Source organism: Aulonocara sp. 'chitande type north' Nkhata Bay, linkage group LG12, assembly GCF_057382095.1.
Source record: "Aulonocara sp. 'chitande type north' Nkhata Bay isolate Kocher_YH1m ecotype deep benthic linkage group LG12, A_spYH_male_GT1.1, whole genome shotgun sequence".
Lineage (NCBI taxonomy): Eukaryota > Metazoa > Chordata > Actinopteri > Cichliformes > Cichlidae > Aulonocara > Aulonocara sp. 'chitande type north' Nkhata Bay.
The window spans coordinates 28574998-28647086 of record NC_141355.1 but is presented as its reverse complement, the minus strand read 5'-3'; the positions used below and the strand labels follow the sequence as shown (position 1 = coordinate 28647086).

General features: G+C 38.3%; 3 protein-coding genes across 7 annotated transcripts in view; 2 read left to right on the top strand and 1 right to left on the bottom strand.

Moving 5' to 3' along the window:
• The window catches only part of LOC147317651 (ras-specific guanine nucleotide-releasing factor 2), a 45005-nt gene extending 24064 nt beyond the window's left edge, over positions 1 to 20941 (top strand). For 3 of the 5 annotated variants that reach the window (XM_086314842.1, XM_086314845.1, XM_086314846.1), the window contains 22 exons: positions 1885 to 2078; positions 2197 to 2306; positions 2389 to 2507; positions 3977 to 4137; positions 4265 to 4331; positions 4806 to 4942; positions 5431 to 5513; positions 5838 to 6086; positions 7706 to 7804; positions 9689 to 10173; positions 11825 to 11947; positions 12665 to 12754; positions 13203 to 13309; positions 14809 to 14921; positions 15099 to 15159; positions 16231 to 16334; positions 16613 to 16697; positions 16810 to 17007; positions 17370 to 17449; positions 17868 to 17985; positions 18078 to 18146; positions 18745 to 20941. In XM_086314842.1, coding sequence (XP_086170968.1) covers positions 1885 to 2078; positions 2197 to 2306; positions 2389 to 2507; positions 3977 to 4137; positions 4265 to 4331; positions 4806 to 4942; positions 5431 to 5513; positions 5838 to 6086; positions 7706 to 7804; positions 9689 to 10173; positions 11825 to 11947; positions 12665 to 12754; positions 13203 to 13309; positions 14809 to 14921; positions 15099 to 15159; positions 16231 to 16334; positions 16613 to 16697; positions 16810 to 17007; positions 17370 to 17449; positions 17868 to 17985; positions 18078 to 18146; positions 18745 to 18837 — 2945 coding nt within the window. In that variant the 3' untranslated portion in view covers positions 18838 to 20941. The remainder of the gene's footprint in view (positions 1 to 1884; positions 2079 to 2196; positions 2307 to 2388; positions 2508 to 3976; positions 4138 to 4264; positions 4332 to 4805; positions 4943 to 5430; positions 5514 to 5837; positions 6087 to 7705; positions 7805 to 9688; positions 10174 to 11824; positions 11948 to 12664; positions 12755 to 13202; positions 13310 to 14808; positions 14922 to 15098; positions 15160 to 16230; positions 16335 to 16612; positions 16698 to 16809; positions 17008 to 17369; positions 17450 to 17867; positions 17986 to 18077; positions 18147 to 18744) is intronic. The other 2 variants (XM_086314843.1, XM_086314844.1) reach the window with 2 other exon arrangements.
• Positions 20942 to 28003: 7062 nt separating this feature from the next.
• On the top strand, positions 28004 to 46816 carry LOC147317650 (creatine kinase U-type, mitochondrial-like). Its single transcript, XM_086314841.1, has 10 exons — positions 28004 to 28141; positions 41808 to 41970; positions 42275 to 42473; positions 42563 to 42658; positions 42763 to 42984; positions 43097 to 43182; positions 44714 to 44837; positions 45089 to 45223; positions 45343 to 45468; positions 46549 to 46816. The coding sequence occupies exons 2-10, from the start codon at positions 41831 to 41833 to the stop codon at positions 46663 to 46665; spliced, it is 1245 nt and encodes a 414-aa protein (XP_086170967.1). The 5' UTR covers positions 28004 to 28141; positions 41808 to 41830; the 3' UTR covers positions 46666 to 46816.
• A 9769-nt stretch (positions 46817 to 56585) lies between these two features.
• LOC147317649 (corticotropin-releasing hormone-binding protein-like) lies at positions 56586 to 63936 on the bottom strand. Its single transcript, XM_086314840.1, has 7 exons — positions 63824 to 63936; positions 63581 to 63668; positions 62646 to 62803; positions 61143 to 61353; positions 59811 to 59965; positions 57391 to 57511; positions 56586 to 57099 (listed from the first exon to the last, which is right to left on the bottom strand). The coding sequence occupies exons 1-7, from the start codon at positions 63902 to 63904 to the stop codon at positions 56945 to 56947; spliced, it is 969 nt and encodes a 322-aa protein (XP_086170966.1). The 5' UTR covers positions 63905 to 63936; the 3' UTR covers positions 56586 to 56944.
• Positions 63937 to 72089: the final 8153 nt, after the last annotated feature.

Here is a 72089-nt window from a genome sequence, read left to right as displayed (position 1 = left end):
GCGCAAAAATCGCACAAACCCACTCTCTCTGCAACTATTCAGTTACATCAAGGTCAGGCTTTCAGTGGTTCCCTGCAACCAGTTTGTCTCATTCGGACGTCATACTTGACGTCTTACTGCTCTGTTCACTCATGCATACGCACGTTTCCCTATCTCAGTAGGCAACAAGGGCAGTTATTGTCTTGACAGACAATGACCACCCAGAAGGCATCCCATCATTTCACCTCCTAAAACAACCCCTCCCCATCAGATAAGCATCACCTAGGAGACGGACTGCTGAAAGATGTGGCAGCAAATTACTTGTGACAAATTCAAAAAGAACAGGGTCTGCTGATTAAACACACAGGCCTTATCTCGCCCTTTCCTGCTGACTGATTCAGTGCAGTCCTTTGAGCTATAATATGTTTTATATCAACAAATTCTGCAGTATTTTCGATCAGTATTTATGATTCTTCAGTTTTCTATGAATACTATTCAAATGCTTACGATTCCAACTGAAAAATGTGTGTTTAACCTACATAGGTTCTGCAGAGACAGCTATAGAAATACATTTCTTTCTGTTTGATTTGGCAGTTTATTTTCATCCGAAGTCAGGATTTTGCTTTTTCTTTATTCTTTCTTTTTCTTTCACTATTTGGTGGGCATTTTGAGGGCGGCCAACATCTTTGCCGTTTTGAGATTCTCCCATAAATTTCTTTGTAAAGATTCATGTCTCTATCCTCTGTACAGTCATCAACAATTAGAGCAAATTTAATTTTGAAAAACATATGCCTCAGCATGACATTGTGAAAACTGATGCCAGGAGTGTGCTGAAGCAACAGGTGGTGATATAAACATAACTCAGCAGAAATATTGGCCAATTTGAAGCTTTCAAAGGATAACTCAATACGCGGTCTGAAAAAAAAGGACCTTTCCAAGACTTTATTTTCCTCTTGTCTGCATGAAAACCCAGAAACAGTACTTCTGAAACTCTTCACTGTGGAAGTATGTTTTGAAAAGTTCAATTGTCAGTGACCTAAAATGACATTTACGTGTGGATAAAAGGCCACAACACACACACACACACACACACACACACACACACACACACACACACACACACACACACACACACACACACACACACACACACACACACACACACAAACTATGTTTACCTGTAAACATGTGGACAGGTGCCTAATCTGTGCCTAAAAGATTTAAATTAGGAAAAATAAAATAACTTTAATTCCAGACAAAAAGAGTAACATTGGCAAGATCATTCAACCGGAGGAAAAAAAAAAACTCAAGAGACTCACTGAATGTGGACTGGAAATAAATTAGGTTGGTAAATAAAAACAGAGGACAGATGAGCTGACAAAAGGCAAGACAGGACTGTATATACACATAGGGTTGATTGAACAGTGAAGCACAGATGGGAGCAGTAAATTACAAAGAGGGAAGACAAAGGCAGGAAATAAAAGAACAAGATATACACAAGGAAAAGCAAGTGTCAAAATTAAATTGTAAGGGAAAAGCAGAGAGAGAACTAATACAAAGACAAAAGAGAAGGAGACATAAACAGTGGAGAAAAATACAAGCATATGAAGTACTATCCATAAAAATCTAAGAGACCAAAACAAGAATATATTAAAAACCTGTACACACAAAGTACAGATAAAGGAATAACAATCCTTAAAATCACAGTTAGGAGCAACTCTGCTAATTTTTCAAAATCACAAATAATCATGAAAAACCTCAAGCTAATACTCCAACTGCAGTGGAGATGGGAGATACTTGTGAACATCAGCTACTGTTACTGTACTGCTGTTAGCACTACAAATGATAATTTAATAACTACTTTGCCTTCATGTGGCTTACGTACTGTGTGTGTTCTTGTTCTAGCTGACCTATTTGACATCCTGCTGCCGATGCTAAACATCTACCAGGAGTTTGTGCGTAACCATCAGTACAGCCTGCAGGTTTTGGCCAACTGTAAGCAGAACAGAGACTTTGACAAGCTTCTAAAGCAGTACGAGTCCAATGCTGCCTGTGAGGGGAGGATGCTCGAGACCTTTCTCACATACCCCATGTTCCAGGTAGATAACGACCATCAGCATCCTCTTGTATTCACAAACAAACCGTAACATGACTCCAACATGTGTGTTTTTCTCAATTCTTGTCTCCATGTGCTATTGTGCTCTTTCCTTCAACAAGATTCCTCGTTACATCATCACCTTGCATGAATTACTGGCTCACACCCCTCACGAGCATGTGGAGCGCAAGAGTCTTGAATTTGCCAAGTCCAAATTAGAGGAATTGTCCAGGTATGTGTCAGAGTCGTCTACTTCTATTAAAATTCTTGTTGTTGAATCCTGAACAAACTTGTGTGTTTGTGTGTGTGGCCAGAGTAATGCACGATGAGGTGAGCGACACAGAAAACATCCGTAAGAACCTGGCTATAGAACGGATGATAGTGGAAGGTTGTGACATCCTGCTGGACACCAGCCAGACGTTCGTCAGACAGGGTGAGTCTTCATCAGTGCAGAGCAAACCTCAACGACAGCAAATCTTTGAAGGTTTCCTGGATAGTAAGAAATTCCTTTTCTGTCAACTTGTTATCAGTAACTCGGTGAAGTTGGAAATCTTTCATTGTCTCATGGCCTTGGCTATGTGGCAAGGTTTGTCTCTCTGTCAGCTTTTCCAGTTAAAATGTAGATGTGGTACTGAATGGTACATATTTTTCTGAGCATTAGAAAGTAACGAGACTGTCTGGACCAAGGGTGGGAAATTAATTTTCCCAAGGGGCTAAGCAAGAACAGACTGTGACTGGTTGGACGGCTGCGCCAAGAAGGCTCCTTGGGATAATAATTGGCCACCCCTGGTCTAGACTGTTTGACTGCTAAAGAAGCCTTAATGGATTATTAACTAAGTATTATACTGTGTATGATTCCTTTAAGTCACATCTCACCTACATGATGCACTTAGACCATGACCACGGTTTTCCCCACTGCGCAGACAAATAGATTGGTCAATATCACCTGTGTAGGCTACAGTCATGAGAAAAAGAAAGGTTTCACAGGACTCTATGTACAGTCCTGTGAAAAATGTAGTACACCTTTTCTGCTTCAGTGGGAATTAAGAGGGTAAATAACAGCCAAACTTGCAAATTTGCTGGTCTGGAGCATTCAGGTTTATATTTCCACAGTCTTCCCAGGAGTGGACCTCCCTGCAAATTCGTCCCAAGGTCAGACTGTGCAATTCTCAGAGTAGTTGCAGAAAACCAAACACAGCATATCAGCACCAAGACCTCATACCAACCATCACCATTGTGGTGAGGGGGTGATGATTTGGGTTTGTTTTGCAGCCACGGGACCTGGGTGTTTTACAGTCATTAAGGGGTCCATTAACTCTTCTGTATACCAAAGTATTCTAGAGCAAGAAATAAGAGTTTAATAGAAACCTTAATACTGTTGAAGTGACATATCTGCATTCATCTATGGATATAAGAACTATTACTGTGACTTAATATGTAATCTTGCTTCTGTTACAGTTAAATCCTTTTAATCAAAATTATGCAGTTTTGTGCGGATGCAATTTTCCACTTAAAGTGTGCATTTTTGCGTCATAATACCTGCTAGTACAGGAGGTGGAAGACAAATGTCAAGTTTCCTTACAAATGAGCTGTAGAGAAGACAGAGATTTTTCTCCTGCAGCTGAATCACACATCACAAAACGAAGTCCTGATGCCAGTTTTGACAGTGCACTTTACTGATCCATGGTTCCTGTCTGCTTTTAATCCACAGGGACTAACTTTTGCCTCTAAACCTGCCTGTTTCAAAGATCAACTCCTTTTTTTAATCTCATTCACTGTCATGTTGAGACACTTAACATCACTTTTTCATGTCTGTGTTTGTGGCATTGTAAATGCTACACATCCCTCAGCTTACTGCCGGTTTCATCAAATGTAACATCCTGCGTGTCTCCCGCTCCACAGGGTCTCTGATCCAGCTGCCATCGGTAGAGCGAGGGAAACTAAGCAAAGTCCGCCTGGGGTCCCTCTCTCTGAAGAAGGAAGGGGAAAGGCAGTGCTTTCTCTTTACCAAACACTTCCTTGTTTGCACACGCAGCTCTGGGGGAAAACTTCACCTTCTCAAGGTGAGAACAGGGTTAACCTTACAGTGTATCTATACCTCAGCAAAGACATTTCTTTTGTAAATCAACATTCATTTTCATCCAAATTACCAATAAATAGTTGTGCATATTTTCTCTTAAACTATTGCAGCAAGGTGGAGTTTTGTCCCTTATTGACTGCACACTTATTGAGGAACCAGACGCTAATGATGAAGAGTGTAAGTATATCGCATTAATCAAGTACTATGTCCATCCTATCAATACATGCACAGCTCATGGCTCATTTAGTTCCCTTACCACTCACTGAGGTTAATTAGGTGTCAGGTGATAAGTGCCTGTGACTTCCCTTTAATTATCAAACGCTCACCCCTTTAAATGTCAGGTTTAGCTCTTTTAACATTACAGATCCATTAGTTTTTTTGTTTTGCTTTTTCCATTTTGCAATTAGGGAGTCTGATGAAACATCTACACACAAAAAGTGTTGAGACAAACACATACATGTGTACACTTCATTTTTACACCTAAGCCTCAGAGGGGTGTAGAGGGAATATAGCAGGTTAACCCTAATTAACCCGCTGTGTGTATGTGTGTGTAAAATATGACTGTGCATGTGCAAGCATTTTATTTTTACAGTAATTATGAATTATTGATCGTTGTAGTTTAAAAAGCTCATTGTTTTTCATCTATCACAGCAAAAGCTGGTGGTCAGGTGTTTGGTCAGCTGGACTTTAAGCTTGTCGTAGAGCCGTCAGACTCGTCTTCTTTTACTGTGGTGTTGCTGGCGCCGTCACGACAGGAGAAAGCTGCCTGGACTAGTGATATTAGCCAGGTACTACATAAATCATGCAAATATACACCCAGACAAAGACAAAAAACAAGGACCTTCAAATAACGAGGGCATGTCTCCGTTGGGCATTGAGATGGCTTAGTAAACACAGACTGTGGTGCAGTTCCCCAGGGCCGAGTTCAGCTCAGTGCCTCAGTACTTCATAAACAGGGTAACACCAAACAAGCATGTCACTCTGCATTAATTCTAGTCAGGCACAAAAAAAAAAATACACTTACAGTTTTAAATAACTTTCTTTTTTTAGTGCCTTCAACGAGACTTGTGAAACAGTGTCAAAGAGTGTGCTGTATTTACTGTTAATAAAAAGGAAGAAAACAGATGTTCAGTACGAGATTATTTTAGAATAGATCTGGAACACTTATCTGCTTTAAATGCTGTAGCTTAAAAAATACATGATAATAATTATATATGTAATTCTCTTTCTTTTTTCATTTGCTCATCTCGCTACTCTCGTCTCTCCGTCTCTGCAGTGCATAGATAATATTCGCTGTAATGGCTTGATGACCAGTGTGTTTGAGGAAAACTCAAAAGTCACAGTGCCTTATATGATCAAGTAAGTATTTTTGTGTGTGTGAAGAGAAAGCTATCTCTTCATGCCACGCACGTGTCGCAGAACATAAGCTGTGATGGCACATCTGGTTAAAAATATGTTTTTTTATGCTTGTTTCCTTTTAATTTATGCTGTTGCTGAAATCTGCTTGACGGTATTCCCTTATTTGCGTCCTTTCTTTGAAATATGTGGGTTTTATATTAATTTTTTATCTTCCTTGGCTGTTTTTGCTCAGTTACTTTCACAACCTTTGCCTAGCTTAGCAACCCAGCAGTCACCCATGCTTGGTTATGAGTTTGTGTGTGTGTGTACGTGTGTATCCATCAGATCCGATGTGCGTCTCCATAAAGATGATGTTGACATTTGCTTCAGCAAGACGCTCAACTCCTGCAAGGTCCCCCAGATCCGTTATGCCAGCGTGGAGCGGCTGCTGGAGAGGCTGACCGACCTTCGCTTCCTCTCCATAGACTTCCTCAACACCTTCCTGCACACATACAGGATCTTCACCACAGCAACCGTGGTCATGGACAAGCTGGCTGACATCTACAAGAAGCCCTTCTCCTCCATACCTATCAGGTCTTACCATTCACACATGCAAATATCCATTCACAAACACAGATTGAAAGCAGATTCTGTACATGCTCATTGCTACCGTGCAGATTGAAGCGCCTCATAAATCCTCAGGGAAATACTGTTTACTGGTTTGAGCTCCATCAAATTTTTATGAACATGGGCACATTTATTCCGGCCAGTATTTGTGCCCTTTGCAAACACAAACACACACAATCTTGTATATTGCCATTACCTGGGTGTTCTGAGAGGGTTTTATGAGCGTCCTTTTACTTGTTTTTTTGTAAATATGTCAAATTTCAAATTCAAATCAAATCAAATTCAAATTTTATTTTTTTTTTTTATATGTGAATGATGTAGTCAGATGTGGGTCAGTGTTTTGGAAGAAGCAAGCAGCTTTCACCTCTGTCCACAAGGTTAAACACATACTAACTGAACTATAAACTGGCCTGTTTTTGGAGACCAACTGAACAGATGCTTCAAACTGTTTTTGGCAAAGTCGTAGGAATAATCAGTGTGTCAGATGAGACGTTTCTCTGTCTCTCTACTTTTCTGAAGCTCTCTGTCTTTCTCTCTCACTCGTGGCTACATCAAAATTGTCTGTTTATATTCCTTTCACAGCTTTACTTAACTTAGCTTTTCAACTGGAAAAGCTTTGCCTTTTCCTCCACCCGAGGGTTGGTTTTAAAATGTCTTACCTCACTCACTGTGGCCTGTGGCCTTCCTTCCTGGGAAGAGAAAAGGAGAGGGGCATCCAGGCACCAGAGCGGTGCGGGAAGATGAACCACCCTGTGTGAAGCGATGCCACTTCTTTACTAAAGCTTTTTTTCCCCTCTCCTTTGTTCTCCAGAAAAAAAACTTTACAATAGGAGGTTTATAAGGGGATTTTTTTTATTATACTGGTGCTTTTTAGCCATGCTAGTAAAAGGGTCTACCTCTATGTTCTAGACAGAAATATCACGTTAATGAGTGGATGGATTTACTCTGAAACTGTGAAATTCTGCAGTGATTCGTGGGCAGAGAATCTATTGCAATACAACTTTTCCTTTAACTTCTTGTCTGATTCTATCATTGGGTCAAATTCTAAACATTGTTTTAATTTAAGTCCAGCCCACCATGAAAACATCCAATTGTTTGTTGACCTGTATTTAAGCCTCAGTTTTAGCTTTGCATATTTTGATGAGTGTGGAGTGCTAAGTCATCAGCTAACTCTATTAATGATGGTAAAGGTGAATTTACACTCTGTGCTGGTTTAGTGTTGGAACAAGACTCAAATGGCTGACAGATGAAGTGCTGACCTCTTTTTTATTAGTTTTTCTAGATTAAAGAAGATGATGCCAACTCTCTGAGCAAATGCACTGCATAAAACCTACATACATGTACAAAAACCCAGCTCTGTGTTTTTGTGCTGGAGTTTTCTCCCATGTGGTCATGTGCTGACATCTCGGACACTGAACATGTGCTGCTGTTGTCTGACTCACACACTTTCTGTCCCCTTTCTCAAACACACCTTTACTCTTCTGAGACATTTGTTTATCATCACTCCATATTCTTATCTTAAACCATCCTCTATCTCGTTACATTTTGTGTCATCCATGTCCCTTGTCTCTCCATATCCCCTCCAGCTACAGGATGCAGTACCACTCATTTGACCGTCTGTCCATCTCACCCATTTGTTCTGACTACAGTCTGAAGATCAAGAAGATTGCCATGGATCAGTCCAAGTAACCAACGCTCTTCTTTCTGCCTCCCTTCTTGCTATCTCTGTCCTACTTTCCTGCTTGTTCTTCTTTTCTTCTGCTATGATACTTAACTGATGCATGACTTTCCTCTCTACTTTGCCAGAACAGCTCTTTATATGAAAACTCACAGGTATTGTGATTCCACCAGTTTTAAATCAACAATATAAAGATGGGAATGGGAGAAATTATGAAATAATTTTCTTAAATCTTTAGCTGATCTGTGGCATGTTTTATCACAGAAGTATCGCGTCCTTCAGGCTTTTCTATCTATCTTAACCACATTTATCCCTTTTACTATTCTCCTCCAGTCCCTCATCTTCTGCCGCTTGCGTCCTCTTTTTCTATTCCCTGCTTCAAAGTACTTTGGTATTGGTCGTCTCTGCGTTTCCTGTATCTTTTCTTCCCTTATGCTGCTATCATTTCTCTCCCTCCTCTTTCTATCTGGATTGCAATTTCTTCCCTTGTTTCCTGCTGAATAACAGATTTGTGTGAATAAATGATGACTGTGAGCGTGTTTATCTGCGCATGATTACTTCTTTCTCGATGTAGCTCTGTACACACAAGTCTGTTTGAAGGGTAAATGTCATCATAAGATTGATAATCCAAATGCTTGTTGATTAAAGCTTTTACACGCTTTCATTGCCTGCTAAACAAAGCATTTCAAATGTTGCAAATCTGCAATAAAAGATGATTTTTGGGTTTTTTTCTGCTGAACACATTTTTGTTGATTGTGATTTTGCCATGTAAAGCACACAAGTACTAAAATCCTAGTCTTTCCAGTTTGTTGACATGTTATATATTCACATTATAGTTGTAGCCCAGTATGATCTAGCAGTTTTAGGACAGGGGACATGAACAATCATCACAACAACTATAGATAATGCAGATACTAAATGTTTCAAATGCACAAGTCAGTCACCTTACCTTTGGTGTACTAATCAAGTACGGCAAGTAGTTCCCTAAACCACTGCCACGACACTTTAAGCTGGCTCTATAAATGAAAGCTTTTAAATTTTGTTCAACAGCTAATCTCCAACTGTGGTCACTGATTTTAATATACCTTCTTCATTTAAACCATCAATGATGGCACAAATGAGACTAAACCCAAGCAGTTCCAGCTCATAAAAAGAAAGCAGCTACTAGATAAATACCATAAAGTTTCATAGTGCTAAGGAGGACTCCACAGTTTGATGACGAGTCTCTCTGGGTTCAGCTTAATTAGAGCAGCACTGAGTTAGCTTAACTCGTCTAGCCTCCGCCGTTATTTGAAAGTAGGAAGTCATGCATGCAAAGGTATGCGATTCCCACACTGTTAATTTAATATGTGTATAAATATCTGACTATTAAAGCTGACGGTCACCAGGGTAACCTCAAAGATGTTGTTTTATTTCTAGTTATTTCTCAGGGTAGAAGAGATGACTGTATCACAGTGAAAATTGTGTCACTGTTTTAATAATTTCTTACTGTACTGTATGTGCCCACTCGTTCTAATTCACTCTGGATAACCGCAGTAGCTGAATGTCCTACATTTAGTACTCTGTACCTCAGGCTTACCCAGTGCACTGTAAAATTTCAGATTCTTTCCCGAGCCACACTTTTCTCCTTTTTGACTTATGAAAACACACAGGGATATTGGATTCTGCCTCTAAATCAACACTTATCTCCAATACAGGAAAACAAAACAACAAAACTAACAAAACCCTTTGGTAATGAAAGTTTTAAAAAGACCAGCAATTTTGTTTTGAGCTGATGCATCTCCAGATTCCTTTTTCTTTTGTCTTTTTTTTTAAATACTTCTTCATTGATTTTCTTTTTGTTTGTTTTTAACAATTCCATTATTTTGCTAATACTTATGTTCCTTTTTAGGTCTTTGGAGCTGTTTTTTGCCACCAATCAAAATAACAGAGGCGTGGACCACGTGAATGACAAATCTCCTCGTCTCTGCCGCAAGTTCTCCTCTCCACCTCCTCTGTCCATCCCATCCCGGACCACCTCCCCCGTCCGAACTCGAAAGCTGTCCCTCCACTCCCCTATCACGGCCAGAGTCGGGGGCCTTGATCTGACCAGTCCTCTGTCCAATTACAGTGTCAACAACAACACTTCCCAGTCTGCTGGCAGTAGCCCCACATCTGCCCAGACACCAACACCTCAGACCCCAACCCCAACTACTTCCTCTCCTCCCCCCCCTACCTCTTCCACCTCTCCTCCACCGAACAATTCTAAGCCAACACAAGACCAAGTTCCTCCTATTCCCTCCTCGCCTGACCAGAGTCCCTGCTCAACTGCAGAGGGAGAGGATGTCCCCAGAATTGACCCCTTCTGTGGAAAACTGCGACGGAGTATACGCAGAGGTATTTCATAGTTTCCCCTATTACACTTTTCAGAACATTAGGACTGAATATTGTTGAAATGTATCTGTTATTCTATGGTTTTCATTACTGTATTATAAGAAAAACAGGGAAATAATCATTGTCAACTTTTAGTACTTGAAAAATAATACAGATTATGTAAATAATCAAATAGGCACATATAATATATGAATGTTTCTCCTGTTTGTTAGCTTTAGGTTATTAGGTCAGACCGCAAAAATACTTAAATTAGGCTGAAAGCTTTCTGCTGCTACTAATATTGACATGAGGTTAAGCATATGGGGTCTGAAGTGTGCTTTGCTGCATTTGTAACAGTAGTAATGAGTGATAAGTGATGTTGCAGTGCACTCGCATTACCTGAAGTTCAGCAAGGAAAGATATTAAACCACCGGGGGTCAGAAAAACCTTTCACAGGTTAAAATTAACAGTAGATTTTTAAAATTTTGCCTGCAGGTCAAAAAGCATGTCCGGTAACCTTTTCTGCTTCTTTATATCAAATAGCATCAGGCCACATGCTGTTAGAGACTATGTGCTGGACTATGTTTGTTGTTTAGGTATATTATCGGTGTATGTATTGCCACTAAACTTATACATTTAAAGAGTTGTTGGTGTACTAAAGGGTTTATGAAGCACTGAAGGTTACTAATCAAATGACAGAGTGAAGTGTTTCCCTGTAAGAGCAGAACAAGTGCCTGGTGGGACATCATTATCTCCTGGCATTTGTGTGCCAAAGTCAGCTAAGCCGCCTTCCCACCACACACGGTCAGATCTTCTAATGGTAGTGTTAAACAGCTCTCTCAGGCTGGAGAGGTATAGCGTCAGGGCATCTCAGGCAACACGGTTTCAATTTGACACTCATCAATATTTGCACATGTGTGTGTGTGTGTGTGTGTGTGTGTGTGTATGTGCATGAGAGGTTCATGTGCTTCTAACCGCTTACAAGGAGACAAAGACCCATTAGCATTGGTACCACAGAGCCACTTCACCTCTTCTCTATACTGTCTCAGCTTCTTGGGCTCTTAATCAGTCAGTACATTCTGTGCTTATGTGTACCTGCAGCTAATGTGCATCCACGTATATGTCTGTTGATCTTTCTCTTGGCTTGTCTCCTTAATGTGTGTGCATATGCATGCTGGTAAATTACCAGTGTGACATTCTGAGCACAAGTTAAAAGTGATTATGTGAAAAATCTTACTGTTTTAAATCTATCTATCTATCTATCTATCTATCTATCTATCTATCTATCTATCTATCTATCTATCTATCTATCTATCTATCTATCTATCTATCTATCTATCTATCTATCTATCTATCTATCTCTCTATCTGTGTGTGTGTGTGTGTGTGTGTGTGTGTGTGTGTGTGTGTGTGTGTGTGTGTGTGTGTGTGTGTGTGTATATATATATATATATATATATATATATATATATATATATATATATATATATATATATGCACACACATAACACATAGTACTATAACAGTTTCACCAAACTAGCAGTAATGCCAGGCATGACCTCTATACTGAGTAATTTCTGTTAATTTAGTTATAATGGGCCTCTTGTCCAGTAAAAAAACCATTAGCATCATGGTCACCACCAGCAATCTTCAACTTTGCTTTTCCTTCTTTCTAGCTGTACTGGAGTCAGCGTCACTAGAGAAAATCATCCCAGAGTCTCCACAGACCAGTGAAGCAGGAGATATGTCGCCGTGCCGCTCTCCTTCCACACCTCGACACCTTCGCTACAGACAGCCTGGTAAGAGGCCGCCTATGTGTGCAGGCTACTTTACAGAGCCACAGAGTTAGGCAGATATCCTTGACCCTATAGACTAACATCATACTAAAATACAAAGCCCATACATCACACAGCAATATACATGTGTTTGTTAAAGTATTTGTGTTTAGCTTTGTCAGCATGGTTTTTCTTGCAGTGGATCAAGTTCATTGACAGGCAGAATAACACTGAAGAAAGTCTATGCTGCAAGCAGAACATTTGATATTTTTATTGCATCTTTATTTCGTCTTTATTTTTGTTTATTTTATCCATTCAAAAGTCACAAACCATATAATAAATTCAAGTGTTGATAGCTGATGTTAAGAACATGTGACAGTATGTAGGCCTCACAAATGTCCATGGCCATTTCAGAGCCATCAAATTTGGTATACTCCCTAATAACAAATAATCTTCTATTTACAGAGTATTTTTTGAATGTTTTACATGAATACTTTTTTTGCCCTATACAAACAAGGTTTTTCCAGGAAAATTTAAAAAAAAAATTATGAAAAGAATAATTTTACTTTATAAAGGAAACAGTGATTATATTCAGGTAAAGCAATAAGACATAAAAGAAAAATCATTTCAGTCAATAGACATTGGAATCATATTTCATTATGTTAGATTGAAAGGAAAGTTAGCGTTTATGTTCACGCTGTTGTTGCCTTTGATGATAATTATGTGCTTGTGCACCTGCAGTCCAGCCAGGGGAGAACTCACGCTGCTCAGTCTCTCCAGCTTCAGCCTTCGCTATTGCCACAGCAGCAGCAGGACACGGTGCACCGCCAGGTACACACACACACACACACACACACACACACACACACACACACACACACACACACACACACACACACACACACACAGAGTAAAAATGATTAAACAATTCATCCAGATCATAATTCTGATTGCAAAAGCTACCAGAAAAATCAAAAAGGAAATATAAAGAAAAAACAATGTAAAAGTGAATAATAACTCAAAAATAAAAACCAGAAGTATAATAACCCCGTGGTGGGCATAAAATAAAAACGTTATACGGTTAATTTTGTTTCTTTTTTTTAGTTATATATAGGTTTAATATTGTTAAAGCAGTAACATCTCTTGGGGGACAGGGTCAGTGGATAATCCATAACTCAGTTTCCATAATCATGAACCTTTAAAAAATAGCTCATGTGATGCTTTAATATTCAAAACTTTGAAATGCCTGCTTTTTGTTTGTTTTTGATTTTCCATCCAGTGTTTACTAACTCTGAAAGAACCTGTGATAAAGAGTTCATCATTCGCCGAGCTGCAACTAATAGAGTTCTCAATGTTCTGCGCCACTGGGTCTCCAAACATTCACAGGTCTGTCTGTACCCACCACTCTCTGTGCATGTTGTGTGTGTGGGTGTGTGTGTGTGTGGGTCCAGTGTTTTGCTGGGGTGATCAAGTCTGCGGTCTCATTAAAACAGGTGATTGATGCGTTCTCGCTCTGCTCCACTGCTCCCAGTTGATCGCGTAAACAGCAAACTGTGCACAAACACACACCAAATATTGTTTTAACTGGTCAGCTGGCTCAGCCTGCCTACTCTTGTGCTAAACAGCCAGCCTCTAATGAATTGAACATCAAGGTAATTGCCTGCCTCCCTGCAGAGATCTTTACACTCTAACTGCATCAATATGTTTTATGTATTTTTCTTCGATAAAACAAAATGCTGTGATGACAGTCCAGCTTTAGTCAACTTATTAACACACAGGCCCGCACAATGACATACACACATACAGACACCCACTTATTTTTTAGAGGCCAGAGAACAGAAAGAGCTTGTTAAAACTGACCTTTAAACAGGAGTTAAATTGAGGTAGGAGTAAAGCAGAAAATTGGAGGAGAGGAAAGTGAAAAGACTGTAAGAAATGAAAGAGGAACGGGGATTTGGAAGAAGTATCATGCCGCCGTGACTGATGATTGATCAGGTGATGCTTTTATTGTGTGGAGACTTGAGGCAATATTAATTACAAGAGTAGAATCACCTGTAGTTCAGGTAGTATGTGAAATTATAATATGTGAATAATATTCCTCAGTTTGTTAACAATATATCTACTGAGATTAATAATCATCTATTTAATCAGCTGTGCAGTGGTAGCTGTTTCTTTGGTATTTTAAAGTACCTTACACATCAGCTGAACAACAGACTTCATGAAATGTAATTGTCTTATTATGCAAGTTCTTAACTATGGGTACTTGTGCCTCTGGGAATACTTCTGCAAAATAGGTTGGTTAAAAAAAATCTAAATTAAAAATCTGAGTAAAAAAGCAAATGTATCTAGTGCTAAAAACCAGGTATCAAAAAAGCAGCAGTATTTAGAAGAATGAAATATAATTGGCTATAAATGGTTAACTGGCAAACTGACCTAAATCCTCCACAAGAAACACAGTAAAGAGCCTAAAGACCCAGCCTATAAATTCTTCTCATCCCAGTCTGGTCAAGCATCTGAAGGATTCACTGAAACGAGACCAATACAAAGAGCCTAAAACCACAAGAACGAGAACAAAAGCATCTTGGTGCCACAGGACAGAGGTCCCAATGATCAGAGCTATTCTGACGGAGGATGTGACAAACTGCTTTGTATATTACTAATAACAGAAAAGTACTCTGTATTATATCACCAACTAAAATGAAATATACCATGATAGAGGACATTTTTCCATTTAATCCAGTTGTGTTGTTTGTTTGTTTACTTCACTTCACTTTATCTTCACTTCTCTGGTTAAGATTTTAGTTTGAATCAAAATCAGGCTTGTGTTACTGTTACCATTACTACCAAAGTCTGTATAATGTAAACATGTATTTGTTTGTGCTTAGGACTTTGAGATGAATGGGGACCTTAAGATGTCAGTGATCTGTCTCCTGGAGGAGGTGCTTAGAGATCCAGACCTTCTGCCTCAGGAGAGGAAAGCTACTGCGAACATACTAAAGTACAGCTGAAACTCAAATACATACAAAAACATGCTCTCGTACAAACAAGCAGCATGTACACGAAGCACTTTGGCACCTTTGAATGACAAAAATATGTCATCAAATAGTGTTGTTTTTAATTTTTAATACTCTCTTGTTCTAATACTTTTACTGTTCTCCTCTATTCTGTCTGATAGTGCGCTTTCTCAAGATGATCAGGAAGATGCCCAACTGAGAATAGAAGACATCTTACAGATGGTGAGAAAATGAAGCTTTTCCCTATTTTCTGTCATATATACAAACTTTTTCATCCTGGGTACTGATATTAACAATTCCTTTGAGCCAAAGTTCAAAATTCAGCTGCCCTAAACCCTCAGTATCTGTTCTTGGATCTATATCAAAGTGAGGAGCGGAGATCTCATCGATATGTTTATCCCAGGCAAACAGCTCTGGCTGTAGGCACAGCACTACCCACATGCTGTTCAAACTTTCTCATTGCATTCAGAAGAAAGGTGATTTAAGGGGAGGGTGAAGAAAGCTAAATCAGATTGTTTTAGGCAGTGGATCTACAGTGGGCATCTTGACGAATGCCCACTATAAGATAAAAAAAAGATTTATTTTGAAATCTCAAGGTATTTTATTCAGTTAGCTTTAGTAGTGACTCTATAATATAGCGAGTTATAAATTTGCCTAAGATGCAAAAGGTCCTTATTCAAGACCAGGAGGAGACACCAGTCATTTTGGGGTTGTGTCAGAAAGGACATCCAGCATCCACATATTTGATGTGGATGCTGGATGTGGAGCTACCTGCTCTGGCAACCCAATAAGGGAGGAGCTTATTTAGCAAGCTTTAATCTATCTACTCTATCTCCAGTATAAAAAGAGAAAAAGTAATTTTCTACATAGCTTAAATGTCTTGTTTTGCAATACCTAATTTTATGGCTTTGTTCATGTAGTTACAAAGTATTACAAATTTCTGCGAAATACTTTCACAGTTATCACCACCTGTTGCACATGATGACAAAAAAAATCACAAGCACTGACAATTTCCTAGATTGGATCGGTTATCTCTGGAAATCACAAACAAATAGACGTATTGGGTTTGTAAATTGTGAAAAGCGTCTGTCATTCACAGTGTTCTAAGCTCTGGGCAGAAGGGGTAAATAGACTCTGTGCTGACAGTGATGCTACCCAGGGACTGTCAAATGTCATAAACCATATTTATCACAGCCTGTCTCTTTATTAGATATTTATATCTCACTATCTCACTTCTGTTTGGGGTCATTTGTTTTTATGTCTTTGTCTCTGAATGTGTGTGTGTGTGTGTAGGCGGACTGCCCGAAGGCAGAGTGTTTTGAATCTCTCTCAGCGATGGAGCTGGCTGAACAGATCACTCTGCTGGATCACATCGTCTTCAGGAGCATCCCTTATGAGTCAGTCCTCTCATGAAACCCAGTCAGTCCTCTCATATGTGATCTGCATCAGGTCAAAGAGACATAAATCCCCTTTATGGGCACTGGGCATGCTTTTAGAAGGACATAAATGAAAACTAATGGTATTTTATTTCAACTTTAGAACTCCAAACATCAGAGAATAGATTTGCACTTGCTTACCATCTGATTTCAGAGGCATTAGAAAATGAAACTTATACTCTGCTATACTTGAGTGTGTGTGATCTCATTTGGGTATATCTCTGTCTTCCCTCTCGAAGAGAGTTCCTGGGCCAGGGATGGATGAAGGTCGATAAGACAGAAAGGACACCTTACATCATGAAAACGAGTCAGCACTTCAATGATGTAACTTCTTCCAATGTGTTTAAGCACCATTTTTTTCCAGACTCTTCTGTAAAGATTCAGTACCTATAGCTCTTCATTAATACCATACTACTCTATTCTTTTTCTTTTGAAGATGAGTAACCTGGTGGCATCGCAGATTATGACCCATACTGATGTGGGCTCAAGGGCCAACTCCATTGAGAAGTGGGTTGCTGTGGCAGACATATGTCGCTGTTTGAACAACTACAACGGAGTATTGGAAATCACATCCGCACTCAATCGAAGTGCTATCTACCGTTTGAAGAAGACCTGGGCTAAAGTCAGCAAACAGGTGGGGTAAATCCTGAACAACCCTCTCTGTATGCAAAACCTGAAATACTTGTTTAAAGATCTAAAGTGTATAAACACTTAATCTCATCGTGAAGCACTAGAAAAAAAACATCTTTTGTCCAAAATGTTTACAAATGGGAATTCTTTCATTGGCACTGATACTGTACCATTAGAGGGTTTCAGAGAAGAGACGAGTGCTTAATCGCACTTAATGTTAATAGCGGTAAGGTTTATTGTCTGCTCTTTACTTAATCCTGATAACATTCAGCAGACAGGCTGCCTGCAATGCTATTCATGGCTGGAGAAAGTTTCAAATCTTGCCATTTTAGATCATTATAAATGCCTGTTTGTGATCTTTTCCAGACTAAAGCCCTGATGGACAAACTGCAGAAGATTGTGTCCTCAGAAGGACGATTTAAAAATCTGAGGGAGACGCTGAAAAAGTGAGACTTTGCATTTGTTTTTAAAATACCATCATATGTAAGAAAAAGCGCAGCACAATGGTGCAGTGGTTAGCACTGTTGGCTCACAGCAAGAAGGCCCTGGGTTTGAATCCGTCATCTGGCCGAGGCCTTTCAGTGGCTTCGGCTTTATTCTTTAGTGGGTTAGATTATATGGTGATTTCAAATTTCCCATAGGTGTGAATGTGGGAGGGAATGGTTGCCTGTCTCTCGGTGTTAGCCCTGCATCACACTGGCGACCTGTACCCTGCCTCTTGCTGTATGATAGCTGGGATACACTCCGACAACCCTGACAGGGATAAGCAGGAGAGAATAGACGGACGGACGTATCAAAAAATGAGTTTTTATGGACTTGGAAGCAAGTTGATTTGTATGCTATTCTTTAACTCTCTCATTCCAGTTGCAACCCTCCTTGTGTGCCATATTTGGGAATGTATCTAACAGACTTGGCCTTTATAGAAGAGGGAACACCAAATTTTACAGAGGAGGGTCTTGTTAACTTCTCCAAAATGAGGATGGTAAGCGTGTGTAAATAAATGCACTGGAAGCAGATCATCTTGAGGTGCACGCTGTTAAGTCAGTATTAAGATAAATTCCATATTTTATTCAGATATCTCACATCATCAGAGAGATCCGACAGTTCCAGCAGACGCCGTACAGAATAGAGCATCAGCCCAAGGTACTTTTATTTTTAATTTTTATCTGTACTACCTTTCTTTATCTAAAGATCAAAAACATCACAAGGCATTATTTCATTTAGACGACATGCAATTATTATTACTTAAACAATATAATCAAAGGGCAGGATAACATTTAAACTGTCAAAAAGCTTCTAAAATAATAAAAGAAAACTAGTCTGAAGAAGTGAGGTTTGAGAGTGGTTTTAAGGAATTCGTTTTGCTTGGTTTGACTGCACAGATTATTCTTGGATGTGCTTGTCGTGGCTCTTGTTCTGAGAGGATTACTGAAAATCCCTTTGATATATGGGTAGTCTTTTTTTTTAAAGAATGCATGGAACAATAGAAACCATCCCAAATTGCCCAGTCTCCTGTTTTTGCTCTAATGTACTCATCTTTCAAACAGGTATTAGTTGGACCAACCAGAAAACAGATTACTTTAATGAATAGCTTATTTGCAAAATCCTATTGGTGTATTTCCTGTGAGATCATCTTATAGTCAAAATCACATCAATCTTTAATTGAAAATAAATAATTGAAGCTGTAGCCGTAAAGATATTTTAATCATCATGCCTGTCATCCATATTCGATTATAACCAGGTGACCCAATACCTTCTGGATAAGACTCTGATCATGGATGAGGATACACTTTACGATCTCTCCCTGAAGATAGAGCCCAGGCTTCCCGCCTGAGTTAGAGCTGTTTGTGGCCTGTGGGAGCCTGCTGAACCTGGACCCCCAAAAGGGCAAAACGCCCACGTGATCTCATCAATCAAGAGAAAGTTGGAAGAAGAATTTTCAGAGCAACTTGGAAATAGAATGAGATTTGGTCTAAGGAGACAGATATCGATGCATGCGGTCAGTTGAACATGTTTGAGAGCTTTACAAGAGAAAGGGGAATATAAGAATGAGAAATGCACCTGTAAGGTTGTAAGACAGCTCGTCTTCGAGGGGAAAGAGAGGTTGCATTGTATGAAGGTTTTGAGGAAATTGCATGTCATAGTCTGGTGCACATGGCATCACACTTCCTGAGGCAGCCTGAGAGTGCAGGACAGGGTGAGAGAGAGAAGTTAATGGATGTAACAGAGATGTAGCATATACAGATAGTGTGACAGAGAGGTGTTTGAGCTTACGTCTCTGTACTATTGTCTGTGTTCTTTTGCCTGTGCATTTTCCGTGCCATGTCCTGTGGAGCAAGACCCCTAAAATGCTTTCTGTCATGAAGGTCACTGCATAAAACTTGCATGAATTCAGCTTGGGATGTAACTGTCTAAATTGCCTTCATTCTGACCCCTGATCCTCTGCTTAGCATGCACCGCTTTTGCCAGGGTGACTTCTTAAGCCATTATGCATCCTCAGTGGGCTGAATGCGTCAAAAGCCTTTAAACCTTCACATATAATGCAGAAAGACGAAAACGAAACACAAAATGTGATATATTTTAATGAATTTAGATTTTTCCCTTGTTAAGCAATTAATTCTATATTTATTTGTGATTGCTTAATTTGGTTGACTTTTTTTTAAAGAACATATGAATGATTAAAATTAAAACATTTATTCAGTGCCTTCCACTAGTGCAGGTCAATCTCCCACATTCCCAAATTGAAAATTTGCAAGCACAAAGTTTTATATAAATTCAAATTTAAAATATTAAAATTTTATTTAAAATTAAGACTGTAATTTTACTCATTCATTTCCTTTTTTTTTAAGATCAGACGTGTCATTTAGACTAAACAGTAGCATGTCAGTGTAATGTAGTAAAGCCATTGCAGCATCCAATGAGCATATATCTCCCTCTACTGTTTAAATATTGTTATAACCTCTGCTAACACAAAGCTTTGCAGCATGTGTGTGCAATTTGTTTGTTTTTTTGGCATTTATTGACTGTCAGCTGGGCTAGTGGGTGTCATCACTCCTCTATGTGTAACTGGGGCAACTACAGTCTAAACTGGGACAGTACACAGTGCACTCCCTGAGATGTAGCTTTGCTTGATTGAAAGGGTGATCGTTATTTACCATGCTATTTATTTCAGATGCTGTATTTATATTATTTTTTGTATATAGTGACTTTACACATATTGTACGATTGAAGAAGAAATAATTGGAATTGTTATGCTGTGAATACTGATTTTATTGTTGTTGTTGGGTTTTTTTCTTTGTCTCTGGTTTTCATGTTGAATTTTAATTTTGCATCGGAGGCTCTTGTATAGGAAAAAAAAATCTGTTCAACTTTATTCTAAAAAAATGCCTTTTGAAGGTTAAAAAATGTAGCACTTCAATAATCAGACATTGTTTTCTGTATTAATGATATGATAAGTATAATTGTCCTGCATGCACACAACAGCTGCATGTTGTGCATGTCTGACTGGACGCTTCCTTTACCTTCTTCCTCTGCTTCTCTATAATAATATCGTCTCTGTAGCTGTCAGGAAAAAAAAGAAAGGTATAAAAACAATACTTTGTCCATCGAATCAGGCACGTTTGTCTCTTAGTGTACCTCACAAAGTTAAGCCTCTTGGCTGTGTCTTCTGCAAAACTAGCTGTTGTTATGCAGTAGCAGTGTTGCAACTTTTCTCACAGAACAATAACCTTATTCAAAATCAATTAGAGGAAATGTTTCAGACTTTGCTCTTGGGAAAACTTGCCCTTTTTCACTGCATCTGTAATTCTGAGTATCTGTTTCACATTAAAAGTGTGGGAATACAGTATGCTATGTTTGTATTGTAATATTATCTTTGTGTTTATTTGTTTGCATTTTCATGTGTGGGTGCAGGGGAAATAAATTCAACATGCCTTATACGTTTGCATATTTCTTTGGAGTCCTTAGTAAGAATTTCAGTAATATTACCACTAATGCTGAATCCACTTCAGCTCCTTTCAATAATGCATCAAAAAATATCACTAAAATAATGTGGCCAAACTTTGTAAAACCAGACACCAGAAATAGATTTTAATTCCAAAAAAAAGTTGGAGACACTGAGTAAAATGTAAGTAAACGTAGAATGCAGTAGCTTGCAAATTTCAAACTCATTGTTATGCACAGAAAAAAATGTAAACAAAAATTTCATGAAAAATATTCGCTCATTTTGAATTTGATGGTAGCATCATGTCTCAAAAAAGTTTGGATGGGGCAGCAAAAGTCTGGAAAAGTAAGTGATTCTAAAAAGAAACAGCTGAAAGGACATTGCTGCTAACTAGGTTAACTGGCAACAGGTCATTAACATCGAAAGAGCATCTTAGGCAGAGCTTCTCAGAAGTCAAGATGGGCAGAAGTTCTCCAACCTACAAAATACTGCATCTAAAAAACTGTACATGTAATATATTATGTACAGAATTTTTCTGCTGTTGATCCAGGTTCAGATCACCAGTCCTCCCTTACACTAGCCACCTCCTCCAGCTGATCCAGGTGGACACTGAAGCATTCCCAATTTAGCTGACAGACATAATCTCTCCAGCTCCCTTTCTTCTGTCCTGGGGCCTCTTCCTGGTAGCTGAACCACCTCAAGTTGCTCCTTTCACTGTGCAGTGAGTAGTGAAAGGAGCAACTTGTAGTGGCTTTACTATGAGCACCTCCTGACTGACAGAGGTCCTCATTCTATACCTACACCAGAGTCCAGTCACCCTTTGAATATTATTCTATAATGTTGAGTCTGGCTATAGAATAATGTTCTTCAATGAAAGAACTATTCTGGGAATCTTCAAAAATCTCTGTGCACAAGAAACAAGGCTAAAATCAATATTGGATCCCTGTGATACACAGCATTACAAACAGGCATGAGTCTGTCATGGCAATCACTGCACTGCACTTCCAGAAGTTAATGTCTGTGAACACAGTTCCCTTGTGCCATCCACAAATAAAGGTTAAAGCTTCATCATGCAAAGAGGAGGCTGTGTGTGAACAAGATCCAGAAATGGTACCATCATTTCTGGGCCAAAGGTCATTGGAAATTAACTGAGGCAATATGGAAAACTGGTTTGTGGTCAGATGGATTGAAATTTTAAATTATGTTTTGAAAAGAATTTACTGTGTCCTTCAGACTCATATTTCAGCAAAAACAATGCTAAACCACATACTGCACCTATCATAACAGCATGGCTTCGTAGTGGAAGAGTCTAAGTGCTAAACTGGCCCAACTGCAGTCAGACCCTTCACCAAATAAAAACACTTGGTACATAATGAATCAAAAATATGGCAAAGCATACCCAGGACTGTTGAGCAGCTGGAATCCAACAAGAAGGGAACAACATTCCTCACCCCCAGCAACTCAGTTCCCAGATGTTTATGAGAATAGGGGATGCTACATAAAAGTAAACATGACAGACTTTTTTTCCCCAGCTGTGTTGTGGCCATCAAATTCAAAATGATCTAATTTTCTTCTTAAAATTGTATATTTTCTCAATTTAAATATCTGACATGTTTTTTTCCATTATGAATCAAATATGAGTTTATGAGATTTGCAAATCATTGCATTATGTTTTTATTTACATTTTACACAGCATCCCAACTCTTTTGAAATTGGGGTTGTGCATATCGAATGTGATAGTGCTCTTCAAATAATGAATAATTAAGTAATTTAAAATGTTGCAGATTCACATTTGAAGCATTGCAATAACAATCAACACGATATTTGAAAGTCTAAATCTCTATCCTTGTTGTCTGGAGATATTTCATGCAGATCTTGGGATATTTGCAGAGAGTATGACCTTGAATTTTATGAAGATGCCCCTCTGTATAATTAATTTGCTCCAAGCCACTTTTTATTTTGATTGTTAGGGATACAAGAATGTGCAAAGCATGCTATGAATTTCTATTCGGATATGCTTCAGGCTGCATTGCTGCTTCTGATGAAGAGTGCTCTATCTTGGGACTAGTGCTGAAAACAACAAGTACAGTTCATGCATACAGTATTCTACGTTGGCCTATAAAACCTGCTTACATGTGCGTAGTCCTTTGTGAAAGAGTAACCAGGCAGCTCCGAGGCAAACATACTCAGTGCACTGCATGGAGGATGGTATTTTAAGAGCATAACGGTTTTTTTCCCAACTGCTTTTTTTCTTTCACTTTTTCACAAAATTACAAAGTACTACTGACTGCTTTGCACTGATGTTCAGAGTGGTGCACAAATGAAACACTCTCATCCACTGTAACACAACATTATATTTTAGGAAAAAAGTATACTTCTTAGTGCCACCTAAAAACAAAGCGCTACAAGTTCTATATGTCAGTGAAACAACTGTAATCACTATATCTGCCTCATAAATGACAGGTTCTGACTCTGAATGATGACCCATGACTGTGGTTGTCCTGCCACCATGTGGTCACAACTGATTTTGCGTCTTCATCCACCAGTACACACATCCATCAGCCAAAGCTCTGGACCAGGGCTGCCCAATCCCAGTCCTCGAGAGCTACTATCCTGCAGCTTTTAGATGCATCCCTAATCCAACACAGCTGAATCAAATGGTTTGATTACCTCTTCAGCATGCCATCATGTTTGGCAAAGGCCTGATAACAAGCCATTCATTTGATTCGGGCGTGTGGGAACAAGGATGCATCTAAAAGCTGCAGGACGGTAGCTCTCGAGGACCGGGATTGGGCACCCCTGCTCTGGACACTCAAGCATGGGCTCAACAAGACCATCAAAGGTAAAAGATGTATTATCTGCCCCTTTTAGTACACTTATAAATCTTATAAACTGGTAAATGACTAACTCTTTTTAATATCTATTTTTGTCGATTTAGCCTAAAATACGGATCTTATGGTGATCTGCAATTCTACACTGGCTGTGGAGGTGAAGAAGAATAGTGAACAGAACAATGCAATAAATGAATGAATCGTTAAATATGTATGTTAGTCCAAAGTGCTTTGAGTGGTCTGCAAGAATAGAATAAGTGCTATATAAATACCAGTCCATTATATTCAGTTTAATTGTGGGTGACATATTTAATTCTATGTAGTGATTGTATGCTTCATGGACACGTATTATGTAGTGGTTAATAATTGTCTTAGATATTCTGAAATTAACAAGTATCAAACTAGAGAGCATTAAAGCGGTGGCTGCAGCTCAGGAGATAGAGCAGGACATCTACTAATTGGAAGGTTTTGGTCTGATTCCTGACCGCTCCAGTCTGCATGCCAAATATCCTTGGAGAACACACAATCCCCAAGTTGCTCATCCATACTTGTGTGTGAATGTTAGATAGGAAGCTGTTAACCCTTTCATACATGAATTATGACAACAACCAGGATACTTTTCTTAAGTATTTTTATTCACCTTCAGGCATGAAAATATTAATAAAAATACTTAAGAAAAGAATCCTGATTGCGGTTGTCATAATTCATGCATGACAGGGTTAAAAAAAACAATAATTACAATGAAACACGTCATACATCTATCCATACATCCACCCATCCATTTTCTTCCGCTTATCCGGGGCCGGGTCGCGGGGCCAGGGGGCAGCAGCCAAAGCAGCCTGTGCTCTGTTCCAGTAGCTCAGGAACAGAGCGGGAGGGAGAGAGGGAGAAAGAGAGCCAGGGACAACAACGTCACATTAGAAAGGTATAGTGATCATCCACAACTATTTTCAGTTGCAGATGATAAAGGATTCAGAAAGTTTATTCACGTAGACCTATATGACAAAGAATGTGCATCTTCTTTTTGTTTTCATATTTTAATTTAGATTTAATTGTGTTGTGGTTTGCAGTGTTTTGTGTTGTTTCACTTTAAATTTGTTTAAAAGGAAAACGCTGAAAATTTAAATAGTTAAAAGTTTAAAATGTAAATAGTTTTTTTTTTTGTATTATATGATTTATTTATTTTATTTTATGTGGAGTGAATAAATAAAAGTATATTTACGGTGGGCCCTAGAGACAAAGCACGTACACATACAAACCCCGAAACACGTCCAAACTCCAAAACATGTAAAAAAACACAACAGCAGTGCTCCAGGATGCTATAGGGGCAGTGTTGAGCTTTTGTTACCTAGTGGCTACACAAGCCAGGAAGTACCAACGACTGGATTTGGTGTGTGGTAATAACAGGTAAATGTACTTTTTTAAATTTTTTTTTATTTGAATATATATGAGTGACTGTGTATAAATACACAAACAATACACATATACTTTCAATTGTGTAATTTAAGTGAGGTAGCTGTTTTGGAAGTTCGGTTAACTCTAGGAATGTGTTTTGGAGTTTGTACGTGCTTTGGAGATATTTATATATAAACATATTTAAATAAAACCACAGGTTTGTTTTTTTTACATTAGTAATTCCTTTTGTGCATAATTTCAAATTGTTGTTCATAATAAATTAATTAAAGCAACAAAACAACCTGAAGAGCCGGTTGGGAGCCAAAAGAGCCGGCTCGTTTTAGTGAGTCGAGTCGAAAGAGCCGGTTCTCTAAAAAGAGCCGGAAATCCCATCGCTAGTGAGCAGGAGGACAATTCAATTCAATTCAATTTTATTTGTATAGCGCCAAATCACAACAAAAGTCGCCTCAAGGCGCTTTATATTGTACAGTAGATCGCACAATAATAGATACAGAGAAAAACCCAACAATCATATGACCCCCTATGAGCAGGCACTTTGGCGAGAGTGGGAAGGAAAAACTCCTTTTTAACAGGAAGAAACCTCCAGCAGAACCAGGCTCAGGAAGGGGCAGCCATCTGCTGCGACCGGTTGGGGTGAGAGAAGGAAAACAGGATAAAGACATGCTGTGGAAGAGAGGCAGAGATTAATAACAGATATGATTCAATGCAGAGAGGTCTATTAACACATAGTGAGTGAGAAAGGTGACTGGAAAGGAAAAACTCAATGCATCATGGGAATCCTCCGGCAGCCTACGTCTATTGCAGCATAACTAAGGGAGGATTCAGGGTCACCTGGTCCAACCCTAACTATATGCTTTAGCAAAAAGGAAAGTTTTAAGCCTAATCTTAAAAGTAGAGATAGTGTCTGTCTCCCGAATCCAAACTGGAAGCTGGTTCCACAGAAGAGGGGCCTGAAAACTGAAGGCTCTCCCTCCCATTCTACTTTTAAATACTCTAGGAACAACAAGTAGGCCTGCAGGGCGAGAGCAAAGTGCTCTAATAGGGTGATATGATACTATCAGGTCATTAAGATAAGATGGGGCCTGATTATTTAAGACCTTGTATGTGAGTAGCAGGATTTTGAATTCAATTCTGGATTTAACAGGAAGCCAATGAAGGGAAGCCAAAACAGGAGAAATCTGCTCTCTCTTTCTAGTCCCTGTCAGGACTCTTGCTGCAGCATTTTGGATTAGCTGAAGACTTTTCAGTGAGTTTTTAGGACATCCCGATAATAATGAATTACAGTAGTCCAGCCTGGAAGTAATAAATGCATGAACTAAGAGACAGGATATTTCTAATTTTAGAGATGTTGCGCAAATGGAAGAAAGCAGTCATTATATTTGTTTATTATGGAGGACCATGGTCTCATACATCTATAGTAACATTAAACAACCAGTGGGTGGCAGTGTAGGGAGTGACACATCAGTGTCCAATGTTGTGGTTTATGTGCAAGTATACCATCAACACTGACACAAATACAAGAAAACAGTCTTTGAATAGCTGTCCACTGTAGTGACCACTGTGTGTGAAAGGGTTAAACACAGAAAAAAAGTCAATGGGTGAATGAGGTATGCAAGTGCTCAGGTAGAGTAGTAAAAGGGCAGTGAGCACCTAATATCTACATTTGAAGAAATAACAGACATAGAGAGGAAATGCTTTAATCAATCAGTGATTGTTTTTGGTTTACCCAGCAAGTTAACATATCAAAGTGAAATTTAAATATCAAAAGGAAATATTTTTCAATTGTTAGAGGAAAAAAATCTAGCAGTGCTGAAAAGGAGTAGAAACAGAGCGATTCAGGCCTGAAAAAAACAGAGTGAACAAGAAAAATGGCATGTTGTGTATCTCAGACAAGTTGAGCTAGTGATAAAGTCATCATTCATACTGTTGTTGAGGGGATGTGGCAAGTTGTTAGTGTGGGATCTACTGTCAGTTTTTAGTGTGGATAAACAGACTGAGGGAGGGCAGCAGCTTTAGGTTGTAAGCAGTTGTCTCTCAGCGGGCATTTTACAGCAGATCAGCCAACACAACTCCTGTTTTTGAGGGACAGATGGATGACAGTTGAAGTTTATGACAACACTGTGACAATTTGTAACGCCGAAAGAGAAGGGAACTGAATTTGGAGAGACAATCGCTATGTAATGATGAATATGTAGTCTAAAAGGTTTAACAGAAATGGGTCTTTGACCGTATATTTGACTAAGCCATCCAAGTACTTTTATTGTACAATGGCAAATGTTTGCTTTTGCCACACGTAAAATAACAACAACAAAGCTGGACTTTAAACTAAGTAATGCAAAACGCCAGTGAGCATCACCAGGAAATGCTAGAGCATTTTGAGGACGTGCAGATATCCAACCACACAGGTGAAATGTCCGTGCCCCAGTTTTCAATCAGTCCTATAGGCTAAATATTCCTTTTGTACTTTGTCTTACACGTGGCAAACATGCCTTTCAGTGCCAGAATGAACACATTTATAACAACAATAGTAAATATGATTAACAAAAACTCCAAAGCAAATTATTTTGATTGTATATTAAATGTATAGAGCAACCTGACAGCTATATTTCAGCAGAAGCAGACTACAGCTGATTGATTAGCCTGCTTTTGTTATTCATGTGCGTGAGGGATGGTGCAAATTTCAGCTTTGTATGGAAGACTAGGTGAGTTTTTATGTATACGTGAAAGCACCCATGGCTGGTGTAAAGAGGCAGGCAGACAGACATGATGACTGACAGCAGAAAGAGGATTTTCAGTCTGTTGCCTAGTGAGAGGCTAATCCTGAGCCAGTGGCCCCGTCTTCCTCTGATCCCATCCCTGTTCTTCTGTCTGCTCTCACTCTGCAGGTTGAGCTTCGTTGGACTGAGCTGCAGGATCTTCTGCTACCTCCACTCTTCAGCTATCAAAAGGTAAGTAATTGATTCTGCCTCCAGAATTCACATTCTGAATTTTTTTCAGCTCCTTTCCTCATTTATGTTTCCTGTTTGCTCATGCACCTCACTTGGAAAAGTGCAGTAGCTCTCACATTCATTAACAGACTATTTTATGGATCACATGATTTTTTTTCAGTTCAGTTTGATACATTTTTGATGTATTTTTATTATTCTATAATAGAAATACTTTGATTATCTTTGTTTGATATAAAAAAAAATTCCAATCCTTTTACCTTAAATTATTATTTACACCACACAGTATAGTCTACACACAGCCACTTGCATTAAGACCACTTAAGCTGCCCTCTATTCCCAGCCATCTGCTACTATTCTGCTTAAATGTTATTCTTTGTCAAACAGCCAGCAATGTCTCCTGCACCTACATTTACTTTATATTTCTTTATTTTAAAAAAAATCTGCAAATAAGTCAGATAACCATTTGTAGACTTAGCAGTATGTCTTTATCAAGGGTCAAAAGGTGCAGGTGCCTCCCACTCTACTTACTATGCACTCCCGGAGAGAAATCCCTTTAATCCAACTTTTCTCCTTGACTTTAACGTGGCCTTAAAGACCTTTACTCCACTTCTTGGTCTTTCTTGGGTTTCTTGAAGAATGTCTGGTTTCTTTCTATATGTTTTCTTCTGTTTGTCCTGTGCAAGCTTGGCCTGTTTGAGAAAGAATCATGTGTTTTCCACGGATGAGCTGAACTCTAAGCTGGCAGTTTAGCTTAACTTCACTAACTTACTATCAGTCTGTGTGCGTGAGAGAGAGAAAATGATATGATTTGTGACTCCTAATTTCAGACAAGAAAAGAAATTCACTTTTGTAATATAGGTAATCTGCAACAATACAGTAATATCACATCTAGTTCTCTAATATCGTGTTAATATGTGTTGTATATATAATGCTATAAATAATTTTTAACCCATCATATTTTTAATTTAAAGTATCTTAAAAATACATAAAAATAAAATAAACTGTGCTTCTTTGCAAGCTCTGATTAACAGACTGAGGAGTCTTGCAAGCAACTACGAAAAACATCATTAGGCAATTATTAATATGGTCAAGGCACCCAATCACAAATCACCTGATCACCTGAGCCAGTGACTCTCTTTGGGTGACCAATCAGAAGGCTGCTGTATGCTTCACCAGTAATCCCATCACACAGACTGCAGGCGTATCTGTTACTTAAGCAGTTCATAGCTTAAGGCTATTAGTGGTTTTGTCTGAGTATGTACTCACGAAGAGCGAATATGTGTTAAGACGTCTTAATTTAATATGTAAACTTTAAGGGATTGCTGAACTTTGTGACAGCATGCAGAAAAATACGACGAGCTTCAGTCTGCAGCACAGACTTGTACAAATTATTAAAGCAAATATTCTGCTCAGCTGTGGAGGTAACTACTTTTTCTGCTCTCCTCTCGGTGCTGTCTGGTTTAACCATCTGATTCCCAATTATCCGCTTTCCCTGAATGCCACCTGTGACCTTCAGGAAGGATGCCTGTAAAGTTCAGCTTTCGTTAATAGCGATGGGATTTCCGGCTCTTTTTAGAGAACCGTCTCTTTCAGCTCGACTCGCTAAAAAGATCTGTCTCTTTCGGCTCCCAACCGGGTCTTCAGGTTGTTTTGTTGCTTTAATTAATTTATTATGAACAACAATTTGAAATTATGCACAAAAGGAATTACTAATGTAAAAGAAAACCCTGTGGTTTTATTTATATATGTTTATATATAAATATATACGGTGGCCCCTAGAGACAAAGCATGTACAAACTCCAAAACACATTTCTAGCGTTAACTGAACTTCCAAAACAGAGCTACCTAGATCACTTAAATTACACAATTGAAAGCATATGTGTATTGTTTGTGTATTTATACACAGTCACTCATATATATTCAAATAAAAATAATTGTTCATTTACCTGTTACTACCGCACATCAAATCCAGTCGTTGGTACTTCCTGGTTTGTGTAGCCACTAGGTAACAAAAGCTCGACACTGCCCCCTAGCATCCTGGAGCACTTCTGTTGTGTTTTTTACGTGCTTCAGAGTTTGTACGTGCTTTGGAGTTTGTACGTGCTTTGTCTCTAGGGGCCACCGTAAATATACTTTTATTTATTCACTCCACATAAAATGTAATAAATAATTCATATAATACAAAAACCACCTGTTTACATTTCAACTTTTAACTATTTAAATTTTCAGCGTTTTCCTTTTAAACAAATTTAAAGTGAAACAACACAAAACACTGCAAACCACAACACAATTAAATATAAATATGAAAATATATGGAAACAAAAAGATGCACATATGGGCATGCATGAATAAACTTTCTGAATCTTTTATCATCTGCAACTGAAAATAGTTGTGGATGATCACTACCCAGCCAACATGTATATATGGGCCCCACCTGGTTTTTGCTCGGGCTGGATTGGTACCATGTGGGCATGGGCTCAAACTGGGCTTTTTGTATGGGGCCTACTTGGGTTCTTCACATTAAACCCATATGGGCCATCCCAAGTGAGCACTTTTAGTAGGTCCTAGCTGGGTCAAACATGGGAAACACTTAACTTGGTCCAAAATGGGAAACACATGTAGGACCCACTTGGGTTTTCCACCTGGGATAGACATGGGCAAACACAGTCATTTAAGGATAGGCTGTTGTTGTGTGCCCCAGGTGGGGCAAAGTTAGGTAATCAATATATGTTTTAGTATCGATGACACAGGTGGGCCCCACCTGGTCAAACTAAATGGGTCGCACATGGGCAAATGCAAGTCAGACCCTGAAAACATGTCTATGTGGGCCCCAGGTGGGGCAAAGTGAGGTAATCAATATATTTTTTTAGCACTGATGACATAGGTGGGGCCCACCTGGTCAAACTATATGGGTCGCACATGGGCAAATGCAAGTCAGACCCTGAAACATGTCTATGTGGGCCCCAGGTGGGGCAAAGTTAGGTAATCAATATATTTTTTTAGCACTGATGACATAGGTGGGGCCCACCTGGTCAAACTATATGGGTCACACATGGGCAAATGCAAGTTAGACCCTGAAAACATGTCTATGTAGGCCCCATATGGGTTATGTTAAGTTAATATGGGCATATATTTTATATGGGCTCAAGATTGTTTAGTATATATGGGACCCACTTGGGTTTCTCACATGAAAGCCATATGGGCAAAACCAAGTGGGAACATATAGTAGGTCCTGGCTGGGTCAAACATGGGAAACACTTCACTTGTTTCAAAATGGGAAACACACGTAGGACCCACTTGGGTTTTTCACCTGGGTTAGACATGGGCAAACACAGTCATTTAAAGAAAAGCATTTGCTGTGTGCCCCAGGTGGGGCAAAGTGAGGTAATCGGTATATATTTTTTGGTACTGATGACATAGGTGGGGCCCACCTGGTCAAACTATATGTGTCACACATGGGCAAATGCAAGTCAGACCCTGAAAACATGTCTATGTGGGCCCCAAATGGGTTATGTTAAATTAATATAGGCATATATTTTACATGGGCTCAAGATTGTTTAGTATATATGGGACCCACTTGCGTTTCTAACATCAAATCCATATGGGTGGGCATCCAATGTAGGTCCTAGTTGGGTTAGTGATGGTAAATGTGTACATTGGTTCAAAATGGTAGCACATGCTTATGTGAGGATTCTTCTTCTGTGAAGAGCCTGAGAAAGTGTTATTTGAATAAAGGAGGATTTATTCCAAACAAGCCCATCACAGATTGCGCACAACCCAGGGAGTTCTGAAAGTCAAATTGTAAAAATAATCTCAAAAGAAAGTATGAACATAACTCTCTTTTATAACCTGCAGACGGCACCCATGTGGTACCATTCTCTAAGAAATCACCCTAACTTTAACATATTTGGCACAACCTCAGTCTATCACTTTTGCTACCCTTACGTACAGTCAGATGTTCTTGACCCTTCATTTTTGACCCTCTCAGTATTTAGCCTTGGCTAGCAAATGTACTCAAAGTCCACATTGAGACCTCAAGATGTTATGTGTTATCAGACACTACAACCCAGCTGTCAAGTGAGACTATAGGAACTTTGGTGTTTTTGAACATTCAATGTTACTCAAAACACTCTGCACACTATTCCAAATAACTGGTTTGAAACTGGTTACTTTTTAATTTTAGATTTCATTTTATGTACTTAATGTGAACTCTGCATGGTAGGCTGCATGGTGAGGCTCAGATAAGATAAAATAAGGACTTCATGATTCTTCTTAGGTAAATTCACTTGTCACAGCAGCAATAATAAGTGATTAAAACGGACACAAGAGTAGAAAAAAAGAAAAGCAAAAAATACGAATAAAAAACCTAAGATAAAAGTGAATTACACAGACAAAATCCAGATTTGGCATTTGCAAATTAAGGATTACTGGTTGTTCAAACAATTAAGACTATTTACTTGAGCAAACATGCAGTTGAGGATTTTTAGTAGATCAGACACACTCTACTGTATTAGAGAAAAGACAGTTAGTTACATGGAAGATGGAAGTTTTGGTTAATCAGATCCAGTAAAGCTCCTGAAGTATATTACCGATCTGTTAAAATGTTACTCTTCAAACTTGTGCCCTCAAATTATATAACCAGAAATAATTTACATTTTCTTTGAACTAGTGGAAAGGAGAGGGAACGGGGTCTTTCAAGCAGTCACACTTCAACTGTGAAACTCCCTTGTCCTTATGGTGTATTGACACTATTGAAACTTTTCAAAACCAGTCTAATGTTAGAAGAGCTTTTAGGTAAACTGTTATTCTTCTTCTTATCATTATTATATTTTTATTAATTATATTTTTATTATGATGTTGATTTGGGTGACACTTTTTGATAAATATTATATATTACTTTTTAAAACATATTAACCATCCCTATGCTTAAAAAACTTTTAAAAATAAAATTGTTCTTTTAAACTTGTGCATTGTTTGACTTTTAAAATTTTTGTATCAGGTGTAAAACGACTTTTTAAATAAAGTTGTTTTTAATGTGAGCAGCTCCTATTGGCTCGTTTAAAAAGAGGGAGGAGCAGATTGCACCGCCTAGCGTCTAGTCTTCGCGGTCTTTCGTCTGTTGCGCCTTTTCTCTCCCTGGTGTTTAAGAACGTGGAGGACAAAAGGATACCAAAGAATCGAAAACTATGACAAAGGTAAATACTTAAAGTTTGATACGTTTTCATCAATGGTTATTTTAGTAACTTTCTATAGTCGTCCTAAACGGTATAAGGGGGAGAAGCATAACATCTTTAGCTAGCAGGTAGAACTGGGTTAATTTGCTGCATTGTCTTTGGCAAACATAATTTAAAGTTAATTAAAAAACTCTTACTGCCTATATTCTACTCAATAAAGTTCATCTTATCTTATTCTGTTTTCATTGCACCATTCTCTCTATACAGTTTTTGAATTTACACACTATAACGTACACGGCAGTTTTTTTCTGTGCTTCTGCAACTGTTTCTTGGGTTTTCCTATAAGGTTTTTGTAATTAATTTTAAAAATTTATATTATTTTTTTGGCTTTAGTGGATTCCTGCTCAGCTAACTTGGCCATTATGCACTACCCAGTAAACAAAATGGCTGAACAGTATCTTAAATGTCTGAACATGAGCTAGTCATACCATGTTACGTAATATTCATGTGCAGTGTAGCAAGGTGATTGTTTAAATTACAGGAGTAGATGCCTGCAGCTGAAACGGTTTTCTGATCTGAATACGGTAATGTTACCAGATATGCATTGTACTATGGGAAAACGGTGGTGGATCAGTGTGTAAAAAGCCCCCAAAAGAAACACACAGCGTCTTTAGCTCAAACACTGTCTGATCACTCTCTTAGATACTGTGCTGTTCCATCTAGTTATTGGTTACTGAGAAATGTTAGGTCATTAATTAATTAAGAGAGTGCAGCTGTTCAGATCAGATGGTGAAGTAGGAAAATGCAGAACATGTTATTATAGCTGAATGCTGTGTAAAATACTAGTAATAAATCTAACTCCCATTTATGGCTTTTACTACTGTGGGGCTAAATAAAAAATTACAGACATAATGAAATCTGCTACAATTACAAAGCTTAAGTTTAAAACAATTATTATATATTAAGCATTTTTTTGCTCTTTTTTTTTTTTAATTCTTTTTGCTAATAATGGACTCAATTTTATTATCAACTTCAAAGACCTATTAAACTTTTAAACCATTAAATCCAGGAAATTAGATGCCCGTAAATGTACGAGACCCTCTTTATGTCTAGTATCCCCAAATATTTAATAATCCTTTCTAAAAGTACACAAATTTTGTTCTTTTCAATTAAATATTGCATGTTCAATGTATTCTTGAGCAGGTAAAAATTCCACTAAATTAGTTTTTGCATATTTTTAAGTATAATCAAATTTTTATAGTTTGCGAGTACTTTTAATTTGGAGATTTTGCCACTTGATTTGAAGTTTGGATAGTGCTTTATAGTCATTTGTAAATGTTTTGAACTCATCTGGCTTCTTAATAATTTAATAAAAAATTAACAAGCCATGTAATAATTTGAAAACCACTAGGGACCACTTATAAAAAAGTAATTCCTTTTTTACTTAAAGGAATTTAGGATTTATGTCTGTCAAGTCATTTGTTCTGGCATAAGTCACCATTTTGATATATCTTCCTGTGACTTTAAAGTCTGTCAGCTAGTTAGATACATTTTTGCACTGCTAGTGTTTGCTGCTTGAATTAGTCAGTTTATCATATAAACACATGCAGTGCCTTTAAAACTTTTAATTACACTGTTCATTTTGTGCATTAGTAAGAGAATCTTTTATATTGAATTATCCTGGGAAAAAACAAAAATGTTTGTATTTTCTCATGCACTTTCTTTCATTTCCTTATCACGTTTAGATTCTTCAAGATCACAAGCACCATCTTTGACATGTAAGTAACTTTCATATTATTTGTATTACTTATTATTATTATTATTATTATTTTTGAAAAGTGATGGTCTTTGGGGCATCCTTTTTTTTTTATTGGTATTAAGTATATATATTTATTTAGGCACAGGAGGCAATGATCTATTTTAAAATTTAACATTTATTTAATTTTCATCTTTTATGCTAACAATAATGCCAACAGTGTTCTCTTCACTTGACCCACAACTCTGACAGTTTTGGTCCTCTGCTCTCCTCACAATTGGCTGATTTCCATCTGAGCTGCTACTGTCAACTGCATTAAACTGATTTTACATTGCCTTGTTATTCTAATCTTTATCTGCGTTTTGGACTCCAAACTTTCACACCTGCTGTTAGTAACCAGAGCTCACAAGAGTGTAAGGCGTGTAGTTCAATAAAGTGATCGATGTGTTCACTAGCTGATTTCAATAAACCGGTAACTTATCAAATCCATATTTTATAGGAAGTACATTACTGATAAAAGTGGTAATAAACACGGTAACCAATAAAAATTAAAATTTCCTGTTATAAAAAAAATACTGCTGTGAGCTCGGTTTTCTAACACCAGGTGTGAACATCTACAGTCTTTAAGCGCTGGTAAAGATTTAAAAATAAAAGCATTCAATAACATAACATAACATTAAACACTAAATTAGTTTGATGGTGTTGACTGCAGCAGCTCAATGTTAATCAGCTGATGGTGATGGAAGCAGATGAGCGTTTTTCATCATGGTTGTTAGTGATGTGTTGGTCAAAACGAAACGGCTCTTTGAAGTGAACGACACAAGCGTGTTTTTTCTCTCTCTCTCACCCTCTCTCTCGCACTTTTTTTCCGCTTCACTCTGCACGCGAGCCTTGTGCTTTGCGCTGGGAAGAGGGGGGAGGGGCGGTTGTTACACACGCAGTAGCACAGTAACAGAGCAGGAGGGAGAGAGAGAGAAAGAGAGCCAGGGACAACAACGTCACATTACAAAGGTATAGTAATCATCCACAACTATTTTCAATTGCGGATGATAAAGGATTCAGAAAGTTTATTCATGCAGGCCCATATGACAGAGAATGTGCATCTTCTGTTTGTTTTCATATTATAATTTATATTTAATTGTGTTGTGGTTTGCAGTGTTTTGTGTTGTTTCACTTTAAATTTGTTTAAAAGGAAAAAGCTGAAAATTTAAATAGTTAAAAGTTGAAATGTAAATAGTTGTTTTTTTTGTATTATATGATTTATTTATTACATTTTATGTGGAGAGAATAAATAAAAGTATATTTACGGTGGCTGCTAGAGACAAAGCACGTACAAACCCCAAAACACGTAAAAACTTCATAGCACGTACAAACTCCAAAGCACGTACAAAACACAACAGAAGTGCTCCAGGATGCTAGGCACAGTGTTGAGATTTTGTTACCTAGTGGCTACACAAGCCAGGAAGTACCAACGACCAGATTTGGTGTGTGGTAGTAACAGGTAAATGAACAGCTTTTGGAATTTTTTATGAATATATATGAGTGCTTGTGTATAAATACACAAAAAATACACATATGATTTCAATTGTGTAAATTAAGTGATCTAGATAGCTCTGTTTTGGAAGTTCAGTTGACGCTAGAAATGGGTTTTGGAGTTTGTACATGCTTTGTCTCTAGGGGCCACCATATATATTTATATATAAACATATATAAATAAAACCACGTTTCTTTTTTTACATTAGTAATTCCTTTTGTTCATAATTTTATATTGTTGTTAATAATAAATTAATTAAAGCAACAAAACAACCTGAAGAGCCGGTTGGGAGCCGAAAGAGCCGGCTTTCTAAAAAGAGACGAAAATCCCATCACTAGTTGTGTAATATGCTGGTATTCATATGATCAAAAATGAACTGAGTTGTTTCGTATTCTATAGAAATTGTACATCTAATTAATAACAAGGCTTTCTGCTGATGTTATTAATTAAAAATGTATTGTTTTATTTTTAAGCAACAACTTTTTAGCATGCAATCAGTCCATGCTGTACAGGACAGATTTGTAAACTGTGCATACAAAAATAGACTATTTTACAAAATTGCTCTTTCAACAAATGTAAATCACAGCAGATTTTTTTTGTTGTAGGTGCACTGTCACAACTAGAAATGTGGGGGGAAGTCCTCAAAGTTGAAGGCAGAACAGGAAAATACATGGAAATAACAATTTTCCTTTAAATGGTAAATGGCCTGCATTTTTATAGCGCTTTTCTAGTCCCTAAGGACCCCAAAGCGCTTCACACTACATTCAGTCATTCACCCATTCACACACACAATCACACACTGGCGATGGCAAGCTACATTGTAGCCACAGCTGCCCTGGGGCGCACTGACAGAGCACATCAGTAAAGGTCGATCTGGATACTTGATAACTGTTGGTATAGGTATGACATGAATTTGAATCTCCATTATCACAGGTTTTAATTGGGAGGGAACATGCAGATATACAGGAGGACTATAAACAGCAATTCCTATTGCATACAACTGTTTTAGAAAATACCAACAACACTGTTAATTTATCACTTGCTGGTCTATAGACTTTACAGTGTGGCTGGATGGAAAATCCATCTGGCTCCACTCTGGCTGAATTGGTGCTACAAACAACTCTGCGCTCGGCTTTCCTGGCTGTGTGTGGATTTATACTTACACATCCAAATTTTGACCCTATTTTTCTTCCTTTCAGCTGATTGGTCAATTTCATGTCAATCACCAATTAAACAATCCAATCAGAGAACATCTCCAGAAGTTGATTCTGTTCATCTGGACGTAGCATTTTCAGTGGGAGAAAATGCTGCAAGCGCTACGTCCAGATGAACAGAATCAACTTTTGGAGATTTACTTACCTGGATGATTGAGCATGCATCAAGACAATCAGAGAACAGATAGGTTTGGCTGTTGGAGGGCTGCATTACGGAGCTTCAGGTCCTGGAAGGCTGCATTACGGAGCTTCAGGTCCTGGAAGAATAAATTCCCTTTTACATACCAGACCAGCATTTTTCTTCATTAGCACGAAGGAAAACAGTCTGTGCGTGTCAGAGTTCTGTGGTTTTTGTGTCACAGGGCTTATAATATGTGTAAAAATCTGGCCAGGGACCATCACATCACACTGCTATCATATTTTTCTGTTGCTATCATGTTTCTTTTCTGAGATGTTGTTACTTTTATGACAGATGTAACGAGAAATCTTCCAGAAAGTTAAATTTTTTATTCTAATCAAATATTTGATTCTGATAACAGATAAAGATTTTTTTTTTTACTTTTGTTCTGCTATTTCATAGTTTATACAAATTTTGGCCAATTCCTATTTATTTTAACCCTTTAGCCCCCAAAAAGTCGCCAGCGACAGGTTTTTCCAAACCTGTCTCGTCAAACCTGAGCTCTGCCAGGGGCCCAACGCGCCTGGACTTTTAGAAGAAAAGAGATGTCCGAAAATAAACCACAGGGTCAAATACTTAATTTTGTTCAGTGTTTTAGAGTTATTAATTTGAATTGACTAATTTAAATATTTTATTCATGTACATTTTGATTGCCTTTAGTAAAAATGGCAAAATTTCAATTTCTTTTTTCTTTCTGTTATTAATCCTTGATTACATTCATATAGTATACAGTAGAGGAAAAAACCTACCAGACCTACCAGTTATCCTGCGTAACATTATTGGGGATAAAGGGTTAAGGAAGCGCAATTAATTTTTTTAGTTTAGCTTGTGTTTACTACCATTTTTTTTATCACCACACAGTAAACATTAAGTAATATGTAAAGTGTCCATTTATCCTCCATTCCGGTCCATTATCTTAAGCTTAGGCTGCTGCCCCTCGACCCAATCCGGTACTAAGTAGAGAGGCCCAGACTTCGCTCTCTCCAGGCACTTGGCCCAGCTCTTCCGGGGGAATCCCAAGGCATTCCCAGGCCAGCCGAAAAACATAGTCCCTCCAGCATGTCCTGGGTGTTCTGGGTCTCTTCCTGGTGGGACGTGCCCAAAACACCTCACCAGGGAGGCATCCTAACCAGATGCCAGTATCTAATCTGTCCTTTTTGTATGTTCCCCTCAGGTTGCCATGGTAGCAGATACAGGGGAAACAAGTGTAGACGATGCCACAAGAAGGATGATGAAATTCCTCATATCACCTGAGCTGGCTGTGGAGTACAACATGCTTGGCCGACATGGGGAAAAAAAGTTCAGAGATTTGCGTCTTTTTAATGTTGTGTATGGTAAGTTAGTTTCACTTGAGACATTTGAACTTTAGAAAACTAAACTTTTTTAATAAAGTGTTTGAAAGTGTAACTGAGTTTGGTTATCATGCAATTTGTATATATTTTTTGAGGCAATAAAGTGAAATAAACATTGTTCTTTGAAAATCATCACCAAATGAAGTAAGCTAAGATTAACTTTACTTTGGCTTGCCCGTTTTTCTTCTTCTTCATTTGCAGAGGCACTGAAGAATTATTTAACATCAAAAGTCAACTTGCAAGAAGCAGAGAAGGCTCTGTCCAAGTGGTTCAGTGGAGCTAAAGACAGAGGAGGACCGAGGGCTGCAAGGGTACAAAATAGACTTACGGCTCTGTAAAAAAACAAACCCTGCTGATTCAAGATAAGCTTTTGAGTTTTCCATCTGACTTTTTCCCCATGTTGCTACAGTTCCAAATATCTAAGGAATTTTGCTGTAGTTTGACATTTCTAGTTTTTAAACGTTTACGCACTTTGGAATACAGTTACGTAAAATCACAGTTGTTGGACAAAATAAATGTGAAAAATGTTGTTTTGTGTACCCTCGTGATTTTTGAAATGGTTTTATTTACAAACTAGATTGTGTTTGCGGTCAGCTTTAATATATTTGGTGTCTTTGTGTCACAGAACCCGTATTAGCCGTCTGAAAAATTGATTTTGTGACTGTTTTACTACATGGGGCCCACTCAGTGCCAGAACTTAGTCAATTCAAACTAGAAATAAGATGCAAATACAGAACCCACTGCTAATGCCATTCCAACTTTTTAGCTCATGTTTTCCTCATGTTGTACCCACTAAGAACTTGAAAAATGGGGCCTAGGTGGGTTTCAGTGTACTTTGCCCAGTTGGGGTCCATTTAGTTCCCAGATTTTACCTATATAACACCGAGATGGGCTTATAAAATGGGGCCATTATGGAACCCGCGGACAATCCCACTTAAAACCCACTTTTTAGCCTATGTGGTACTCACATGGTACCCACAAAACAACTTGAAAGGTGGGGCCTGGGTGGGTTTCTTTGTACTTTGCCCAGTTGGGGTCCATTTAGTTCCCAGATTATACCAATATAACACCGAGATGGGCTTACAAAATGGGGCCATTATGGAACCCGCGGACAATCCCACTTAAAACCCACTTTTTAGCCTATGTGGTACTCACATGGTACCCACAAAACAACTTGAAAGGTGGGGCCCGGGTGGGTTTCTGTGTACTTTGCCCAGTTGGGGCCCATTTAGTTCCCAGATTTTACCAATATAACACCGAGATGGGCTTATAAAATGGGGCCATTACGGAACCCGCGGACAATCCCACTTAAAACCCACTTTTTAGCCTATGTGGTGCCCACATGGTACCCACAAAAACTTGAAAGATGGGGCCCGGGTGGGTTTCTGTGTACTTTGCCCAGTTGGGGTCCATCTAGTTCCCAGATTTTACCAATATAATACCGAGATGGGCTTATTAAATGGGGCCATTATGGAACCCGCGGACAATCCCACTTAAAACCCACTTTTTAGCCTATGTGGTGCCCACATGGTACCCACAAAAAACTTGAAAGATGGGGCCCAGGTGGGTTTCTGTGTACTTTGCCCAGTTGGGGCACATTTAGTTCCCAGATTTTACCAATATAACACCGAGATGGGCTTATAAAATGGGGCCATTGTGGAACCTGCGGACAATCCCACTTAAAACCCACTTTTTAGCCTATGTGGTGCCTACATGGTACCCACAAAAACTTGAAAGATGGGGCCCAGGTGGGTTTCTGTGTACGTTTCCCAGTTGGGGCCCATTTAGTTCCCAGATTTTCCTAACATAACACCTATATGGGCATTTAATATGGGGCCATTACGGAACCCGCGGACAATCCTATATGGGGCCCATTTTTCAGCCAATTTCCAAACCATATGGGCCCCACATATAAATGTTGGCTGGGTATGATCACTATACCTTTCTAATGTGACGTTGTTGTCCCTGGCTCTCTTTCTCTCTCTCTCCCTCCCGCTCTGTTCCTGTGCTGCTGCGAGTGTAACTACCGCCCCTCCCCCCTCTTCCCAGCGCAAAGCATAAGGCTTGCGTGCAGAGTGAAGCGGAAAAAAAGTGCGAGAGAGAGGGTGAGATAAAGAAAAAAAATCCACGGGAGCCGGCTCACGTCGTTCACTTCAAAGAGGCGGCTCTAAGAGCAGTTTCGTTCGCGACTGACACATCACTATTCGTTAAACGAGAAACTCAGCATGCTGTACGGTAGTGCATGAAAGACATGGCCTGAAACAGTCCAGTGAGATTGTAACCATTACATTACATTCATTATGGATTTTAATACTCAACTGCAGTACATTCCTACACAAACACAACTTCACGTTTCTTAATCCGCCAGACTGAAAATTGGAATTTTACTATCCAGGGCCAATAAATTACAATTTAGAAGTTCTCGAAGAGTAACCTTTGTCATCTGCACTTTTACCAGATAACAACTGAGACCTCACAAGCATGGCAAGCTCTTTCACCCGTGTGATTTCTGGCCGTAACACGGCAGTGATGTTGGCCATGGGAGCTGGCACGCTGACATCCGGATACCTACTCAGTGACAACATGGAAGCTGCTGAGAGGAGAAGGCTCTATCCACCCAGGTACTTGAAAATGAGTGTATATGTGTGTATTGGTGCCATAAAGTGAAGGGAGATCAAACTGAGAGTTGTCTAGCTAACTGGTCAATCAAGTTATTGCATGAATCCAGGCCTACATTGCAGGATCGCTTGGCAAAACTTTCTTTGAATTACAGCAGAAAAGCAGATAGCAAAAAGACTGTTTTTCCCCAATACAACCAAAGCACCACGACAAGTAATTTATTTCAAACAATATTTAGATGGTTACAAGCCTGGCTATGAAAATAATTTATTTGTATAAACATTGATTTTTGTTAACTTTTTACAGTGCTGATTTCCCTGACCTGAGGAAACACAACAACTGCATGGCCTCGGCCTTGACCCCAGGGATCTATGCACGTCTGAGTGATAAGACAACACCCAACAACTGGACCCTGGACCAGTGCATCCAGACTGGAGTGGACAACCCTGGACACCCCTTTATTAAGACTGTGGGAATGGTGGCTGGGGATGAGGAGACCTATGAGGTATGCGTTCAGATTTGCACCATGTTGATGTGGCTTCCATCCGAATAAAATGGGAAATTATATGTTTGATTCATTTTTATTTTAATCAGGTGTTTGCTGAGCTTTTTGACCCTGTTATTAAGGATAGACACAATGGCTATGACCCTCGTACAATGAAGCACCCGACTGACCTGGACGCTTCCAAGGTTATACTTTCTTCTGTTCTCTGCATCACATCATCTTGAGCATCCATGAGTCCGTGTATTAACTCTTACATGCCTAACATAACCTAAAGCTTTGTCGTCCTCAGATCACCTCAGGATTTTTTGATGAGCGCTACGTGTTGTCATCTCGTGTTCGTACCGGTCGCAGCATCCGTGGACTGAGCCTCCCCCCTGCATGCACGCGCTCCGAGCGCCGTGAAGTGGAGCGTGTGGTTGTGACCGCTCTGGCTGGCCTGAAGGGAGACCTTTCTGGTCGATACTACAGCTTGGGAGATATGACTGAAAGAGAGCAGCAACAGCTTATTGATGTTAGTGAAGATTTACACATTTTTAGAAGCAAGGTTTATTTTTCTTTTTGTCTTGATTTCTTTTGCTATCTAATGTCCCCGTGGTTCCTGTGTCCCCATACTGGCCAATCAGGAGCACTTCCTGTTTGATAAGCCTGTGTCACCTCTGCTCACGGCAGCTGGGATGGCCAGAGATTGGCCTGATGCTCGTGGGATCTGGTAAGACTAGGAGTACAGTCAGACTAGAAGGAATATAGTGGTTTTGTAGCTCAGTGACCTAGAAATCTAGATTTTGGAGATATTCGAGTTAGAGATTTACTGAAGAATAGTATCCACTTGTTTGACACGTCCAGCTTCCAGGGTGCACTCTGCATTAATGATAACTCAGTTTGCTTCCTGCAGCTTCTCGGTGTCTGTGTGCTCTTCAAGAGGACAAGTTGATTAGAGAATGCACAACAGGTGTCCCAGTTACTCAAACTAAACTATTCCCACAACACTCTGCCCCACATCCCCCTGGAGCTGAGCTAAAATCTCAACCAACCACACATGCATTGCAATTCTAAATTCTTTTCATCACTGATTTCAACATGTTATTTGCTGACGTACCACTTTGTTAATTATAACAGATTGATTTGGTGATACTGTCTAACATCAGGCACCATTAGGTATTAGCTGTCACTTTAAGAAAATCGCCAAATTCTGACAAAAGCATATAGCTTACTTTTAAGGGATAATATCCTGAGGAAAGCAAAGGATTTTAAGTAATATTATGTAATTTTCCAGAGATAATACAATATAAAATGTCAGTGATTATATAACTATTTATGCATTTTGGGCGTGAACCAGTGAGAGAGAGGCTCCATCAGTACACTATGATCAAACACTGGACACATGATATGTGATGTTATCCTGTTATATGTCCTTTAGTAAATTATTTTTTAGTTACAACATACATAAAACACTTAACATTTATTGCAGAAAATCAATGAGAAGCAAGTAATCCATCAAAGAAAATAAGAGAAAACTAAAGAAGATATATCTAAGAGAAAGAATTAGCTAAAAGAGAAAAATAGTTGTAAGCGAGACAGTGTAACTTTTTGATAAATCAAAGAATAAAAATGATATAGATAGTAAAAGGCACCACTTTAGTTTTAAGGAAATAAGAAATTTACTTAAAAAACCCAGCACAGACACTGAATTTTTATTTATTTATTAAGTCTGTTGTGAACAAATGATTAAAATGAGTCAGTCTGTGTCATCTATTTTAACTATTCAATTAACTGTAGTTTGGCTCCAGTGAATGAAATGTCAGCTTTCTGGTAGCATAAGTCCTAGTATTGGCTGATTTTTTTAATGTGTATATTTTCCATCTTGCCATCTTATTTCTGCTACTCTTTTTCCAGGATTTTTTTTCATTCATAAACATAAAGTTTATAATACATGTTTGTTAGTATTCTTAGACCTGTACTAGTAGCTCCAATAAAATCAAAATCAGTCACTTAAAGTCGAGACTTAATACCATATTATGCTTTTCAGATCACATTTTTTTTAAAAAACCTCAAAGCATCTTTACTTGCATCTCTCCTCGTCCTTTTTTAAGAATGTTATTTTTCTCCCTCACATATGCTTTTTTAATTGTTCTTATGTTGAATGTGACTGAAACTGATTCACTTATATGCCCTGGTGTCTTCACAAGAAAATATAAATATAGTTTTGAACTGGAGTTTAATTCTTTTTTCTTGACACGCAGGCACAACAATGAGAAGAACTTCTTGATCTGGATCAATGAAGAGGATCACACAAGGGTCATATCCATGGAGAAGGGAGGAAACATGAAAAGAGTGTTTGAAAGATTCTGCAGAGGGCTGAAGCAGGTATACACATCTCTTTATCTTTGAATTATCGTTGGTCCAGTGTGAATTTTTCAAGTGAAATGTTTATCTATTAATTCAATTTATCACAGTCTTTTTGTCATTTCTGCCTACAAGACTGTGAGTCTATAAACTAATCTTTAGCAGAGTGACCAAAAATCAAGAAACAAAGACTTAGATTAATTCAGATCTTCAAACTAAGATTTTAGTTCAGAGATCTGATCTAAGATCTGAGTATTTATTTTAACTTCTAGGTTGAGCATCTAATTCAGGAGAGAGGATGGGAGTTCATGTGGAATGAGCGTCTGGGCTATATCCTCACCTGCCCCTCAAATCTTGGCACGGGACTCCGTGCTGGTGTGCATATTCGTCTGCCCCTCCTCAGTAAGGTAATTCATGAATCATAATGACAGTTCATCTCACGTTAACTCCAAACACATGCACATGATGTCACGTATTCTTCGTGTATCTGACAGTAACTTGAATTTGTTTGGTGTTTATGATCTAGGATGCTCGCTTCAAAAAGATCCTGGATAATCTGAGACTACAGAAGAGAGGCACGGGAGGTGTTGACACAGCCGCTACCGGAGATACCTTTGACATCTCTAACCTTGACCGTCTGGGCAAATCAGAGGTAAATCCTCAGGGAATGAAGACAACAGCTAAAGAAAGTAAAGCTCAAAAGTGAACAGCAGGCAGAGAGAAACAGAGTCAGATGGAGGAGAGCAGACATTTGTAGCACAGCAGGTGTAAGCTTTGAATAACTGTACCCCATGCTGTTCTTTAATCTGTAATCCAGGCAGGGGTGTGCCAGTGAAGGTTAAAAATGGCTGCTTTTTCCTGAGCAGAATGTCTTTGCAGGCTTTGGCAAATGCTGTGAAAGGACCTTAGTGTTTAAGTTCAGGGATATAGTGGGGTGCTGTAGTTACTTCCATTTGGGCCAAACGGGGCAAAGTTTGTGAATGGCCTCAGGGGAAGCCCCTGCCTGAAGAGGGTAATCTCAGGAGGCACAAGTGTAAAGGTTTAAGTTAAATTTGCCAGAGCGTCACATGAGCCTTTGCAATACAGTTAATGCTAACCAGGTGTGTACTGGTGTTGGAGGGGTTAATAGCAAAGAATGGCAATCAACAAAACACACAGTATCTTAGCTGAACTTCAAGAAAAAGTTCAAGAAAAAGCTAAGATCCATTTTATTTTGTTTGTTTGATATTAACGCCATCACAGACTTTGTTTGATCCAGCTCAGCTTAATATTGCAATGCTTTTATTTCTTATTTCTTTTGTGCAGTGTACACAAATTATAACCTCACAAGTACATACATTGGTGGTGTTGTTTTTCTGGTATTTCACTTAATAAGTTAGAACTAGTTTAAAGGTCAACAAATAAATACTATGATTGTGTTTGTAACTCCAGACTCTCGCCATATGTTATATGGAATCAGTTAAAAAGGACTGATTTAAAAAATAAATGCTTTATGTTTTTTTTATCCAACCAAATAACAAAAAACAATTTCATTTATTTCATGTCTTTCAACTTGTGAAAAGAGCTACTCTTTGATATCAGTACTTGTAACATTCAGTTATATCCAATAGAGTTTCAGGATCAGATACATGTAGCGATGAACCGCTGAGTTACAGTTAAAGGAAACCTTTATAATAACTTTGTACATGCTCATAATAAAATATTGTTGACACTGACTACGTTGCATTCACAGGTTGAGCTGGTGCAGTTAGTGATTGATGGTGTTAACTACCTTATTGAATGTGAGAAGAGGCTGGAGAGGGGGCAGGACATCAAGATCCCGTCCCCGGTTCCTCAGTTCAGGAAGTAAGAATCACCTCGACTGGGCGGTGGGCATCCTCCGATCACTGATCATTTAACTAATGTTTATTGCATGTATAACACTGTACTAACTTTCATGCAAAATAAATTCATTACATGTACACGACTTCTAAAACGAATAAACTCCAATGATGAATTAAGTTTTGTGTTACTGGTTGGTGCTTTTACAACTTTGGTGGTATTAACAGCCTTTTAGACGGTAACTGCAAAAAAGGTAACTTGTGAACAAAGGAAAATTATTTACTCAGCATTGTTTATAGTTTGACTCCATTCAGTTTCAGACACCTTAATTTACTTCTTTTGCCTGTACTGACTTTCTGAGAGCTTGCCTTTGTAATATGCACCCATATAACAGAAATTAAAAAGTCTAACACCAAAACTGATGCTAATAAAAACTATATTAAAAGCAAACATTTACAAACAATAAAAACGTAACTAAAACAAGCAAACCTGCTCTGAAAACAGCAATAAAATAGCACTTTTTATACATTAATTCAATACTTTTATTGTTATATCTGAAGATTATTGGTGTTTGTTAATCACATCTTATTAATATAATATATATGTATCTATAATGTAATAAGACATGCTCCTAATTTCTTAACTATAAAGCTAAAATGCCACAAATACAAAAAAAAGAGAGAGAGAGAGAGAAACAAGAGAGTTACAATGATTAAAGTATAACTCATAGCACTATAAAATATTGTTAATGCTCACACTTGACCGCCCAGCGTTCTGCTAGTTCCTTCTCTTTTCCAGACACAAGGGGAAGAGGAGCATTGTCTGTCGTGGCTGGCTGACTCAATAAGAACGAGCTATATTGGGCAATAATGTCATGACCTTTACAGCTCTATAGTTAAGTGCTGAACCCTACTTGTCCTGAACTTTAACTCACAAAGAAGACTATTATTCTTACAGCGCTGAGTCCACATCGCTCTGATGACTAGACTTGTTTCTGTCTATAAACAAGAAATAAAAATATATCTGGAATAAAACAAACAGAATGAATGAGAATAAAAAGGAATGACATGCTGAAGTTAGCGCGACATTCTAACCTCAACCTCTCAAATGCCTCCTACACAAGGCCTTTAATCCAGGAGTAAAAGGCCAAGCTTATTAGTGATGGCTGGACAGAGCAGACAGGCCAAACAGAGGTGAGCTGATTTATGCCTTATATTGACAGTTTCAACTTTTGTGGAATCTTTTGGCGTGATGAAGGAGCGATTATATGTTATAATTAAATGCATACTGCCAAAGTAATTGATTGAATTTTTTGGGTGAGTTGTCTCTTTAAATTGTGATGCTCTGAGAGACTCTTCCTTTTCTGGGAGCAGATTAATGACGCAGATCTATTAATGCTATTATAGACCAACAAGCTCAGACCCTGTGTGTGTGTGTGTGTGTGTGTGTGTGTGTGTGTGTGTGTGTGTGTGTGTGTGTGTGTGTGTGTGTGTGTGTGTGACTGTTGTGCTAGAAAAGAACTGTTGGTGCCGTTGTTACAGTTTGAATTAAGCTAGAATTTATTTGATGGATGCTAAAGCTGGCAGGTATCATGGGTGCACTTGTGTTGTGTCTAACCTACAGTGCTATTAACGTCATTGCAGACTTTTTAAATTTTCTGTTTCAACTCTAATTCATTAGAAATTAAAGTGTTTGGGTGTGGCAGCTTCAATCACTTCACTTAAGTGTTTTGGTATGTACTGCACAAACACCAGACAAATGTATGGTTTCACTCAGGATAATTAAATTCTTATCAGCACCGGAATTCCTGGAAAATGGGTTGATGATGAATTAGTGGAATTGTGGAGAGCAACATTTACAATAAAGACCAACATTAAAGAAAGACAAGTCAAGTACCCAGACATAAAAAGTTGCTGGTACAAAGCCAAAGTAATGAAATAATGCATTTTGAAGTCATATAATGCGGAAAACAGTGGAGAAGTTTCATTTGACACCAAAGGTCTGACAGGTTTCCAGTTCTCTGCGCTTGCACATTTGATCAAAGACCCACAGTGAGGCTGTTTGTGTCTGTTGCTTCCTTCTGTATGATACTGGCACCAGGTAAGAGCATTTACGACCAGCATCCATTTATTTATTTATTCAGTTTTTTCTCGGTCTTTGTAAACTGTTTTTGTTTGCCTTCAGTATATGGATTAATGTGTTACACCTGCTTGGGTGCAAATCCTGGCAGCTGTACTCGAATATGTCCTCTGGGTTATGACTACTGCTCCACCACCCTAGGTAGGCTTCAGTTAACACCATGAGGGGCCCTAATGTTTGCATTTTCTAACAGCATACTTGGCCAGGTCATGTTTGTTGTCTTTCTCTGTTACAGTTGCTGAAAATATGATCACCAAAGAGTGCTTGAGAAGAGATATGTGCAACATAGCTGATTCTTTGGGTATCAGATGTTGTAGTGAAGACCTGTGTAATGGAGCAAAGCAAACTGGCGTCTTTGTGCCTCTGCTTTTAGCGCCATTGGCTATTATTACACTCTTCATCTGAAGGTCATCATTTTTATTTTCATGCCTTCATAAATTTAAATCTCCTTTAGTTTTGTAAATTTTTCAAAAATGAAGGAGAACACACTGGTAATCAAATGTATTTGTAGCTAAAAGGAAGCCATTGAAATCTAAAAATGATCTACTGAGAGGATTTTTGATTTTGATTCTGTTTATCTGCAATTATTCTGATGACAACCTCTGCAGTTTCTCTAATGTTTGATTCAGATACTGTATATTTCAGATGTTTGTTTTCTTTTATTTATATTAAAACAACAACAACTTTATCTTCTTCAGACTTTTTATTGTATAAAAATGTAATGTATCTAAATCTAAAGTGATGGATTGAAAAACCAAATAACAAAGCATTCATCAAGAAAATTGCAGCTAGTTTATTCAGACAACATATTCTCCATCTGGTACATAGCATTGCCTCATTACCTGTGTAGTAATAGAAACCATGCAGCAGAGGGCAGTGTAGGAGAAATCAAATGGCATCTCTCTTGAGATTCCTGAGCTTATCAGAGTTATTGGAGTCATAGAAACTATATAACTATGATCAGATCTATTGAGTGTGTGAATCAGCTTTTACATGCAAACTATGATGACAGTCATTTGGCTTCTTGTATTTGGCATTTTCTTATATAAATATGTTCTACTATTAATTTAAAGAGCTGTTCATTGCATTGACTCTCAGCATTATTTTTGTGCTGCATTTCTCCTGATGTAATGTGATAATAATCCACTGTAGCACTTATAAAATTACATAATGTTACCTTCAAAATGTGCAAGCTAGTGATCTCCAGTATTTACAGACTTAGATATTTATAGCTGTGCATTATAATCTAATTTCTCAAAGTGGAGCCAGTAAATGAGCAGTTCTGCAGTTCTGAAAGAGAAAGTTTACACCAAGCAGGGTATTACTTACAAAACTCTATTCAAAGTGATTTATTACATAATGACTGTATTGATGAAGAAAAGTTCAGAGTGCTTTTTTCAATCAGTCTTGAGCCAATACAGAGTGAAAAGGAAAGAAACTGGAATTTGGCCTTGCATGCACCTAAGATGCTGAATGTTACTCTTCCTCTTATAGTTATGTGGAAAATCTAATCTTCATGATTCAAGAAAATCATTCTTTGATTTTGGTTAAAATTTGGAAAAATATTCACAAGTAGAAAAATACTAATATTTAAGTTTATAAATTTCTTTAGATCAGAAAACAGTTCAAAGATAACTAAACCAAGGGTTGTCTACAAAACCAGTATCCACTGGTTTCTGGGACAAGTAATAATCATATTTAGACAAGAGGACTGAACAGTAAGATATCAGCTCTAAAACACTAAGCAAGCTGTGTCTATAAACCATGTGGATGTAATGCACAATAACTAATTGGGAAGTAAGATACTAATTAAGTACTACAATTAGACTCACCAAAACTGGACTACAGACTTCTAAAAAGCTCTGTACTGTAAGACATTATATTTGTCAGATAATTCGAGTCCAAATTAGTGACTCCAATTAGATGAGGCTACCGCTGCCTGTGTCCACACACCTGTAGATCAAAGCAGCAACACCCCTACTTTTAACATTGCACATACCTTAACAGTACTCAAACGGACAAGTTCATGGACAAACATACAAGCCAATGCAAACCTGTCAAAAATTGCAATTCCTTCCTTTAGGTGGAACTTGAGTCCAAACAGCAATCAGTCCCCATCAATCCTCCAATTTTAAAATGTCAAATTCACACCATTAGAAAGCATATTTGAAACCTGGTAAAAAACACAGTTTTAGGCTCTATATGCTCATAACAGTCCTGTAGGGGGAATTTTATAATAACTCATCCACCTGGATACCTGAGATAGGCGCATTACTGGGCAGCTGGAGCTAGTCAAAGTCTGGCAGGACTCAACCACTACTTAAAGTAATTAAAGTGGACATCTTCACTGGGTGTAAGTGTGTCTGCATGTGCATGTCCGTGTGTGTGTGTGTGTGTGTATATGTGTGTGCTGTTCATGCCTTTTGGAGCATTTGAATAGATTAATATCATGGCTTCCTATGGGGTTAAACCATGCCAAAAATTTGTTCTTCAGTTTTGGTGATTAAAATGCTAAAAATTTATTTGTCCTATACTCAGCCATAATTTTTCTGTATATTGTACCTGTATAGCTTAACTAAGCTCGATAGTGTTAACTGATAAATTAGCAGGCCACCTTTTCATCAATGTAAAATAACTTCTGGCTCCAAAAAACCAACATGGCAGCATACAAAATAAGTTTGCTGAAGTTTCAGAATGTCCAAAACCAATGAGTAGTATGAGTGGTTCAAACCATCTATTTCTTTGCTAAAGTTGTAGTTTCACTTAGCAGTTAAGTTTTACATTTTAACATGGGAGATAATGGGACTGACTTATTTTAATCGTCCACTCCATGAACTGCAGTTTTGTTTTAATGGCTACTGTTTGATGTAGCACACGTAAAAATATCTTCCATGAGCTGTATCCACACAATACAATGAAATATAATGAAAAGGTATGACCTCCTTGTTTACCCTAACTTTTACTAACCATGTTATCAGTTAGCTGATTAATACAAAAAAAATATTATATTACAATATAAAAAAAATATTCACCACTGTAAGTCCTCATAACTGCTTAAATTCTCAAATGAATGGAAAGCTATATAGCAGTAGAAACAGCATAATTATGTCTTTTAGGAATAATACCAGATGGAACTTTGAGAGTCAACTGATACAGTTGACTAAATCACTGCAGTGGGTGAAAAAATTAGTGCATGTATTGGATATGATTGCTCTGCAGATCAGCTGCTCTTGTTAACATCTGAAGTAGACTGATTTGCACTAGACATGTGTGAGTAAGTGTGTGTATTCAGTGATAACAGTTACAATATCAGTTTAATATATCACCTTTATTTGTCTTGGAGTGAAATGAAGTTAATTCACAGTCCTTCCATCAGTCTCATAACTTCAAGGCAAGGCAAGGCAAGGCAAGTTTATTTGTATAGCACAATTCAACAACAAGGTGATTCAAAGTGCTTTACAGAGACATTAGAAACAAGAACAAATAAAAAGCATGATTTAAAATTGAATAAAACAAGCAAATAAACTAACTAACTAATTAACAAACAAACAAACAAACAAACAACAGTATATAAAATCAAAACAGATAAAATCAGAACAGTAGATAAAATCAGTAGTTAAATGTAAGTTTTGAAATTTAAGCTTAAAGTGTGGATTTGGTGCTTTATTCAAATGCAGCTGAGAACAGGTGAGTCTTCAACCTGGATTTAAATAAACTGAGTGTTTCAGCTGATCTGAGGCTTTCTGGGAGTTTGTTCCAGATATAAGGAGCATAAAAGCTGAATGCAGCTTCTCCGTGTCTGGTTCTGACTCTGGGAACTGATAAAAGACCGGATCCAGATGACCTGAGGGATCTGGATGGTTCATACTGGGTCAGGAGGTCATTGATGTATTTTGGTCCTAAACCATTCAGAGCTTTATAGGCCAGCATCAGAACTTTAAAGTCTATCCTCTGACGGACAGGCAGCCAGTGTAAGGACCTCAGAGCTGGACTGATGTGGTCCACTTTTTTGGTCTTAGTGAGGACTCGAGCAGCAGAGTTCTGAATGAGCTGTAGTTGTCTGACTGATTTTTTAGGTAGACCTGTAAAGATGCTGTTACAGTAATCAAGCCTACTAAAGATGAATGCATGGACTAGTTTTTCCAGGTCCTGTTGAGACATCAGATCTTTTATCCTTGATATATTCTTGAGGTGATAGTAAGCTGACTTTGTTATTGTCTTAATGTGTTTTTCTAAGTTTAGGTCTGCATCCATCACTACACCCAAATTTCTCGCCTGGTTTGTGGTTTTTAGATGTATAGATTGAAGTTCTCTGGTGACCTGTAATCGTTTTTCTTTGGCGCCAAAGACTATTACCTCAGTTTTGTTTTTGTTTAGCTGGAGAAAATTGTGGCACAACCAGTCATTGATTTCCTCAATGCATTTACCAAGAGCCTGTACAGGGCCTCGGTCTCCTGGTGACATTGTGATATATATTTGTGTGTCATCTGCATAGCTGTGATAGTTTATTTTGTTGTTGTTTATAATCTGTGCCAGTGGGAGCATGTAGATGTTAAACAGAAGGGGTCCCAAGATGGAACCTTGGGGAACTCCACATGTGATACTTGTCTGCTCAGATGTGAAGTTACCTATTGATACAAAGTATTTCCTGTTTTCTACGTATGTTTTGAACCAGTTTAGTACAGTTCCTGAAAGACCTGTCCAGTTCTCCAGTCGTTTGAGTAATATGTTGTGGTCAACTGTATCAAATGCTGCACTGAGATCCAGTAAAACTAGGACTGACATTTTTCCACTGTCTGTATTCAGACATATGTCATTAAACACTTTGGTCAGAGCGGTTTCAGTGCTGTGGTTCTGTCTAAAACCTGACTGGAAGGCATCGTAGCAATTATTCTGTTTTAAGAAGTAACTGAGCTGTTGAGAAACTGCTTTTTCAATGATCTTACTTAAAAACGGGAGATTTGAGATCGGCCTGTAGTTGTTCATTTGTGTCTTGTCAAGATTGTCCTTTTTCAGTATAGGTTTGATTACAGCAGTTTTTAGTGATTCTGGAAACACACCTGATAATAAAGAAAAGTTGACGATCTGTAACAGGTCTGACTCTAAACTCTTTGAGACCTTTTTGAAAAAACTTGTTGGCAGGACATCTAAACAGCAGGAGGAGGAGTTCAGTTGACCTAAGATGTCCTCCAGGTCTTTGCTGTTAATAGGTTGAAACTGTTTCATGGTGTTTAAACAGTTTTTTGGTGGACACAGTACATATCCTGGATCTGCTGTTGATGTACCAATTGCTTGTCTAATTTTTTGGATTTTTTCAGTGAAGAATTTGGCAAAGTCATTGCAGGCCATGGTCGAATGAAGTTCAACCATGAGACAAAACGTTTGATTAAAAACAGCTTTGCTAATTGAAATCATGTTAAATTTTTCTCAGCTGGATTACATCAAAGGGACAATTAAATGTGATCTCTTGTATGTTTTCAAATTGTATAGACATAAATTAATATATGAAGCTTCTTTTTAATCGTTCAAATAATTAGTGATATGAGAGCTCTCCGTTAACGTGCAGTAAATTATTAGCAAAACAATAAGTGATGAACACAAAACATAATTTTGCTGAATGACCACAATGACCACAGATAGAGGACACTGTTCACTGCTCACCAACCTGCCTGGTGTTTTATTATCATAGCTCACAAGTCAGCGGCCAGAACTGTAAAATATTATCTAAGTACAAAAAGACTGAATTTCTAGTTTTCAAAGCTGCTGCTGCTGCCACTGAAAACACATGTAAAATACAGGAATGTTTATATATATTCTCTTACAGGATTAAATAGCAGTTCATTAAAAGTCTATTCCCACAGATACAAGCTACACAAATAAAGTCCCCAGCGTTCCACTTCAAGGTCTGTGTGTATATTTTTAAAGGGTCTTTATAATAGGAAAAAAATTCAATGTTATGCTACAAATCACATACTGTTGAGAGCATCTCTTTGGGAACAGATCGAGACAGGGAAGGAAAGGAGGAGGATACTGAATAGGAGTGACCGATTTTTCTTGTTGATGTGTATTCATTAACCAGTCCCGTGTAAATAATATCTTAAATAAACATTACTCTCTCATTTTCTTACATCAATGTTAATAATAATATAAGCATGCCTGATTCTGTAAAGGGTCACACGTCATCCACAAGGACTTGTGACGCATATTAGCCTGACAAACTAATTTCTAGTCCACGATGATAGGCCACTAAAATTACATTACGGAGTATTTGATGCTGATGTGCATAAAGCTAGAAAGAAAACAAAACATCTGACTATTTTCCTTTCAATGGCACCCAAAGTGCATTTCATTCTCTAATGAAGGCTGAAAATTGCAACAGATCGAGCGAAAAAAGACATCCGCTGGTTAATTGAATCATCACAGCTGAGCAGGTTTGAGATTAATTCCACGTAAGGAGAAGATCAAAAGAGAGCCACTCAGAAGGATGTCGAGAGGAATAAGAATGCTGAGGCTTGTGGGATAATCCCATTAAGAGCTGCACATTCATTCAGAGTTATGATCCACAGTTGTAGGTATAGTATGTAAGAGATTAGGGTTAAACAGTCAGTGACGGAGAGTGGTCATACTTTTAGAAAAATGTGGTGTTATAATTCTATGCTGTCTGTATTAATCCCTTTTAATTATGAGCATCGACGAACCACTATGAAAGCTGTTTTAGAGTTTGCATCTGGAGCAAATTGGATTATAAAAAATAGAAGAAGTGCATGCGTCATTGCTTAATACTGATTGCCAGGAACATAATCTTAATGCTGAAATGCTCATACATGTTCAAATTGCTGTCATTTAAAGGTATATCAAGGACATCTCTGATTAAAATGCAAAGATTCCATCTAGACTTCATGTTTTTTTTTAGTTTTGATATAAGGTGGTGTATCTGTGTGCAGCAATATGAACATTTTACTTTTGGACATAATGTACATTAGTGTATGCTAAAGAAATACATTTTTCACTTGCAAGGATCAGTGCCATCCATCTATGTTTATCTATCATCCGTTCAGTTCAGGGCCAGATGTGGGGTAGAGCCTCTCCCAGCTGTCATAGTGTGAGATTTGGGGTATATCCTCAACGGGCCACCCGTCCATCACAGGGCTAACACAGAGAAGCAGGCAACCATTCATACTCATATTCACACCTATGGCCAACTTATATGTCTTTCAACTGTGGGAGGAAAAAACCCACGCAGGAAGAGAGGGTGTTTGCAAACTCCACCCAGAAAGACCCAGGCTTGCCGCTACACCAGATAGTGTGGTTGCAGGAGATGGCTGCCCTTCTGTGAACCTGGTCTGGTTTTGCTGGAAGTTTCTTCTTGCTTAAAAGGAGTTTTTCCTCTCCACTGTCACCAAGATCGTGCTTACTTGTTGGTGTTTTCTCACTAATACTGCAGGGTCTTTACCTCGCAGTATAAAGTGCACTGGAACTTCTCAACTGCTGTCACGATTCAGTGCTACAATAAATTAACTTGAATTTAATTGAATTAAATTTAATGAAATGCAATTCAAGTTCACGTCACTTAAATTCAGTCTCACAGAAACTCATAAAAATGCAGTAGCTCATAATCACTCTATGTATTAAGAGCCTGGCCAGATTAAAGCATTTCTCTCTTCAGCTCTAAAGAAAGTAGCATTAATCAGTCAAATGGATGGATGCCACAAAACATGCCAGTAAAGCAAGCCCTGAGGGAATATGCAGTTATATAATGAAATCGAAGTAGACCTGGAAAAGGAGAGCTGCTCACAAAAACAGTGAAAATGTGCTTCATCATGCAGTTCATATTTATTTCTTAAATCGTCGAGGCAATATAAAGAAAAGAGGCAGCAGGGATGTCAAACTAACTAAAAACCACAAACAACAAATTTTAATGACAAATAATTAAAAAGGAAAAAAATCCACTATCACCCATAACTTTAAGGAGAATATTCTTTTTAAATAAATAGGCTATGATCAAAGCTAACATAATAGCTTAATAAAATATTTGGCAAATACAATACAAAATACTTACTAATACAATTAGTTAAATGTGACACTTTCATTAAAGTGGTATTTTTTAACAGAGAGATGAATGACTGTGTGTGCTCACAAGTGTACATATGCGTATGTGTTGTGACATCTTATTCCACAGTGCAGAAGTTTTCCAAACTGTTCTCTCGGGCCTTGGGAAGCTCATTGTGTTCCAGTAGTTGGTACTGGAAGGAAACACGGTTGATATAGTTCCCACTGGACACGAGCCTCACCACTGAGTTATCACAACCAATCTTCATCTGGGCTGAAGGGCCACAAGGAGAGGAAAACACATACTTTACACTCTACCATCCAAGAATTTTTGTTCTGTAGCCAGCCCTACTTACTCTGGTTACATTGGCAGCAAAAACATTTACTTTGTATCTGTATTGCAGTATTTTTACAAGTAAAAACAGCAAATATATGTAAACATAAAATGTGAATTGCATTGGATATTTCACTATGTGGGATGTTTTTATTTTGTAGGACTCTTTTACAGCACATCATAATTACTAGTAAAAGTGTTTCTTGGACACAGTGATGGACACAGACTCACCGAGTCCACTGAGGGAGAAACAGAGGTCGGCCACAGGGAACATCTTAGAGGTATCCACCCCATTCCCTCCCAGCAGCTCCACATAGTCACCTGACCCTGAGCAGCCAGACCACGCCAGTCTCTGTAAAATAAATGATCAACAAAATATTTTGATGGTGAAGTCCAGATAAAGACTTTACTTTGTTACATAGAAAACTGCCATTAAAACTTCCTGTGGAGCTCTTTGGACCAATAAAAGTACTATATGTTAACCTGGAAAAGGCCAACCAAGTGGAGATGTGATTCCAGTGTTTCATGGTTCTCTATTGAGCAGGTGCTTGTAACACAATGAAAAAGTAATACTGCAAAGGATTCAAATGAAATGACTTCATTTGACTGAAAAATGTTTACACAAACGATTTTTGTAATATTTGAATTTGGAATACATACAGTTTTCCTCAGAATTTAAACAGAGGCAGTTAACAGGATGTTGTTTTTCAGATATTTAAAAATGAATATTTTACTTTATTAATTTATTATTTATTATATTACACCTTTATGAGCATGCTTTGTACCACTTTTCTCCTTCCCTTATTCATAGAGAGTTGCATTTCATGTAATAGCTTTTATGACTACTCATTACTTACTATTAATTAAGTAATTAATAAGTACTACTTATTTATGTTTTTTTTTTCCATTAACACATTTTCCATTACACACTTCAGCTCTTGTTAACGTTAGTTAACCTCACTTTTCTAATAGTGGAATTGTCATTATAGCAGAAATTGTAGTAATCTGGGAGCCTCTGCTTAGCGTTCTGGTTCTACCAGACACCAGAGAAGCTTCTCTGCATTGTTGTATTTATATGTAATGTATTTATATATTTGTTTGTTTATTTAACAGAGGCTCTGTCAAGCTGCACAGAGTAGATGAGGAGGGCAGGACATCAGGCACAGGAATGTCACAGAAAATCTGGTCAGTTTTCAAAATAAAAGATCCCGTGGAAACTACACCCTCTGCCCTTGCAACACTCTGTGTGATTTGAAGCACTTTACCGAACAAAACTGTGTAACAGATGAAAAGTCAAGGACATGGTGTATTTCAGGGGTAAGACTTCGATATGACTGGTAAGTGCTCTGCTGTGTTCACCTGCTAGCTTTTTTCTAAAATTCATAAACTGTTATTAAAAATGTTTATTAGACTTATGGTTATTATTTTTGACTCCATTTGTCATTACTATTCCTTATTTAACATTAAAAACTGAGGATCATCTTCAAACATTTAGTATGAGGGTTTAACATTATAATCTACACACAATGAATAATATTTAGTTTAGCTAAAGTGGTTTGCTAAAACTCTTCCATCTATTAACCACAGTGATGTTTTCATTTAGTCTCATTAGACCATTTGCCATTGAGGATTTATTTTCTGTTTTCTTTTTTTCCACCTATTGGAGTGGGACTTATGAACACAGAGTAATTTACAGTGGCAGTGAGGCTCAGCAGCCAATTTGCCAAACATAACACTGTTTTTGGATGACTCTCCAAAATCCTGGATTACTTTCAATGACAATATTTTCAGTTGACTGTGGTATAATATCAGCATGTGGTGAATGCAACAGAAAATTGGAAACTATCCTAATAGATTCTGGTATGATTAGAATGGTCATCCATCTGTAATAGGACTAACAAAGTGAGACGGTGGACCAATCACATCATTCATGATATAAAATCACCAATTAACCCAGTTGTTCTCAAACTTTTTCTGGCATGCCCAACTTTAGTTTACATCCTTTTCCCTTAGTCTTCCATGCTCCAACTGCAGTGGCTCTGTTCTGAACCCGCCACACAGTTGGAGGACCACTGGATTAACCTAATCTACCATAACATACTTTTGAGCCTGAATACCTGAAGAAAGTCCTCTCTGGCACAATGAGAACATGAAATTCTACACTGAAAGGCTTCATTCAAGCTCCAGGCTTCACTTTAGTTTCAGTCTCATAACTGTTTGTTTTTCCATTTCCTGTGTTCATCAGCTTCCCTCTAGATGTAGGAAGATGACATCCCGGTGCTAATTACGCCTACTGAGCTCTGATCGATCAGTTAAAGTGATTTCCCCATTACAGTTAGGAAAATGAAATTAATAAATCTCTGTAGTTAAACAATACTTTATTAAATTAAAATAAAATTAAAATCAAAATTGCCAAGTACTAATAAAATTTGTGTGATGACATAGACAAACATGCAAATATTATTAATAGCTTTAATAAAAAAAATATATATATCACACTCTGAATGCGTTTAAAATGTCCAGCTGAAGCTAAAGGTCTATTTAAAGTGTCAGAATTTGGCCTCAGTAAGATATTTATTTCACAGAGAAAAGAAGATTGTGTGTGTGTGACTGTGGGCACATGCATGCGTGTATGCATGTGTGTGATCTACCTGTGGACTTAGCTCATTGCTTTTGGCCTGCCCCAGGCTGAGTTCTGTCAGTCGGATCTCCACGGGGTAGATGATGGAGAAGCTGCAGTTCTTGCGCTGATGTGGCATCACCATGGTGAAGCTTCCCTCTGGACTCTGAGACATGATGTTACAGGCTTTCCACACGAACAAATCGACACATGCACAGACAGGAGAAGAGATTTCACATTTCTAGTTCTCCATAACCTGAGAAACTCATTACTGACACTTCACGTCACAAAGAGGACAGAATCAGCGGGTGGCAGCTGGAAAGGAAATCCAATTCTAGTTCTGATCACAGAACTGAAAGAAAGAAAGAAAAGTGAATTCATAAAAGCATTACGGAAAAGGGAGTCTGAAAATGCTGCCACTTTGTTCATATTGTTCCCTTCACATTTTTGTTGTAAAGAAACCGAGCTAATCAAATGTGAAGAGAGACGTTTGAATTGTTAATTAAACAATTAAATGTTGTATGTGTATCTTTTACATCCAATTTTTGGTAAGAGCCACTATCACAGTCACCATCTAGCTTACCATTGGTAAATATTACCCATCAGTAACGGTTACCTTACCATTTTGATCATTCATTCATTGTTACTTTTGCTTTTCCTCCATCAAACATTTATACATATCATTCAGTTTAAGTCAGTCTAAACTTTAGACTGTGGAGCTAGTTAACAATTTCAGTCGTTTATCCATACTTTTATATAGCTGTTAGCTCCATTCTGTTTGCCAGCCAAACTTTTAGATTTAAGGAATGTTCTAGAAACACTCTGACTTTTATTATGTATTAAATGAGTAACACTGTTATGTTGCATGGAATATGTGAGGTAGCTTTATTGTCACTTTGATTAGATCATATATAAGGCCTAAACTGCAGACGGTTGCACTTAATGGTGAACAAGGGGATAAACCACTGTTAACCTATAAATAATTAATTGAAACTGCTGGGTTTTTTTTTTTTGTCTGCAGCCTTTATTTCCTTGTCTTTGTCTTACAGCCAGACGGTGACAGTTATGTTTCTTGACACAATGTTAACGCTGTGTTTGTCAAACAGCTGGAAAACAGGTGCATCCTTCTCACTCAATTCGTTGCGCTCGCTCTTGGCCTTGATTAAAGCTCGACCAAGCACAAATGTCCAGGAAGTACACTCATGCGTGCACACAAATGTACCCCTCATTTCACAAGACATATAAAAAAAACAAAACAAAAAAATAACACAAATCTTTTACGCGAAGACTTCAAAGTGTTTTAATGTTTGGTTTTAGATGTTTTGGCCACAAACTGATCTTAGTGATGCATAACAAGACTCACGGAAAGGGTTGTATAGTTTCTTGACAGCGAGGGTGAAGCCACTAGCAGGGCTGTGAATGCGAAAGAAGATCATGGCAACATTCTGAGAAGAGCGGCTGGTGGCTCCTGGTGCTGTGGAGGAACAGTAGTCTGTGTAGCGCTCGTAGAGGGGTAAAGGATGGTCCTGATTGCTGGGGAACTTCTCTCCCTTCAAAACCCAGCCATCAAATATCTTGAAGAGGAACATATGATATGTAGTAAATACAAAAATTAATGCCTTTACTTACTTAATTTCAGCACACTTATTCCACACCTTCACATACAAAACATGAAGCAGTGTCTGAAAATACAAGGCATAAATTTTTAAAATGTGGAAGAAGCCAAGGACAGCTAGCATGTCCAAATTAAGCTGTTAACTATATGACTAAGAGATAACTCATCAGCTTTATGTAAGAAGCCAATTCGCTTTTACAGAAAGAAACAAGCAATCTAATTGCCAAGATTTTTCCCCCTATATCATAGGTGTCAAACTCTGGCCCGCGGGCCAAATTTGGCCCGCAGCCTAATTACATTTGGCCCACGAAGCCATACCAAATTACTATCAGAGCTGGCCTACTGGTATTATACAGCTAATATATATATTGTTTAGTATTAAGCTTTGCTTGTTCCATATTCAGTTTTTCAGCAAAACGTGTTTGAGCACATAAGAAAAGATTCATTCTTATATCTGGAGGAATAAATATATTTCAATAAATACTAACGTTAGCCCGCAACTTTGTTCCAGTTTTGAATTTTTGCCCACTGTGTATTTGAGTTTGACACCCCTGCCCTATATGTTTCTTTCTTGCATGCTGACAGCAGTAAGTGAACTGGAGTCACATTCCTGGTTTGTGTGCACAGACTTGGTCAAATAAAAATGATTCTGATCCAGTGGGTTGGTGAAAACAAATCTTTGTGTTTTCTATTCAACTTAAGACATGAATCATCATGTTTTATTGGGTAATCCGACATGCCATACAGCACATTCTACACTACTGTGCTGTGAATAATATTTAATTACAAGCATAATCCAACATGAATTTCATTCTAAAAATATTCTGTAAATCTCATGTCTTAAAATGAGGTGTGCTGTTTTGTTTTATTGAGCACATTAATCCTACTAATATTTACACAAATCTGCTCTTGGTTTCTAGATCACATGCATGTAAACCTAGGCTTTATGAAATTCTAATGTCCCCCTTTCCCTATGCCATGAACTGAAATCTGCACTGGCAGGCTTGGCTTCAGAACTAAAGCCTTCTCTTCCCACTCTTGCTCTGAGTAATGTGACCAATGCAGAAAGCATCCAGTGTGGTGTTTGGCCCTTAAACGCCGCCTTAACCCTGTTTGGCCTAATTTCAAATGCACAGGAAGAAGATGAAATAGAATTCAGAGTTTAAACCGAAAAAAGCCTTGGAGTCCCTGCCTTTCACTTAAAAGAGGGGTTGGATATGTGTGGGGGCTATTTTTAGTGTGTGTGCCAACCTTTATGAAGTCTCCAGCGCTGCAGTCGATGCTGACGTCAGACAGCTCCAGACTGATGACTTCACTGGGCTCAGCTATGATGAAAGCTGCACATGCCAGCTGTGGCTTTGATGCCACAAAGGTGAAGAGGCCATCAGTGGCCAGCATGTCCAAGCATCCTACAAACCACACACACAGTCAGTTTTCCATTTCAGACCAAAAATACATTTAAATATTCTAGAGACTAGTACTTAGAGCTTTTCTTCCCCAGCTGAGCACCCAAAGCACTTTTTATTACAAGTCTTATTCACCCAAACTCATTTTTTTGGTCAGCTCAGGGTTCAGCATCATACCCCAGGATACTTCAACAGGTAGAATGGAAGAGTTGGGGATCAAACCACTGCCCTTCCAAGTGCTTGACAGCCCATGCTAACTCCTGAGCCACAGTTGGTCCCTAAGCCCAACTATAACAACTTTTCGCCTAACTCTTAAACTTTAACTTACGTTAACTAACCTTCGCCCAGTCCCAAACCTACCCTGACCACACCAAGTAACCAAAGTAGAATTAAAGATTAAAAACCAAACTGGATTGGTCCCCATAAGTGACTATGAAATATATACACCCCCAGAATACAGGTGAGGCAAACACACATATGAACACACACACACAGCCAGATACAAAATACATTACACATATATTGGGTTCAGAAAACATACTGGATTTGAGTTTAGCCTTAATAATTTCTCATGAGGTCAAAGTGTTACTCAGAGGACAGCATCAGTTTTCATTTAAAAATGTTTGCTTGGATTAATGCATGAATTATCTAACGTGTTTAGTAGCCTATGTTCTAATTTCTGGTGCACTGGTGCATAAATAAACATTCACCCAATTACTGTTTTAAATCCAGCAATTGTTATAATTCGGTGATTTAAAGCTATTTTTAAGCAGTTCTTACTGAGAGGTCGGCGGAAAATAAAATCCTCTGATTCTCTTTTCTGGGCCAAACTCAGCAAAGAATATAATCCATCTGAGGCTTCGTTGTCCTGAAAAGAAGAAGGAAAACAAACAAGTAAATACAAACGAACAGAAAACCTAAGATTTCATCTCTGGGCTGCTCATAAAAACTTGACAGACATGAGTTCAGACTGCCTCACTTGATCAAAAATTCCACTTTGCTCGACTACAAACGCGACCTTACCTCGATGTAGCGAGCGAGCCCCATCCTTAATGAAACGCAGATAAGAAAGAGAAACAGCTGTGTGCGCAGAGCCACCGACATGCTGAAGTGCGTCTCTCGAGGAGTGTGTCCTGAAGCTGAGGGGAGAATAACGGAGCTGCCTGTGAGATCGCAGCTTTTATAGCAGCCCAGACAGGCAGGCAGGCCGACATCAGAGGGTTAGTGACAAACATTTAGCCGTGCGGACTTAAAAATGACTTTGATAATGAGTGAATAAAAGCGGTCATTCAAGGCTGTTTTTAGGGAATTCAGATGTTTAGAAACTAATAATTACTGCGTATGAATTCATTGGAGGAAATGCAATACTTGAAACATGTCAGTGTTTATTAAAATCGCTACACAGCTTAACATTGAGTAGACAGGCTAACATAGTGCTTTGTGGTCAATTTGGTGACTCTTCATTGAAAAATAATAGCTCGTGGGACATATTTGAACTGCCAAATACTGTTGGTATTGATTTTTCAAGTCTCAGGAACACTGATAAGAGGGATGAACCGTATTCCCCCCCCCCCCCCCCCCAAAGGATATTCCCTCATTTGCTGTTTTGATGGCCATGGTGGTGCTGGAAACACATTTCTCCAGAAACTCTCATTGTGTTCAGTAAGGTTGGAATCTGTTAACTGCTCCAGCAAAACGGAATAATTCACGTTATTTACATTACAAATAAGTCCTGCTGTGACATCTCTTGTGTTGTCACCCTGGATGGGACCACTCCCATAAGGATAGAAATGATTCACTATAACTGCATAACTGGGTAGGTAGGATTACTAGGATCACTCCGAACAACTTTATTTTGATTTGCAGTGATCCTTAACTCTAAGGAGAAAAATGCACTCAAACAATGATAGCAAAATACTCCTGAGCTATTACAGAGGTTATGGATCCCCCTTACAGTGTAGGTCAAGCATTCATGCCTGTACCAGTCTCTTTCTGTGCGTCACATTTGCCCAACTGTGATGAACGATGACTCATCTGATACCACTTCTCCCACATGTGTCTCTAGACCAGTGCCTCTGGGTTTTGCACCACTGAACTCTTCAGTGTGCATTCATCTCTGTAATAAGGATCGAAATGAATCTTAATACAATACGACTCTATTTTTTGATGGACTCTTCTTACTGACACAGTCAGGAGGAAGAACTCCCGCTTTATTTTTACTTGCATATCACACTAATGCAGGAGCATCACAATCATCAAATAGGCAATGTCAGACCAAATATTCTGTTTCTGTAAAATTTCCATAGATCTAAATGCTGATGTCACTTCACCATTCCTATGAAAACACCTGTTAATGGAATAGGCTATTTGACTGAAGCACCTGCCATCTGTGCCCCAACAATAAGCCCTCTTATAAAGTCCCTTCGATATTTTCCTCTTGCCATCTTGATACAAAAGCAGAACTGAATGGGCCTGCTCTGAATTTTTATAGATGACTGGATGTTAACTGCTTAATTGTATGGTGCAGTGGTCCAGGGTGGAAGCATCTGCACTCTCCACTTTTTCCTGCAGTTTGTCACACAAATGAATATATTGAGACTTTGGCGGAGAGAAAATGAACCTCATGCGCTCTTTTATATATACACTTTTCGGACATGAATGCTCAGATTGCAAAAGTCATGAATTCTCAGATGTCCTTTGAGATACTGAATGAGTCAGAGTTTATGCAGTGCCACTCATGAGTCAACCTTCAGCTAAAGAACCACTTTCAATTTGGTTTCAGTCTATTACATTTGCCTGACATTTGGGCATCGGGGAGCACAGAACTGCAGTGGTTAGTGCTGCTACCTCACGGTGACATTGCCATGAATCTTCTAGCTTGGTTTAGAGTTTTTCTGAGCATGTATGTTCTCTCTGTGCACCTCAACAACCTCTCACAGTTCAGTGAAAAGCATGTTAAAGTGTTCCCTGATCCTAAATCGAGTTTTTTATTTGAATTATGAGCTGAAGTGTACTCTGACAAGTGGGATAGGCTGGAGTTACTGCTTATTTTGTGTTTTATCCCCATTTCCAAAATGCTGCATTTAAGTACAGTAATTTGATTGCATGTAAATTTTCGATGCCATTGTGTTGCATACGTTCAATGTAAAATGTTGATGGAATTTGGTCGAAAGAAATTTACTTGATTGATAAACACTCAGTTTATACCAAGCATCTTTTCCATAATGATTAATTATTTGAATTAATACATCTTTGATTCTATATAAAGAATCTTTTCTGTTCCTGCTTCTGCTTTCTGATCAGCAACTTGTGGCCTGATGGGACTAATATGTGCGACAACTTTTGACTCACTTGCTGGTTACTATTAACTCATTCACTGCCATTGACGTCTATATCCGTCAATTGCAGTGAATGAGTCAATGGGTTTAACTCATTCACTGCCAATGGCTGGCAGTGAATGAGTTAAGACTTAAGAGACATCTGTGACAACTGTGACAACTATCTTTTTAAGGACGTGTTTTAGCTCCCCGTCTCTAATAAAGGAATAGTGAGGAAATGAGGTGTTTCTCTGCAAGAAGTCTGAAGTCTGACTTACTGACTGAGGTCAGTTAGTCAAACACTCATCAGATTAGAGAGGATAATTAGAGAGAGGATGATTTTTTATATTTCACATAGCAGTTTGATAGAAGTTTGATAAAAGGTGCTTTGTGTTCCACTGTTTCAGATACTGCAAGTAGACCTCTATTAGACTGAGTAGAATACCACCAAATTTTGCCACAGATTTGTGCTTGTGCTATAGCCTGCTTTCTTCTGTGTTTAGAGAGATATAAACTCTTTGCTTAGATTTTTATTCATTCATTTTACTTGTTTTTGCTGGCCAATTTGACAGCCAGGAAATCAAAATGGACAGCTGTGGTCTAAATAACATCTTTGGACAAAGTGAGAACAAAATGAGCAGTGAGTCATACCGTATACTGCACATGAAAAAAGGAAAAAGACCGGAATATGTGTCCGGAAGGAGAAAGTAAGAAAGAGCCAACAAGGGAGAGCGAGAGTCTGCGATGTAGTTCAATTTGTTTTGACATAGGAAAGTCATTTAGAGTTGACCACTTTTAGCTGCCTGTGCTGCCGCTGTGAAAGGTCAAACTCAGATGTAGCTGAGTGTAAGAGATGATGATCAGCCTGTCAGCGCTCATACACACATCTGATAAAATAGCCCTCTCTTTCTGTCATTCATCTGAAATGAAGATGAGAGACTGTGCGTAAGTGCGCCTTGAGCTAATTACAGCTGACATTTTTTTCCATCGTTATTAAGGTCTACGATGCCACACAGAACAACAAACCACAAAAAATAATGAACATAATGAATAACATTTACTATAACAGCCTGTCAGCCTGTTGACTTTTAATGCTGATGACCTATTCGAGGTGTGTTACTTTCATCTAAAAGCCAGTAGTCAGTGTTAATAATTAGTTGCCTCACAGAGTCATTGCGTTGTGAAGATGCCTCAACCTATTAGCCAGAGTCTCACTGTTTAAAGTGTGTTTTGCTAATCTGAATGACACCACAGGAAAGGGAAAATGCTCGCAAAATGCTACGTGGTGAGTGCCCATGTGTGTGTATTTCCTGGTGTTAAATGCTCGTCCCTTAGCAATTTCATGTCATGTGATGTGTGCGTATGTGTGATGCGGAGCTGTGATACATACTGTAATTGTTAAAATCCAATTTATTAAATGAATTGATAGATTTTAATGAACACGTAACCCCAGAGTCTGATTATACTGCTCTAAATGATGAACAGATACAGCAATTCCCTCAGTGCTGGCCTATTTGAAGAGTTCATTTTCTAATCTAATAACCATATTTAACAACCACTCTTCCCCTATTACCTCCCCCAGTGTATCACCCTGACTGAATGAAGGGTGAGAAAGAATGAATGAATTGCCATCCTGTGCTACACATGGATGAACTTTCTCTGTAAATGTGTTATTCTTGGGGAACCATAAAAATACAGTACTAGCATGACTAAACCAACAGCACACAAGAATATCCCAGTAATTGTGATATGAAAAAACGGACAGAAAACCCCCCCAGTACATTTGAATATTAAAATCAGAACATCAAATTCAGATGTGTTTAAAATGTTTTAAATTTAGATACCATAAATATCATCACTAAGAAAAACAAGCGAGGAGCCAGCTGCTTCTGTCTTCACCAGACAAAAGGCTACAACACCATCTGGTGGCAGATGCAGAAACAGGTCTATTTTTGCTTCAAGAAATGCACGAATCAGTGGTAACTTCTCAATGATGCTCCAAGTGGCAATGACAAATCCTTCCCACAGTTTTCTCAAAAATGCAACTGATTTGGTTTACCAGGATTTTCCTAAAGATAGAAGCAGTTTAAAAAAAACTTAAAGGAGTGTGATTTGCTGTATCTGGGATGATTGTCCCAGCTGGCAAGATGTGACAGTCACCCCTCCATGTGGTTAAAGTTAAATCACAGTGATTGTTGACTGCAGACATTAGTGTCTTAACCCTGTCTTACTGCCCAGCATGCAACCTCCTTTTGAACACCTGCTCCCTGGCAAACGTACACATGTAGCTAAGTATTTTAGATTTTTTTCTTCATTGTGTGTTGCCTCCTTTACACACACAGGAACACACAGTTCTTGTGCGGATCTGTCTGTCAACACAGCGGTCCAGCCCGGCTCTCCCCACTGCCTGACTGACCCATTCATCTCCCGTGTGGGCTGTAATGAGCTGACCCTCCCCATTTGGACCAACCTGACAGAGAGAGATTACTTTAAAGTCTGCATGGATTTTCTCCTTTGTCCCCTCCTCCCCATTCCTCTCCCTTGAAAGTGGCTAATTCAAAGTGCATTAATGAGGAGCGATGGATAACACACTCTTCTTTTAATTACCTTCCAACCAAGTTCTTCAGGGGAGGTCTGGTGACTCCCATCTGACACTGGCCTGTTTATTTGGTTTGGTTTTTACCATGTTAGACTTTTGTGTGATGCATTATGTAGTCAGAAGAGATCATGCTGAAGCATTTATGGGTTATAGGGACAACACGTTAAAAAGAAAAATAATAAATGCACAAAATACATTTAGATAAAAACAGTTTTTTCTTAACGTACATCTTTTAAAAAAAATCTTCAATCTATTATTGGCGAGGCTATTGAACAAACACGGATTATGCTAATATTAAGAATAAAATACTGAGGTATTGTATACACTGAAATGAGCCACTGGAACATGATGTGAAGAGCTTTTTGTTGTCTGTTTCCTAGTAAGCACATTCACAAATTATACAGGGATGATTGATGGTGCATGCAGACGATGAGAATAATTCTACATAATAGTATAATTACAAAGTGTGATGCAAAATAATTGTTCTGGAGCCAACAGGGACCACTTTCCCCAATGAAACACAATTAGGTAAACTGATATAAACAGAGAGCAGGATTTGACAGAAAAGCTTAGGGAGTAAGATAATCACTTAAAACAAATCAACTCCAGTTTTGTTTGGATGATGAAATCGATTGCTCAAACTAAAAAATAAAATAAAACTCACTATTTCATGTGTATGCTGTTTTATAATAGTTTCTTTATACACTTTGTTTTGTTTTTTTGGTAATAAAACAAAGTCTTACATAAAGTGTAGTAACTAACTCAAGCATGATCCTCAATATCAGTGCTCACCAAACCTGGTATGGTAAAATAACACATACCAAAGTTTAAGCTATTGCTTAAACTTTCTTTAAACAAATAATGCAAAAATCACCCTTAGTCATAGGGATTTGGTGGCTTGATGTTGTTTTTGCAAAAGCGAATACATTTACCTGCTGGGTTAATGATTTAGGACCACTTTTTATTGTTATAGAACACACTTTGGTTCTTCAGGCCATGCTCCTATTTGTACAAAGTCTCTGGAGGCTCCTGTATGTCAGACAGTGGCCTTTCAGCTCATATCTTGGAAATCATTTTTTCAATTTCAAGCAGTGACTGTGGGGAAAAAAAAAGCAGACACTTGTCTGATGTTTTTATTTATGTGAGTCAGTGGCTAACTTGAGAGAGCCTGAGAGTACCTTGTGGCAAGACAGTTGCCATTTGTTAGGCAGGCAGGAACAGCGCAGAAGACAAGTATATAGTTGAAGGTCTTTAATTGGCTGTTAAAACCTCTTACTCCTTCAAAAAATGATTTTAGGTCAGCTCCAAATACTTCTAGCTAAGTCCTGGGCAACATTATTTATCTCTTAACTCTTCGGAGGAGGGGAACTTTTCTTGCTTTATATATTGACAGACTTTGCCTGAATGCTAGCATAATGAAAATCTTTTTATACAGCTCATACTGATCTTGTGCATCAGTTTAAAATATATAAAATAAACATTTTCTTCCACCTGCTTAGAGTTTCCTCACACTCTGAAACATGTCTGCTCAAGGCAGAGATGGGTGGGCCTTTAAATGTGTTCCTTCATCATTCAGGCTCACTGTGGTCTGGGCAGTCTTATCCAGCCTAATACACATTGATTAGTCTACATAATCAATGTATTCAATGACAATGATTCAGTACACTGCATAAATTTATCGACTGCAATCAGCTATAAACAGCAGCCCTTTTTTCGTCCACTTTCTGTTTTATTAACTAGGTTTTGATGGAAAAATAATTCTCTGCAGAGTTAACAGACATATTTCATTAAGTGATTAAGTGATACCGAGGTGAAATAAAATCTATTGACCATCTGTCTGGATTTTCTTGAGAAAAAAAAATGGCATGAACGATTAAAAAACAGCGCTGCGAGCTACCAGACAGCTACCAGAAGGTGGCACTGTTTAGCTGCTGTTGGCTTTACTGGCAGCTCTTTGTTACTTGTTCAACCTGAAGAGTTTCACATTGAATTATCTTTCTGTCTTAACAAAGGTGAACGAATAGCAAAACAACAAATACAAGCAAAAATCAGATTCACCCAGGATTAAAATTCATGGATTCAGAAAATCAAATCACAAAATTAGGCATCACAACAGTTGGATGATTTAGTCACATACCTGCTTTATGCTGTAATACTAAACCAGTTTACCCAGCTGTATTCTGCTTTAACCTTTGAAAACAAATCTACCCTTTCAGTGTAGGTGAGAAAAGTTTTCGGGGAATACCAGAACACACTTGTCTGCTCTTACAATTTCAAAACCCCGTCTAGAATGAAACAGAACGCCAAGTGATATATCGTTTTTCACTAGACAGTTGAATAAAAAGAAAAAGTGCAGTAGGAAAACCCCGACGTGAGGCATGTAACTTTGCTACTCCTGGTTTCCGTGGCCATGCATGACCAGGTCATGTAATGAATGTTGATAAAGTAGAAAAGCCGCTTTAATCAGGACGGATCACTGTGCAGAGGTGGAGAATGTCAGAGAGAGCAGGCACAGCTGCTTAGTGAGAAATCCAATATTGACTGTCGGGATAAATGTCCTGCATATTCTCTCATCTGTCCCAGGGGCCGTGGTATTATGCCTCTCACGTTAGCACTCCTAATTGGATTAAAAATGGCTTGTTATTGGGAGAAAAATGACTGAAAAAACTATCACGATTATTGCCTCTCAACAGTGTTGGCTCCCAGAGCTGAAGAGGTGACTGTCAAAAAAAAAGCAGTTTGTTTGGAAACAAACTTGCTTTGATTGATTGTGTTTTAAGCTCAGACTAATGTGGACAGTGCCATTGCATTCAATGCCATTTTCTAGTATTATACAGCAATCACAGTGTGGTATTTCTGGAATTTATCAGCTATTTTTACACATCAAATTTCCACTTCATTTATTTTCAATAGTAAAATAATAAATAATAATCAAATAAAGTGTGTGTGTGTGTGTGTGTGTGTGTGTGTGTGTGTGTGTGTGTGTGTGTGGGTTTAAAGGTGGTTATGTGGTGTATGCATGCACGCCTGCCTGTGAATGCATGCGTGAACAGAAATGAAACAGACAAATCCATCAGACGTCCACTGGGTTTTGGTTTGTGTACCACCAGGAGCACCCATTAACAGAAAATAAATGCTTGACGTCATAAACCTGACAGAGTCTCATTCATACTGACATTCGGGCTAAATTACACATAAAAGCACTGATAACATCATCATTAAATATTGATTTCTAAGGCTGGTTTAAACAAAAGCATGTCTACACATAATCAGCAGATGACGGGATTTGGTCAGAGCACAGGAAGGAGAGTTATATAAAAAGGGGCCTCTTTTCATAAACATCTTTTCATAAACATCTTAAGGAGCAAAAGAA

Coding starts and splice junctions, on each gene's coding strand:
- LOC147317649 (XM_086314840.1), bottom strand. CDS start 63,904: ATGTCGGTGGCTCTGCGCACACAGCTGTTTCTCTTTCTTATCTGCGTT. Junction 62,804..63,580: donor TATTTTCCGCCGACCTCTCA/GTAAGAACTGCT, acceptor TGTGGTTTGTAG/GATGCTTGGACATGCTGGCC. Junction 57,512..59,810: donor GCAATGAGCTAAGTCCACAG/GTAGATCACACA, acceptor TTTATTTTACAG/AGACTGGCGTGGTCTGGCTG.
- LOC147317650 (XM_086314841.1), top strand. CDS start 41,831: ATGGCAAGCTCTTTCACCCGTGTGATTTCTGGCCGTAACACGGCAGTG. Junction 42,659..42,762: donor CTGACCTGGACGCTTCCAAG/GTTATACTTTCT, acceptor TGTCGTCCTCAG/ATCACCTCAGGATTTTTTGA. Junction 42,985..43,096: donor AGCAGCAACAGCTTATTGAT/GTTAGTGAAGAT, acceptor CTGGCCAATCAG/GAGCACTTCCTGTTTGATAA.